At 39.8% G+C, this 72,089-nt stretch overlaps 1 protein-coding gene across 3 annotated transcripts; it reads left to right on the top strand.

The window, feature by feature from the left end:
• The first annotated feature begins 34,511 nt into the window (after positions 1 to 34,511).
• On the top strand, positions 34,512 to 65,222 carry SLC25A48 (solute carrier family 25 member 48). Of its 3 annotated transcripts, none has more exons than XM_020782778.3 (8): positions 34,512 to 34,703; positions 39,965 to 40,008; positions 44,761 to 44,832; positions 45,908 to 46,160; positions 54,643 to 54,900; positions 60,302 to 60,435; positions 62,313 to 62,439; positions 63,500 to 65,222. In XM_020782778.3, exons 1-7 carry the CDS (start codon positions 34,658 to 34,660, stop codon positions 62,430 to 62,432), a joined length of 927 nt encoding a protein of 308 aa, XP_020638437.1. In that variant the 5' UTR covers positions 34,512 to 34,657; the 3' UTR covers positions 62,433 to 62,439; positions 63,500 to 65,222. The 3 variants fall into 3 exon arrangements, with proteins under 3 accessions (XP_020638437.1, XP_072846231.1, XP_078241839.1); XM_072990130.2 differs by lacking the exon at positions 34,512 to 34,703 and adding an exon at positions 34,815 to 34,945 and having other exon boundaries at positions 63,500 to 63,942; XM_078385713.1 differs by lacking the exons at positions 34,512 to 34,703; positions 39,965 to 40,008 and adding an exon at positions 42,862 to 43,541 and having other exon boundaries at positions 63,500 to 64,732.
• The last annotated feature ends 6,867 nt before the right edge of the window (positions 65,223 to 72,089 follow it).

Raw genomic sequence — 72,089 nt, 5'->3', positions numbered from 1 at the left:
TAGAAATCTCATTAATGACAACCATGTTTTGTAGGGGACAAGAGGGTACTTGAAATATTTCAGTAGATGCTCCGTTCTTCTCCAAAAAGGACAGACATGTCTTGCTTCCTGCCAAGTGCTTCCTTTGTTACTTGCTGTGGTGCACAAGCCTCCTTAAGGTGTGCTTAGCACTCGGACAGAGAGTTCCACAGGCCACTTACCTACCACCTTTGTGCTGAGGCAAGTCCCAAGACCTCAGCAGTGTGTAGCGTAAGCCCCTTGAACAAGTCTGAACACTTTACTTTTACCCAGTACTTTGCAAGTACAGACACATGGGCTTTGTGATTCCTTAGAATTCACAACAGCTCAGTAAGGTAGGACTCTTAAAGATAGCTAGTTTGTGGCCCTCTCCACTCCCTGGATTTATCCAGACCCTGCTGTTCAAGAGACCAATCCTTTATAAGAATTTTTATAATTATTTTTATTAGAAAAACAGAGTTTCATAGAATCAGTTTATATTGCTCAAGCTTTAGCATATTCAAAGATTATTGCAGTTAAATAAGATAACTAATTCCCATTAAAATAAGAAACACTACTAAGCTGGCTAAGGTGGGCTAACCCCACCTCCTTCTGGCGATTACATACTTTACCATTCAACTACATAATGCATTCCAGAAAGAATCATTATCTCTCAGATCCTTCAGAAATCAATTAGCTTGTAACTAAGCTCTTTCACACACTTCTCCTTCCATCTTTTCTACATTCTCTAACTCCTCCCTTCTTCTTGACACTTCATGGGTGTTAATCAATTAGCCTCAAGGGGGCTGTAACACCTTCCTCTGCCCTCAATTCCCATGAAGATCCAGGCATTTTATCTCTTCTCCAATTAGCTTAGAATGTTGAGTCTTCCACTGGCCTCTTTGTACAACCTTTAGCTTTATCTGGAACCATGCTGTGTCAGAAAAACATTCTCACAGCACTTAGAAAACATATTCCAATGTCACTCAAATCATCTTTACACAGAACCTGTCTGACTCCATTTTACATTTTTCTGACTACATATCCCACACTGCTTCAACTCCATCACACATGCTGTCCCAAGAGACAACATCTGGATTTTAAAAAATGATATATTTTATTACACACAACTGATGGTTTACCCATAGTAAATCTAAATGGTCTTATGTTTCTTCTCTCTTTCTCTTTACTACTTTTTGTTTAAAAGTAGACATGCACACATGATTTTAAGATGGAAGGATCAATAATAATAGAGACACCATCCCAAAAGGCAGCACGTCCACCATGCCTGATCTTTCTCTGCAATATGTGACTGTAGAAGCATTAAACATATTCTCTTGTACAAGATAATGATGTACATCTGACATGGTTTGTGTTCCACATGTACTAAAAGTGCATTTTAGAAGAGATACCAGAATCCTCTGCTGCATTTAGTGTTTCACTCGCAAGTTGCTTAGAAATGCTTATTAAAAGAGGACAGGTTGGAAACTGACACTCCAGGTTACTCATCTATTGTTTCTTAAATGTTCCTCATACATGGTTTTTGTTTATCATATATATGCATCATGTTTTCTCTTTAAGAAAAGAGATTTTGTGTTTCAGGGATGCAAGACAAAATATAACGATTCATCCCTAGATGTTGTTGGATTTGGACAACTGTTTCAGTTTTCTGGGGGATTTTCCTGTAGTTTTAGCAGGCAGCCCTATGGAGGTCTTTGCTTGCATCAAAGAGATGAGCTCAGTTATCAAAATGATCACTACAAAATATCCTTGATTCAGGCATGTCAGTTCCTCGGCATACAGAAGATCTGAAGATGATGAGACAACAGGTTCTGTATGATGATTAGAATACAAATGATGAAAGACTCCTAAAGGAATATGCCTGGATGGAGGTGTGATTCTATCTTTAGTTTCATTCCTTTTATTATTTATTTATTTTATTTATATCCCGCCTATCTAGTCAATTAAGACCACTCTAGGTGGCTTGGAAGACACGGCAAGGACTTTATTTATTTATTAGATTTATACCCCACACCATCTGGCAGCCAGACCACTCTGCTTGTCTCTGTTTATCTTCCTTGTCTTTCATCACTGCAGCTGCTCACTATTGCTGCGTACAGTTGGTACATTAAAGGCCACAGAGAGATTCCAGGTGACCAAGAAGGATCCTTTCCCAATCCACTTCCAGTCATCTGCCAGGATGACAATGATTGCGTCTATCACAAATAAGGGCTTGAAACAAGACTAGAACTCATCATCAGCCTCCAGCCATCTTCCAAGACATACAGGTTTCATTAGTTGATGAATGAATTAGTTGATGAATAAATTAGCCTTCGGTATTCATGGGTTGCTTACACTATAATGTGCCACCCTATAGAAACAATGCATAATAAAAATCTAAAATCTGTGAGTTGTAGAATGTCTTCAACAAGAACAAAGTTATTTTTCTATGTGAGCCTGTTGAAATGGTTCAGAGAGTTACCCAGTGTGCTTAATATCTTGGTCAAATGATCTAGCTTTGTTTGAACTGCCCACTAAGATAGCCTAGATTTCTAAGAGACAATATAGTTCTGTCCAAAAAATAGGCTCATATTGTATTTTTCCCTTCCATTTGCTGATGCCACTGTTGTGTGTGGGCTCATTCTCAACCATCCCAGCCAAGGGATTTCACACATTGAAGAAAAAGTCATGTGATGAAAATGTTAACCTTTTGAAATAATTAATGTTGACACAATTTATTGAAGAAGCTGAATTCCTCTTTCTTTATCTAATTCAATTTCAATTACAGCTACTTTCTTTAATAATAATATTTCTAGTAGAGTTCAAGCAGTAGTTTTTCTAGTTCCGAAATAACCTGTTTTGTTCTAGAATTCAATCTTTTCAACAGTTAGTTTTCTACCTGGTGGTTCTCTTTGAAGTTCTCTATGTACTTTTCGTAAATTTAAAGAGGGACATCTTGTTTTAGTCCAAGCCAACACCCAGTTCCATTCAACAGGGAGTTGAAATTAGAGGAAATTACTTAGCCAGCTGTGATCACAGATGGAAGAGTTTGGAAATTCTAAACATGATGCTAGCAGTTACAGTGAAGGGGAAAAACCAACAAAACAAAAAACAACCAGAGATTTCACTGCTGAGCAATGTTTAAAGCATTTTTATGTTCCTCCTGAAGCCTGCTTGACATGAAGGCCTTTCTCACAGGCCAGTGAGTTTTTCAAGATTAAATGGATCTCATTTTTTTAGGGACACATCCTTACACATTTTAAACAATCTTTAATGAATGGCTGAAGATAATCTAGCCTGACCAATTCAGAGGGCCCACACACACACACATTGCTTACACACACACACACATACACAAATACAGATTACAGTGGTTGAAAACCCTTTTTGTTTGATCAATAAATTGAACCTATTGAAAGAATGGGAAGGTGGGATGGGAATCATGGTGCAATATGGACTTTGCTTGCCTTTCCTATATTTGTGTGTAGGAATTATCCAAGCTGATCCTCTTAACAACCCTGGAAAGCAGATTAGGTTGCAGGATACTGACTTACAGAAGTTTGTCCAGAAAGCTTCCTTGCTTATTATGAATTTGATTCCAGTTCTTTCCAGTCCAAGTCAATTGGCAGAACCCACTAATGGATCTACATTAGTGGAATGACATTATTCAGCAGAACTAGTAGTATTACAGTTTTCGGTGCACCCTCAAAACTGTATCTCTGGGGTTTGGAAACTCAGGAACCAGTCATTTATCAAAATGGTATGGAAGGCTGCAGAGTAGAAAAGAGTAGCCAGTGCCACAAGTGAATTCAGCCAATGAGCCATCCACCTCCAATTTAGATTTCATCCCTGTCAGCAAACCCCTGCCAGTTGCAGCTAGACATGTATTCCTGCTGCAGTAATTTTTGTGAAAGGAGTCTAACAGCTGCATGAAAAAGGAGTGATTTCTTTGCACAGACAAGTAAGGTATAGAGTGGTAATGTCCTAACAAAATTGTGTCTTGCCTGGTGGATATTTACTACAGCTTCTTCTAAGTCTTCTCCTTGTGCTATCCCCTTGCCTTGTTCACAGAGTTTTATGGGATATACAGCCTGTGTCAAGTACCATTTATGGAATATTTTCTTCCATCCTTTTCTTAACCATAAAAAAATCAATTGAGCAGGAATATACACAGCACAGTATCACTGAAATAACAGCCAATATTCTTAGTATCAATTGGAACGACTACATTTTAGCTTAAATGTACCTTTCCCAAGGATGGGTGAATGTCCGCTTTCCAGTAGGAAAATCTATACCATACCATACCATACCATACCATACCATACCATACCATACCATACCATACCATACCATACCATACCATACCAGTTCTGCAGTTCTTTTTTCATATTGGCCCAATGTATTGTTGTTAATGCATTGCATTTAAAACTGAGAGCAAAGCAAAAAGCAAACTAATCATTAGTTGAAAATGTATGCAAGATCAAGAGTTTTCAAAGCGCCTTTAATAACTTTTCTGAACAATATGTCTTTTTTCCAGAAGTAGCACAATGAGTGACCCAAGCCGTACATTTTATATTACTGATGAGTATTTGGTGGTCTTGCATGCGGTGAAACCACAAAGGTCAGCCTTCTGATCTTCACGTAAAGTTCACCACTGTTAGTCCTGTTAGAACCCTCTCGGAATCTTATTTATGACTTCATCAAAGAGAAAGAATAAACTGCCTATTTGATGCCAAGGTTGAATCTTTCCACTGTTCACAGGTCTGCAGTTTGATAGAAGGTATGACATGAAAAGAGGAAAGCTAGACTTAAGCTTCAATCCTCTTGGGGCATACTCTCTAAAACACACACACACACACACACACACACACAGAGGGAGTTATGGACATAATCTTGAACCACACAATTAGTGATTATATAAAGAAATCAAAAGAAAATTACATGAACAGATAGTCCTTTTCTTCTCCAGTGAAACAATAGGCTCATTCCCCCTTCACCAGTTCCAGCATCTCTTAAAATATGTGGATTCTTTGCTGTACTGAAATCTTTGTAAGACTCCTTGAAGTAGCCTTCAAAGAACTGTTGCTTGGAGAGCCATCTTTGGTGTAAAAAACATGACACATCAATGCAAGAAAATGTCCTTTTTCAAAATGTCCTTTGAAGAGCTTTGGTATATTTAAATTACTGTATCACCTAGATAAGACTAGCCTCTATGTACTGTAGTTGAAAGAACTGTTAGGGAATAATAACAATAATAACAATAACAACAACAACAACAACAACAACAACAACAACAACAACAACAACAACAACAACAATAATAATAATAATAATAATAATAATAATAATAATAATAATAATAATAATAATAATAATAATAATAATAATAATAATAATAAAGTTATTCTAAGTTTTCTAAGTTTTCTAAGAAAACTTAGAAGAAGCTGTAGTAAATATCCACCAGGCAATAACCGGGTAGGTGGGGCTCGTCAGCCATGGAAGGCAGCCCATCTAGGAGAAGGAAAACTCCAATTTCAAACCTCCACTGCCTTGTGGCTATATCCACTCATGGAAAAGGCTTCAGGAGTTAACCTCGAGGCAAAATCCGGAGCTGGAGTCCCGAAGGCAGCATGTGTCGTTCTGCCAACTCCTGCGACATTGCTGGAACCAGTTGTATTGGCTCTTGCCTTTCCATTGGACCATTTCAGCAATGTGGAGAGGGGGGATCTGCTGCTTGGGTAACAGCCTATCCTCCATATTACCTTACCCGGGCTTCATGCTCTGGAGAGGACACTCCTCGATTCAGAGCATGTAGTCTCTCGAGACTGAAGGATGCCTATGCCAATAATAATAATAATAATAATAATAATAATAATAATAATAATAATAATAATAATAATAATAATAATAATAATAATAATAATAATAATAATGATAAACTTCATTTGCTCACATACATAATTTATCTATTTAAAATATTTTTAATGCTGCCTTCTCAGGCAATAGATTTATGGCTAACTATCTATATTACTCTCCTTGAGAAACTTATAGTTTTCTAGATTATATTGGACTGTAGCTCTCATCTATCCTAAGCATTAGGAATGTTGGATGGAGCTGATGGGAGTGGGAATCCCACATCTGGAGGGCTACATATCCCTCACCCCTGGAACAAGGACAATATATTTCCTCTCATATGCACTGGGCACAATCCAAACACAAATATTCACTTTTAAGTGTTGTTATTGATTTCAGTGGGATAATTAAGTACATGGTTCTTGGTAAGGGTGATCATCCTTCTGTTTTTGCACAAGTGAAACTGCTTTGGATATCTGCATGGATGTTTCCTCTGTGATTTGGACGAGATGAGCTAATCAGGCAAAAAAAATCTGCTTTAAAGAATTATATAATTCTGCTAAAACATTCACTTTCTAGCAAAACCTGTTCCCCATTACCTTTAGGTGTGAACCCTTTTCATAGGATCAAAAGCAGCTAATAATAAATGTTTCTAAATCATTGTCAATATAGGTGATTTTTGACAATAAACAAGTCCAGTATTTTGCCCTCAGAAAGGCTTGTTGTTGTTGTTTAGTCGTTAAGTCGTGTCTGACTCTTCGTGACCCCATGGACCAGAGCACACCAGGCCCTCCTATCTTCCACTGCCTCCCGGAGTTTGGTCAAATTCATGTTGGTAGCCAGTGACACTGTCCAACCATCTCGTCCTCTGTCGTCCCCTTCTCCTCTTGCTTTCACACTTTCCCAACAACAGGGTCTTTTCCAGGGAGTTTTCTCTTCTCATGAGATGGCCAAAGTATTGGAGCCTCAGCTTCAGGATCTGTCCTTCCAGTGAGCACTCAGGGTTGATTTTCCTTCAAAATGGATAGGTTTGTTCTCTTTGCAGTCCAGCATCACAATTCAAAAGCATCAGTTCTTCAGAGGCCAGCCTTCTTTATAGTCCAGCTCTCACTTCCGTACATTGCTACTGGAAAAACCATAGCTTTGACTATGCGGACCTTTGTCAGCAAGGTGTTGTCTCTGCTTTATAAGATACTGTTTAGGTTCGTCATCACTTTCCTCCCAAGAAGTAGGCATTTTTAACAGATTTCTCAGGAGGTAGATAAGGTGGTCAGGCAGTCCTATTTCTTTAAGAACTTGCCTTAGTTTGTTGTGGTCCACACAATCAAAGGTTTTTGCGTAGTTAATGAAGCAGAAGTAGATGTTTTTCTGGAACTCTCTGGCTTTCTCCATAATCCAGCACATGATAGCAATTTGGTCTCTTGCTCCTCTGCCCCTTCGAAATCCAGCTTGTACTTCTGGGAGTTCTCAGTCCACATACAGCTGAAGCCTACCCTGTAGGTTTTTGAGCATAACCTTTCTAGCGTGTGAAATGAATGCAATTGTACAGTAGTTGGAGCATTCTTTGGCACTGCCCTTCTTTGGGACTAGGATGGAGACTGATTCTTTTCCAACCCTCTGGCCACTTCTGAATTTTCCAAACTTGCTGGCATATTGAGTGTAGCACCTTAACAGCACCATCTTTTAAGATTTTAAATAGTTCAACTGGAATGCCATCACCTCCACTGTCTGGCCAATGGACAGCAGGCCAAGGGAACCACTCCTTCACAGTCCAGCAGGCTGCAAGTCAGGAGGGAAGTCCACAGCCACCCTCCTGGCTCCCTTGGCTTTGGCAGTTCCACTTGGGTGCTGCCATTTTTAAGTCCTACATTGCCATTGTTTGGATGGGTGGGGATAGCTATAACAGCAACAAGGAATTCCAGGTAGGACTGGGTCTCTACTTAAAATAATTAATCAACAGGCAGTATTTTATTCTGTGATACCCAGTGTGGTGTAGAGTGGATAGAGTGATGGACTAGTACTCTGGATACCAGAATTCAAATCTGCACTGGAACCATGAAAATTCATGGGGGGAGTAGAACTGGTAAAACAACTCCTTAAATATCCCACTCACCTTGAAAGCCCTCTTAGGGTTGCTATAAGTTGATTCCAACTTCAAACAACCACCACCAACAACATTTTGTTTTGTAGTTTCAAGTTTGTACAGTACTTTTAAAAGTAAGAATGTTTTTGATGAAGCCCAACAGTTGTTTTGCTTGGATGAAAAATCTTATATCAGAGCACTGAGATGGTACAGATGACGCAACCTATACTTCTATAAAATATTAAGCAGGGGTCATAAACCAAAAGTAGGTTTACTGTATTTTTTAAAAAAAACAACCTCAAAGGAACAGATAAACAGATAAAACAAAAATACAAGAAGAATGTTTCAACTGTCCATTTCTTCATTCTATAATCATAAGCCTTGACTGTTCTTCATAAATTTAAACACTCATACTGTTCCTCACGCACACACACACACACACACACACACACACGTAAATAGGCAATTGCTTTAACAGAAGACTATCATGACGAGTCGAAATTATTCATAGCTTCTTCTTAAAAAAGGAGAAACCACCCTCAGCTCTAACAGAACTAACCCTACCTAACACAAAGCTCTTAACTACCTTTTTCACAGTATAGATAAACTGTCTCTCTCACACACCCTTATGTACACCAAGAATCTTTCCAGACATGAGTCATACAGATCAATCTGCTTACAGTTTCATTCACAGACATTTTTCCATATTTCTCAACTGTCACAACTGTCACTCCTGGCACAAGCTTGCCATATAAATGTCAATCATTTGCAATCACTTACTATACAAACCAAGACAAATCTACACAAAATATAAATATACAACATAAAATCACCAGACCCTGTTGCTCATGTCTGTATCATCACTGTGTGTCCAGTGTGGTATGGCAGTAAATCATCTCAGTGGAATCTCCTGATCTTGTGCTTCAGATTTGATGGAATACTCATGTTCCTTAATATTTTTCTAGTCTTCCTGAAGCCGCACAAGATGAAAAAGGAGGACAATGCACAAGTTAAAATAATCCAATATGATAAGAACTATAAACAGAAAATCAATGGTAAATTCATGAAGAAGCAAGATAAAAATGGAATTTTACCATGGAAGAAAATGGACAGAATGGAGAAAAAGTTACAGACAAATGAGGTATTGCCTATTCTAATCCAATATTAGAAGCATATGCTCTCTGTTGATTTCTACAGATTGACAAATACTGACACCTCATGTAAAAATAGGTTGTATTTCTCTTATCTATGCATCTTCAGTTCCAGAGTTTCTCCCATATGCCCTTCCTTGTTATAGGCACATTCAGCATTATCAGCAGAGAACGCTGTGACTGATCATTACTATCTGGAATCATGACTGGGAATGTTTCTATTCACTGACATGTCACATTTTTCCCCCAGAGTGGCCATCAAAGGTTTGAGGAAAGGAGCGAAAGAGCACAACCATTTTTATGTCAAGAAACCACTCAATCCCTGTCAATATCAACTGAAAACACTTCTGAGGGTTTCAAGACTGAGCCGACTCTTTCTAATGATTCAGGGATCACGGGTGAGTTCATGTCCTATGATGGATATGTACCTTATTATAGAACATATGCAAACCTTGTGGAAACACCAGTTTGTATGAATGTAGATCTGAAACAAGAGAATGCAGAAAAAGGAGGAGTTCAAAGCAATGGTTGTGTCTTTAACCCTCAATATGAAGATGAATCCTCAAATGTCATGGGTATTTTTGCCACTGGATATTTCCCGTATTATAGAACACGTGAAGAGCACTTTAGCACTTCTGATTTTCCCTGTGAATCACACAGTACAGCAGAGAGTAGAGAGGCAGAGACAAACAAAGGAGGAGAAGAGGAGAGTGAAATTGACCATGGCGCTGAAGATGCATTTGAAAATATGGTAAGTTACAAGCAAAGTGGCTAGATCTTAACCACATTTGCTCTTTAAAGCAGGTGGAGACTGTATGTGGTGAGGGAAGTGTGTTAACCCTGCCCTTCAGTTACTTTTATGCCTGGAAACATGATTGACGATCAGGAGGATGCTGCATCCAGGTAAGCTTTCTACCTGAGGCATACCCTTGATGTGAGTGAGGTTCATCTCATATGGAGATGTGATTTGGGCACATCAACCTCTCCCTCTTCAGATGGTTGTATTTCCATGCTTAAAGAGAAGACAGAAGGGACAGGTCTTGTGCAGTTTCCTCAGCAGGTATGGGTTCTGCATGTTTTAAAGCACCACTGAATATAGAGTACTGAATACACTGAACACAGAGGAAGGATCTGTTCTTGATCATCCCAGAGTGCAGGACACGTAATAATAGGCTCAGGCTATAGGAAGCCAGATTTACCCTAGGCTGAATAGCGAGAGAAATTTCTTAACTTTTAGAGCAGTATGACAATGGAACTAATTACCTTGGGAGGTGTTGAGTGCTCCAACACTGGAGGCATTTAAGGGAAATTGGACAACCATCCATCAGATCTACTTTGATTTGGCTTCCTGCATTGAGCAGGAGTTTGGAGTCACTGGCCTGATAAGCCCCTTCCAACTCAATTATTCTATGATTCCATGTTTAATAAAATGCCAATGGAAGGAAAGTCCCTGCTCACTCCCTAAAAAAGAGAAGAGTCAATATGGAAAGGATGCCCGCTGATAACGTACTGAAAACAATGAGAGGCCTTTTAAAACTCTTTCTCCATCCCCAGGGAATGAATACTGGATTATGTGAATAATCTAGATTTTTTTTCAAAACAGTATTTAATACTTACAAGGGATGGCTACCATCACAACATTGTTTGTAGTACTGCAATGGACTGTAATGGATTTTACAACAACACAAATAATCAGCATAATAAAAATATTACTATTTTTATACATGTACTAGCCATGTTTAAAACAAAAAACAAAAAAAGAGAATACTGGCCTGCTGCAGAGTATAGAGACATGATTCAATACTCTTGCTCTTTTCATACATTACTGGATTCCCCCAAATGAGGCTGGGGATTAGGGACCTGTTCTTAGCTAGTATAATACCACATTTACAATTGCTGACCATATATCCCCCTTTTTTCCAGGTTGTTCAGGAAAACCATGAAACATATGAGGATACCAGCCAATGGTTTGATTTTCTTGAAAACCACACATTAACTGACTCTGTTACAGAGTCTTGTGATTCAAAGAGCTCTCTCTTGGGTGAAATATCAAACCTGAATCAATCACCTTCTTCCAGTGACTACTTTCCATACTATAGGACATATGGAAACTTGCTTCTTGGCCCAATGAACTCAAATCATGTGTGCCATAGCAGCAGGGATGAGTTAGAAGGGTTTGATGTGGAAATAGAGGAGACTATGAAGGGAACTAGAGATCATAGTAAAAGCTGCTCAGTGTACCTATGCAAATCATAGGCAGGCTTTCCAGGACACTGTTCTACAAGCTTAGTTACATTTTATATTAAATCTTATAATAAGAAGTCATTATGCATACTGAGAAGATTTTTGAAAGGGTTTGGAAAAGTATTCAGTGAGATCTTCCTTTAGCATTGAGAAATTGAGTATCTTCAGTGGAACTAAATAAAGAGGATAGAGGAGAAAATTTATGGCTATCATTTCTTTATAACAGACCCTACAAAATATAACCCCTTCATGGATTGCTGTCTTGTCATGGCGAAGGGCTTGAGTAATTCAGAGAAGCTATGGGCTATGCCTTGCAGGAACACCCAAGACGGACAGGTCATAGTGGAGAGTTCAGACTAAACGTGATCCACCAGGAGCAGGAACTGGCAAGCCACTCCAGTATCTTTGCCAAGAAAACCCATGACCAGAAACAAAAGGCTTAAAGATATGATACTGGAAGATGGGACCCTCAGGTCGGAAGGTGTCCAACATGCTACTGAGGAAGAGCGGAGGACAAGGACAAGTAGATCCAGAGCTAATGAAGTGGTTGGGCCAAAGCTGAAAGGACACTCAGCTGTGGAAGTGCCTGGAAGTGAAAGGAAAGTCCGATGTTGCAAAGAAAAATACTGCATAGGAACCTGGAATGTAAGATCTATGAACCTTGGTAGGCTGGATGTGGTCAAACAGGAGATGGCAAGAAGAAACAGTGACATCCTGGGCATCAGTGAACTAAAATGAACGGGAATGGGTGAATTCAATTCAGATGATTATCATATCTACTATTGTGGGCAAGAATCCCGTAGAAGAAATGGAGTACCTCTCACAGTCAACAAAAGAGTGGGAAAAGCTGTACTGGGATACAATCTTAAAAATGATAGAATGATTTCAATACGAATCCAAGGCAGATCTTTCAATATCACAGTAATCCACGTTTATGCACCAACCACCGATGCTGAAAAGGCTGAAATTAACCAATTTTATGAAGACATACAATACCTTCTAGAACTGACACCAAAAAAAGATGTTCTTCCACATAGTCAAAGCTATGGTTTTTCCAGTAGCAATGTATGGAAGTGAGAGCTGGACCATAAAGAAGGCTGAATGCCAAAGAGTTGATGCTTTTGAATTGTGGTGCTGGAGGAGACTCTTTGAGAGTCCCCTGGACTGCAAGGAGAACAAACCTATCAGTTCTGAAGGAAATCAACCCTGAGTGCTCACTGGAAAGACAGATCCTGAAGCTGAGGCTCCAATACTTTGGCCATCTCATGAGAAGAGAAGACTCCCTGGAAAAGTCCCTGTTGTTGGGAAAGTGTGAAGGCAAGAGGAGAAGGGGACAACAGAGGACGAGATGGCTGGACAGTGTCATCGAAGCTACCAACATGAATTTGACCAAACTCCGGGAGGCAGTGAAAGACAGGAGGGCCTGGCATGCTCTGGTCCATGGGGTCACAAAGTGTCATACATGACTTAACAACTAAACAACAACAACACAAAATATTAGATCAGCCAAATTCTCAAATGAACTGCCTCCAACAGTATCCCTTTGGTTAGGACTAACTTTAGGAATACGTGAAATAGGTGGTGGGCCAGACAGCCAACAGGATGGGCACCTTGGAGTAAGTTGGGAGATTCAACTGAGTGGAAGGTTGCAAATTGAAAGGAGGCAGGAGGGGGCAAAGAGTGCTCAGCTGGGGCTGGACTGAGTTGTGCAAAAATGAAGCACATTGATGATTGTGGGTTGCTCCTGGGTTGCTCTAGCTGCTCCTTGACAAGGAGCAGCTGGAGGCAATAATTCTGGCATTCTTGAATGCAATAATTCTCATGTGGCCTCAGCCGTGCACACACACCAGTTACAGAGTGGCAACAAGACCCCCCAACATCACACCATGCTGGGCCTATAAACCTAATTGTGCTTCCTTTGCTAAAGGCGCCCCTCACCCATGACACTCTTATTCTTGAGCCGGCCCTACTTCTGCTGTTCTGCATGGTTTAAATTAGTAGCAGAGATGGGAATTCCAGGCCAATGGTGTTGAAGTGGTTTTCCACATTTAGTTCCCCCAAGTCCCCAATGATCTATGCAGGAGGTCCAGGCAGGATACATTATCTCAATATGATCATCCTTTAGCCTGCTGTTTTGAGAGCTAAATTCTCCACAGCCATGCGTCTGCTGAAATGTGGAGTAGAAGATAGAGGGGCCATGGAAAGACTGAAACCACAGGTTGGGCAGGGTCTTTGAAACAGTTGCAATCACCTTTAACTAGAGATTTGTTCTCCTCCCTCCATAATAACAAAAATAAGGGTCCTGTATTTTGTTATTGCATGTCAATATAGTGGGCAGAAAGGAATTATTTTGTACTCTAACCTAAGAAATAAATCCATATTTTATAGTACCAAAATGTTTAAATCAATATCTCTAGAAACAGACAGGTAACCTAATATTTACAAGAAATAACATATTACTATGCACATTGATTATTTAAAAAACCCCAAAGTGGCTGACATCTGTTCTCAGGCGATCTTTCATCTAAGTATCTTATACCACCAGACAGCCTTAGAACTACATCAGGTATTGTGAATACTTTAGGGATACACCATAAGCCTGGCTGATTTTACTCCACCCCATCCCAATAATGTTTTATTGCAGTTGCATAGAGTTTTGTCTTGAATGAGTTTTTGGACCCGGCCCTCTCGATGGAGAAACAGATCTTGGCTGTGGCCAAACCTGCCTTCTTCCATCTGAGGTAGATTGCACTGAAGCAGATTTCCCGACCCACTCCCTTTTTGACAGGAAGTCCCTAAAAACACTGGTTTTTGTGTTGGTAATCTCCAGGATCAGCTACTCCAATCCTCTCTACATGGACCTGCCTTTGAAGGCAGTTTGAAAGCTGCAGCTAGTGCAAAATGTGGCAGCCAGGTTGGTCACTGAAACATCTAAATTTGATCGTATTTCACCTGTCCTGGCGTGCCTGCACTGGCTGACAGTATGCTTCTGGGCCAAATTCAAGGTACTGATGTTAAAGTATAAAGCCCTTTATGGTTTAGGACCTCAGTACCCGTCAGAGCGCTTCTCCCTCGAGTCATCCTCATGCCCGACTCGGACCTCCCAGTCCTTGATGCTGCAGGTGACCACTCTGAGAGAGGCCCAGAAGTCATCAACGAGAAGTTGGGCCTTCTTGGTAGTGGCTGCCCCACTCTGGAACTCCCTACCTGTTGAGGTGTAATTGGCTCCCACCCCCCCTGCGCTTCCAAAAGCATGTTGAAATGCGGCTTTTTTTACCCAGGCCTTTACATACCACACCCTTCCCTTCCATAATATTAATTTTGTAGTTATGCTGGCCCATGGTTCACCAAAAGGTTTGTTTGTTTGTTTTTATATATTCATTTTTTTAAAAATGTTGAATATTTTTGTTATTTTCTGGAAGCTGCCCAGAGTCGTGGCTTGTCCACTAAATGGGAAGGGTATGAGCTTAAACGAAGAGTCGGACACAACTAAACGACTAGATGACGATAAGTTTAAACAAATAAAAATAAAATAAAATCCAAAATTGTGTATGAGTAAAACAGGAAAAAAATGTAGGAGTCTACAGTGAGGTAAATTCAAATTCACTCGCTGTGAAGTTAAACCAGGGTTTACCCTGGTCAGCTTGAATTAACTGGTCCCACAAAGAGAAAGAAGAAAAGCCTTGTCTGCAGCTTGTTTGCAGCTCTTTCATAGTCCAGCGCGTGGCACAGCTTGAGAAGAGTTTCTTAATAAGTTCTAATAAGCTGTTATCAAGAGCAGAGTGCCAGTTTCCTCCTCTTTTCCTTTTCTTGTTCATGTTCTGTTTAAAAAACAAGAAATGGCTGGATCTTTGTCCTTCTACCCTCCCATCTTGCTCATTTTCTTAGATAAGATCTATCCATTGTTTGCCCCTCCCCCAACTGCCACATTTTTCTACATTAAACTAATCACATTGTCTAAGCAGATGCAAATGGATCCTATCAAAGTAGAAGCCCCACAGGGAGAGGGAAAACAATGGATTTGGGGAGGAAAATTCCAGGCTAATTTGAATTTCCTTATGTGATATGGAAAAAATGCAAATCAGTCCATCCAAAATGTATAGCATTTCCTGCATTTTTTTGCCAATGTGATTGTACCTTGTGTGCACACCTTTGCAGGTGTGGGATCACCAAATGAATCTGTAAAACATTTACACTTCAGAAGAAAATAAAATGGATTTTGAGTTGATATTGCCACTCAGTTCCTTTTAGATATTGATTGAGACATTCTGACCGTGAAACCAAAACCTATCATGCTGTTTCAAATGGGTTATATGAACCAGCATGTGTTTCCCAATATATGTACATTTTTGGACTGTGTTCTTGTGGTATTTATTCTCATGTTTGCAAATATTGCAACTATTGTAAACCAAACCAAACTCCAGCGTGCACAACATATACACAAGAGAACAACTCTTTAGTAGCCTTTAACCAAAAGCACAATGTTCTGAGTGTTTGAGTTGGAGCAAGGTCTTGATGATAACAGAAGGAAAGACAGTACAGATAGAAATCCCGAGAACTGACCCATGGTTGACCCAAGAAATCTAGAGATGGTTGAACAGGAAAATTTAAATAATAAATGCACAATTATGGAATTTGGTTTAGCCAGAGGCCAGACAGATGTGGCTTCTAGATGGGTCAACAAGAGAAAGCCATAAAAAGTGATAACATTTTTATTATGTTATACTCTTAATAATGAGAGAGTTTCAATGACTTATTCAGTCACATCACCCATCCTCCAAACTTTTGGCCCATGAAAAGATGCTTTAGCAGCAAGCACTCTGACCCATTTGGTGGAAGTGAGGGTAAATGTAGTGCCTCTGATAGTGGCAGTAGTTCTAGCGACCAAATCCAGTTTTAATTCCTAAGAGACAAAGCTAATGCTAATACTAATAACTATTAATAGCTACTAATAAGAGGAAGAATGTTGTAGATGGTACACTTACAAAGAGATGCAAAAAGTTAACTGGTTGCATAACAGCAAAATATGGAGATACAATTTAAGACAAAAGGCAACCATTTTCATTGCTGCTAGAAGGAAATATGTGTTTTGTGACATCAAGTCAGAACCAACGTATAGTGAACCTAATAGGGTTTTCAAGGTAAGTGAGATTTTTATGGAGAGGGTTTCACCAGTTCTTCTCCCCCAGTCAGTTTCTATGGCTAAGCAGGGATTCAAACCCTGTTCTTCAGAGTCCTAGTCTATCACTCTATCCACTACACCATACTAGGAATCATTACAAGAATAGAACTCTGGCAAATATATCACATCCTCAGGAGTTCACAGAGATTTGGCAAGCCACCTCCTCATTTTTGTTGCTAAATTGGTGGGGGAACTTGTTTTCAAAACATACGTGTGTTTCTCTTGGCATGATTCTACTCATTATCATAATTATGTGGTTGCATCAACATGCTCTCGGAATTGTGGGAAATCCTCCAATCAGATTAGCCTTTCTTAAACCATTCTGATCAATAAAGTAATTTTTCCATGATAAAGAGATGCAAATGTATGGATCATGCTCTCTTTTACTTCATAGGCATTGAGTTAAGGTAGAACAAAAACTGAAATCTCAAAATGTTTCTGTACAGTCCTTCAAAGAACTGAGACTCTCAGGTTCTTACACAACCAATGCCTCCCAAAGGAATGTGTTGAAGAATTTTCACACAGTCTTTGCAAGTGCAGCTTAAATTGGGTAATGGAGTGGAGGGATGTTTCTAAGGTCAGGTGGCTCTTAAGAGACAAAGGAGTGGATTGCTCAGTGGTTTAGATATCTGGCTGTGGAGCCAGAGGTTGGGAGTGTGATTCCTCACTGTGCCTCCTGGGAGAAGAGCCATCCTGTGTGGCCTTGGGCAAGCAGCATAGTCCCAGTACACCCACAGAAGAAGGGAATAGTAACTTATTACAGCCTGCAAAAGGTCAACTCTACCCAGCCACAAGGACCGGTGATCACTACACACAAAAGACCAGCTAACAACACCCATCAATCACAGTCACAAATAATCTCTCCTCCTTATCACAACTATACACCCACAACAAATAACACACTGATCACCATAATCACCCATCTCCTGAAAAGGACAAAGCTGATCCAACAGCTATAAATATTCAACTCCCAAACAAACTGCACCAGAGCACAGAGTGCTACTCCTGTCCTTTGAAGATGTCGGCCACAGAGACTGGTGAAACGTTAGGAAATAGAACCTTCAGAATACGGCCAAAGAGCCCGAAAAACCCCCAACTATTTCTGAGTTCTTTATACATAGAACATCCTGGAAAAGGGTCACTAGAAGACAGAGTCGGCTTGCTGATGAATAGTTATTGGGGACTTTTAAAAAATGTAAAGAAATATTTTGTACTTCTGGCAGGATATCTTGCTGCTAAAGAGCAACTGAGCAGAAAATAAATAGCTATTTTCTCTGTGCAGTATAGAAACCTATTGGAAAACCCTGCAAGATTTCTGCCAAATGCTGTGTTCATTTTGTGCTGGAAGAAATACCGGTCTACACAGGATTACAATTTCCATACAAAATGGCATCTTTCCTGCCCAGGACTCACCTAGATAGGCAGAAAGATCAGGTTCTGTGTTGAATTCCATATTTCTTGAACTGGATTCACCACCTGGGTGGATGGTTGAGGAACATAAAATCCAGTCTGCAGGAAGGTGGGAAATCCTGTTGAAGTAGGGGAAAGCCGGGGTAGGGGGTGGGGAGTGTCAACAAGAGTAAATCATCAAGAACATGAAATGTTAAGACTATTCATCACATCTCTACTTTTGAACACCTCAGTTTCACCAAAGAATGCAGATAAATTATTAAGTAGCAACTCAATTGGTTCTAGTCAGGTCAGAACTTAATGGCCTGAGTCCACTATTAATGGAATTAAAAAGTTGCATCGAAAATATGATGATGATAATGAAACTCAAGCGGTGTCTCCCCCTCCCCATTTTTGCATTTCTAAATACATCAACTAAAGCTCTCATTTCTAGTACAGGATATATTTAAAATTGGCTCCATTGCACTGGCTATATGCTTTATGTGAACAATGCATCTAAGAAATCACGGATTTGGAGATAAGTGTATTTCAGGTTTTCTGGCTTAGGAAAGAAAATCTGAAGCAAAATAATTAAGCACCATGCTTCATGTTATCATATAATGCTATTTTAATATATTTCCCATGCAGCTGTGCAAAGACAGAATAGCGCTGTTACAAAATAACACAGTATGCATGCTCCTTGGATATTATATACCCTTCTAAACTAATTTTCATTTATTTTTCTCTGTGGACTGTTTATTTCCATAAAGTTTGCAGAAGAGAATATATTTCATAAAACGTTCTCCCTATATTTGCACTGCATTTGAAAGGGCATGACATAACCCTTAATGATGGAAAGCACCTCATTAGGGAACGAGATATATTTCAGTAAAACAGCTTGGCAGAATACAGCATATTTTTATCTTTCCGGTTGAAAAATCTATAATTATTGCTCTGAGACTTCAATATTTCAAAACTGTGAATGGGTCTTTCAAGTTTTGCAAAACAATCCACATTTATTTAGGAACAGACCATGTTGGTTATTTTCATTGATCGCATGTAATCCTTTAATCTCGTGAATCCACAAAGTTAATTCTTGAAAACAAGCCTCAACAAAATGCTGTCTTCTAATAATGAAATGGGTTGAGGGGGGAGTGCTAGGACAGGGAGTGTATCAGAACATCTTCAGAGACTGGATCAAGCTTCAATTTGAACCAAATTTAAAGTGTTCATCAATGTGGTTCTCTTTCTTTGTCAGGATTTCGATGATATTCCAGCCAAGTATAGAAGGGTTAGATTTTATTTGTTTTGTATAAAGATGAGATTTTGAACTATTCATTATGTGTCACCAAGACCTACCTGAAATGTGTTTCTGTGAGGATAAAGTGAGATAAATACACATCCATCATAAAGAGGGTGAGAAAAAGCTAAATCAGTGGCTGGAATTCTGTTCATAGAGCTCTGTGCATGCAATTCTGATGACATCATCAGCCATGGCCGCCTATGTTTCATTAAAAGCTTCCTATCACATTCAGGTTGTGAGGCTCCCTAGGGATAACTTTCAACTGGAGAAGCCTTGGGAAGCTTCAGGATGATGGGAAGCCTTTAATGTCTGTAAACCATTACTGCTGGTCTTGGCAGCAGGCCTGGCAGTACGTAGTGATTTTGTTTCCCCAGGTTTAAAGGGAACCCCAAAGAACTCTGGATTCTTATGTGGGAGAAACTTTTAATTAAAGAGAAAAGAGATGTCATCATTAGCCTTATGCATGCAGAGCTGCACTGACAAGATTCTGGTCACGAATAAGAATAATTTATTCTTATCCTCAAATGAATACAGTGAATGTGACTAACTCTAAGTTGAAAATTGTCATATATTTAGTTCAGTTTTTCAAAAAAGGTCTCATTTATAAATGCGGGACCCTGCTTTTGTGACTACAATTCAGAACACCAGGATATGGCCCAGCATAGCCTTGAAATGTCACGCCTGAACTGCCAGCACGAAAAAAGGACGCCAAGCTTTAAATAGTAAAACCAGCCTCAAGATTTATGTCAACAGTCAAGATGGTCTATAGGGTTTCCTCTTTTGCTCACTACCATTCGTGAAGTAACCAAGCAAAGAAAAATCCTAGAATCTGGATTCCTTTTTTTTTCATCAGTTACCCACTTCTCACTCCAAAACAAAACAACTGTCATAGCTGTTTTCAAAAGTTCTTCAGGTATTTTCTTTTAATTAATAATACTTACATGCCATCAAAGTAATTATAACACAGATCAACCCTTCTTAAGAGTTTTCTACTCTGAGGTGGTTTACCATCCTCCTTCTGGGAGTGCTCTGGGGCTGTGGGGCTTGCCCAAGGCTGTACAAGCTGGCTATTATCTCATGAGGCAATAGAGGAAATCAAACTCTTGATCTCTTGTTTAAGGCACTAAAATTGCCAATGGAAGAAATCATCTGGAGGTCTAATCTACAGTATCATAAACTCATTCCTGTAACCTTTACTACAAAAACAAACAAAACAAACAAACCCCCCAACAAAACAAACTGGTCTGCCTTCAGCAGATGGATGAGGTGGGACAGAGATACAGTGGACACTGAAGCTGAAGGAACTTTGCAGTCATCATTGCTGTTCCGCAGGTTATTTTTCAGTGTAACAAGATAACAAAAATGGGGCACCAGTTTAAGTTCCAACTAATTTCTAAATAGTTAATGCATAGTTAATGATTAAATAAAATTTAAACTGAATTACCCCTATGTACTCCAAAAATTAACAATCGGCTAACGTTGTAATGTGAGGCACCCCGTATTTCTGTTACTCTGGATTTCTGGCTAATACCCATCAAGTTCAAATGTATGACACTCAAAGTCCTCAGCACACTATATGATTTATAACACTATCTGGCAGTTTGAGTCTGGGGTCCGCCACATCTGACATGTATCTCTATTATTCCTCATGGTGCTGTGACTAAACTGCAGTATGTAGCCAAGACTCTCGTCACAACCTGAGTTGATCCTGACCAGCCCAGGTAGCCAGCTCAAGGTTGATTCAACCTTCCGTCCTTCTGCAGTCAAGTAAATTGAGTATCCGGCTCATTCGAGGGGAGGGGCATGGGGGGAGGGGAACGGAAGGCAATGTGTAAAGCACCCAGAGCTTTAAGTGCAATGGGGCGGTATATAGGCAGCACATCAATCATAACAACGTTCTTCTAGGTATCAATAGGTAAGTAGTTTAAATACTCCATCTCTCTTCAGAGGAGGAAAACAGCAATTGGTTCATTTATGTGATTGCTTCTGTATTCCATATGTATGAAAATATCAGAAGCCCAAAACTTAATACATGTAACTTAGACGTTACAGGCACATTTACTTCAAAAATCAGCTAGGAAAAAAAGCTGTAGGCACAAATGTTTAAATCATGTAAAAGTCACCCAAAATTTGTATAACTATGAAAACTTGCCTACAAGAAATACTATAAAGTATATAAAGGAAAATGTTACACCGCAGGCAAAATATTTAAATCTTGTTTCAATTTAAAAATGCAGAAGCATAGAAATACAATAGAAACACATTTTAAGAATCAAAAGAAGCAAGGACAATATTTTAATTACATTCTAAATATTCAGGAGGCTATAGACTTAAAAGGCACAATCAAAGAGTTTTAAAAAAGCAGAGAGTACGTCTCTAGAACATGCTATTCTTTTGAAAAGTAAGAAGCATCATAAATATTGTAGCCTTGACATATTATTTATTTATTGGACTTATATACCGCCCCATAGCGCTACAAGCACTCTCCGGGCAGTTTACAATTTTTAATTATACAGGCTACACATTGCCCCCCCAGCAAGCTGGGTACTCATTTTACCGACCTCGGAAGGATGGAAGGCTGAGTCAACCAATATTTCACACATGAAGCCACTGTCATTCACCAATTTACATGTATGGAGGGAAGTCCGTGATCTCCTTCTCTGTTCTGCCTCTATGCTGCTGTGTCTTGCTTCTTGGCTTGCTGGGCAACTGTTTCACTGTGTTTATTTATACATTGCTCATTGTTTTGGTCTATCTAGTCAAAAATTTAGATATCCACAAAAGGGAATAGCCAGAAGTTGGGAGTTGATTCCTCACTGTGCTTCCTGAGAGTAGAGCTATCCTGTGAGGCCTTGGCAAGCCACACATTCCCGGAGTTCCCCCAGAAGAAGCTAACCACTTCTGAGTATTCCTTACATGGAAAAACCTGAAAAGGGTTGCCATAGGTCAGAATTGACTTAATAGTACATGATTATTCCTAACCTCTAAGATGCATTCAGTTCACTGCTGTCCAAATCTCCGTTTTATGATCATTTCTCCCATTTCCAAGGTTACAACTCTTATACCCTCCCCCACAACATCATTTTTACATTTTACTCAGGCAAACCTTCAAACTTTGACATGGCAGGGAACATACACTGACCTCAACATCTAGTTCGATCTTCATTCTTCATTGTTTTAAGTGAACTTTTCTAAAGCTCCAAAGTTTGCAGAGTGAAAATACAAACTACAGGGCAGAGAACCATATTAAGGACTAATACAGGTTTTTTTTTTAAAGGAACTTTATTTTACGATATGGATATACTGAAACACACTGCTGGTATAGCTAAGCCTTCACCTCTTCCACGTGAAACTGACTTAATAACTTAGCTTTGAATTCTCATTAAAAACTAAGCTTTGGCATGTCCCCGTTATCACAAAGCAACAGAACTCAACATTCAACCAAAGAGGATTATAGAGGTTTTTCTCCCCACTTTCATTTTGTAGAAAAATAGAAATGATTCCGTCAAGAAGTTGCTTTTCTCCCATTTAGGGATTTCCTTTTCAATGTGATAATTTTAAGGGCAGCACCTTGACTTGATATAACTTTATACATTCAATACTAAAATGGTTGCATCTAGCGCATTGCCCCACTTTATTCTCTTCTAGCATTTTGAATATTCATTTAAATGAATTTGAATATTCATTTAAATGTTGACCAGATCTATGCAATTGTTTAATGCTCTATTTATAACTAGGCTTGAATTTTAGATGTGTATATTTATACTTTTCTCATTGTTTTGGTACATCTAATTCATATGCTATGTTTCTCAAACGTCACTGTAGAGGAAATCTGGCCTAATTTTTTATTAATTCCATTCTCCTTATTTTTTTCTCTCCTGCTGGAGGCTGGGCATCATCACAGTTATTCTGACTTCATATGCTGAAAACCAAAACTATGAAGCAATGCTGCATCCAAACCAGTCTCCAAAGTTCTCCAGTCAAGTTATTAATTTTCCTACACTTCTTCTCCCAGTTATTTTACTTTGAATGTTGAGTTATAACTATCTGTTATTGTTGAACATATTTTAAAGTCTTAGAGAAAGGATTTCTAGATACAGAATTACTGTCTCTCTCTCTGTGTGTGTTTCTCGCTCTCTCTCTGTGTATATGTGTATGTGTGAAAGAGAGAGAGAAATGAAAAAAGAGAAAATTGCATTAAATGGATCTTAAAACTTATACAAAATGACATGATCAAGACTTCATGCATTGACTAGTACAGTATCCTGTTTCATATATGCATGTGTACAGAGCTTGGACTTCAAGAGCTGCTGCAGTGGTGTGATGAGATCCCAATCACATGCAACCAAGGCACATTGGTGTTGCCTCATTGGCTTTCCAGGGCTACTTCTGCGACTGCAGTGCCAAGTGTGTAAATAATCAGTGGGATTCTCACCATCAAGTTACAGCCTATTTATTGAAAAGACTCTTTTGATAAATGGCTACGTAAGAGAGACTATGGTAACATGCTCTGTATCGAGAAGTGTCCTCTCCAGAGCATGACGCCTAGGTAAAGTAGTATGGAGGATAGGCTGTTACCCAAGCAGCAAATACCCCCTCTCCACATTGCTGAAATGGTCCAATGGAAAGGCAAGAGCCAATACAATTGGTTCTAGCAACGTCGCAGGAGTTGGCAGAGCGAAACGAACTGCCTTTGGGACTCCATCTCCGGATTTTGCCTCTAGGTTAACTCCTGAAGCCTTTTCCATGACTGCATATAGCAACAAGGCAGTGGAGGTTTGAAATTGGACTTTTCCTTTTCCTAGATGGGCTGTAAATACAATTCTTCCAACTTTTGGTGTAACCACTCATTTGCAGCATTATTTGCCTCCAGAACACTCCCAAATTGTTGTCCCTTTAAGTGTTTTTTGAGATTGGGGAACAGATGATAGTCAGAAGGAGCCAGGTTGGGAGAATAGGGTTGATGGGGCATCACTTGAAAGCCTAAGGAGGTCAGTTTTGCCATTGTTCCACCTGCAGTGTGTGATGAGGCGTTGTCATGCAACAGGATGACACCTTTGGAGAGCTTTCCTTGATGTTTTGCCTCAACTTCATCAATAAAGCACAGTAATATTTTGCATTGATGGTTGAACCCTGTTGGAAGTAGTACACCAACAAAACTCCCTTCTTATCCCAAAAAACTGTTGTCATTTGCTTCTGCACTGACCTTTGCACTCAGAACTTCTTTGGCCTGGGGAAACCACTGTGCCTCCATTCCTTAGACCGTTCCTTTGACTCAGGATCATAACAGTAGATTCATGTCGCATCACCAGCTACCCGTTTGCCCAGGAAATCTGACTCATTTCATGCACTGAATTTTAATTCTTCATAAAATCTTCCTACCCTTTGACTTTTTCACTTTAACAACCTCTTCCTCAACCTGTTCCTTCCTTCCTTCCTTCCTTCCTTCCTTCCTTCCTTCCTACAGAAGGATCCAAGGTGGCTTACAGCATTTAACTCCACCCACCCCTGGAGCCTGCAGATAAAAGTGGTTCTGGCATCTATGTCTTTTACTGGTTTCTCTGCAGCAATAAGATCTTTGCAATCTAGGGTTAAACAAATTAATGTTGTTGCTGCTTACTGATGTAACTGATAATATAATATAACAAATTCCTTTCAAATAGAAGTACACTTGTCCTTTGTGGCCATAGTATTTGCTACCCTTATCTGGAAAAGTTATTATTTGTCTTCCATCCTTCTGTTGGTCACATGAAATGCAATCCAGCCCAGTGCTGAGGCCACAGCAGCTCAGCTACTGGCTCTCTATGGGGTGGCTGGTGTTGAATTGTGCAACCAGAATGGATATAGGCTTGCACAGAGCATCATTACATGTACTTTTTTTTTTTGAGTGAGCTGGGGACCTGACTGTATTCCAGAATCATTCTAGCTCAGGGGAACCTCTGGTTTGGCCTAAAACCTGTTCATGGCAGGCCTTGCTCATCTCTATGAGACAGCAATTCAAATTCTAAACAGGGACAGCGAACCTGTAGGTCTCCTCATAAATTGTTGATTCTCTCCCTTCATCCTCAATGCTAGTGAGGTCTGATGAGAGTTTGGAATCAAGCAACACCTGAAAGCCACTGGTTCTTGACCCCTGTTGTAAGCATGCTAATTTTTTTGACAGGGACAGGAAACCACTAGGAGCTGTGTGATTTGGGGTACCTGACTTCAGGTGGAAAGGATTAATAATTTAAAGCAGGGATTGCAAACACGATCTTTCAGAGGCTGCTGAGCTGCATCTTCCATGAGCTCAAGCCAGTCAATAGTCAGAGAAACCACATTTCCAGGAGTCCAATCCTGCTTTGACAGGGCAGAGCTGCTCGCAGTTTTTCTGAGAGATGAGGGAAGTGGCTGGAAGAGAATAAGAATATATATTCTTATATATATAAACAATCAACTAAAACAAATTAGAAGACCCTCACTAGAATGGTCACAGGGTGTCGTGCTAACTGCAGCAGTTTGGGAGCATTAGTCGAAAAAAAGTAAAATTTCCCCCTTTTCTGGTCTCTCCTTTTCAGGTGGACAACAGAAGAGAGTCTGAACAAGATGGCAGCACCTCACTGAAAGGAAAGGGAAGAGTCACTCTGGACAGGAAGAAAGAAAACCTAGCTAGAGAATGTAGTAGCAGCTTCTAGGTCTGTCAAAGCTTCTTCTTGTTCTATTAAGTAGCCTGTGGTATGTGAAAGACTAGGAAAGGGTTTTTTTTTGGGGGGGGAGATAAGCATTCAGGGACAATGGATACTTTTTCAAGAGCATCTGCACACTGAGTTTTTCTTTGATGCAAATGCAGAATTATTTTTCCATGAGAATATGGCTTTTTACTTTCTTAATTTAGTTAAGAACTTGACTAGCATGTGTTCTTCTCTTAGCTCTTTCCCAAACACAGGAATAGGACGAGGAAATCAAATGACTAGGTTCTGACTAGAAAATATGATCAAATTTAAGCATACACTGCTGCCTAAAGGATATATGAGGAATGGCTCAGAAGAAGACAGAAAAAAGTACTGGTGCTATGAAAATTGTGCAGGTTGAATAATATATATACTTATATAATATGCTTATCTTGATAGTATGATATTTGTGAATATTTATCACTACTATAATTACAGAGACTTAAATTTTAAAAATCCATTATTGTGTTTAACTGTTGTTTCAATTATTCTAGTCCTTCAAATCATAGAGAGATAATATTAATGGTGTATATATTTTCCATAAAGCTTTGAAAAACAACAATAATAACGTTTTGAGGAACATATTAAATTATGATCAAGAGTATATCTTCCTTCAAGCTGGTGCTAGTATTAAAATACTTCAGCACATTCCATGCTTGGAAGAATCTACATCAGAATCAATACTATGTCATGCATTTGCAAAATCCCCACCACCAGATCTTTAGAGCCATTTTTTAATGGCCAAAGTCTCTCTTCTCTCTTTCACATCTCCCTGTGTAACTCTTTTCCCTCTTGCACCTGCTGTAACTACAAGATTCTCCAGAATCTCCCAGCCTCATGCTACAATTCCTTTAGTGCTCATAGTAACAATGCTAATTCATGATAGCAACAAGCAACTATGAAGCCTAGAAATAAAGTACACAGAAAGTAAAGTGAAGAGACTGAAAATCTTTGCTGCCTTCATAATTTAATAATTTAATTAAGGCAATCCATCATCACTCGAATTCAGGAATATCATCTTCCCATTTACTTAACTTCACATCTTAAATGAGTCAGCTTCTGAATATTTGTTCTGCATTTCTAAATATATTTTTAAAAATATTTTCAATATCTGTATTTTTGAAAAAAATATATATTATTTTTGTTACTCCGTTTTTTTACAGTCAGACACAGAATCCCCTTGCAAGCATGATTCTGATAATCCAGTTTTGCCAGGAAGGAGTTAAAAAGTTAAAATGCTAGGTAAGATTTAGAGAACTGTGTCCTAACTGACAGGGTCAAAAGTTCAGATTGCTCCAGATGTAAAGCTGATTTCCCCACTGAAAACATACATGAGAAGACTATTTGGTCTCAGAAATCTTGAGATAATGCTTACTTAAGAAACATGCTAAAACCTCTCTCTTTCTGGAAGACTGTTGTTCCATTATTTTCTTTAAAGAAAATCCGTGGGTTTTTATTATTATTCTATGAAGAAAACCTGTATTTCCAGTCTGTTTCTGTAACCTATCTCTCTAAATATCTCCCTCCCAGCGTATTGTATACAAAGCTCCTGCTGGCTAGCCTGTACCACATATGCTCAGTCTTATAACAAAGTAGTTGATTTTTCTATTGAAAAGGCCTTTTTGAAGATCAATATATCAGCCCCTGCAGCCTGAATTCTTTCCAAATAAAAAAAGCAGGTGATGCCTACCATTCTCTTTCAAGATAAGCAAGACTGGTCTTTTCAATGTTTTAAATCTGGGGATGTTTAGGGTCATCTACTTCTAAATGGGGAACAGTTTTACTTTTTAAAAAATTGCAACTTGAAAACCCTTTGCCCACTCAGTCATTCTGAAATCTGGAATCATGAACTAGAGAGACTAGTTCTGCTCCCTCCAATATTGCTTTCTTGCATGAGTAGTGGCATGCGTGAAGAGGACAAGGCACCTACTTGTGTGTAGGCAAGAACCCATATCTTCCTGGAACCTCTCCAGCGTCATTGATGCTCATGTGAGCAAACAATGAGGAAACACTAGCTTGTACCCTGTGGCCATGTTGATGATTCCATATTTCAAAATGACAGAATAGAGTTACTACATCTTGTGGATCATGTGCACCATGACATTTTACATTTCTGTTATGTTGCATGTTCTCACCTTCCCCTCATCTACATAACTGCCTATTTACTGACGCTACAGTCTGTGTATGTGAAGAAGCCACTGCATTTCTTGAAAGCTTATGCTAACTGTGTCCCTATAAGACACTTTGTTGGTGTTAGTACACTGGACTAACACACTCCTGTGGAAATATTTGTTCTACTAATTTTCATATACATTGGGGATGACGGTAATGGTGCCTAAAATCTTTGCACTGTGAGTTTATACCCTTCATTTCCTTAGGAAATTGGAACAAGTTATGACAGAGACAACACCAAGTTCTTGTATGTCACTAAAATACTGACCTGTCAATGAAATATGGATTGATGGTACTGAAATAATGTTGGTGACATTATGTTCTGCTGAATAATTCTGAGCATTTGTCATCTTTGGAAATGTAGCACCTCAGGGCTGAAACAGATGTCATGGTATACCTCTGATCACAAAAAACAAAAAAACCTTTACAGCAGTTGTAGGGGCCTCCATATTTCATTGGACAGGTACACTGAGAGAAGGTTATTTTACTCTTCCCCAACCATCATCTTTCTGATGATTCTGGTACAAACTTTCAAAGGAAAAATCATCCAGGTACTTGTTTTGTGCCTGTATTTTTACTCACTAGAGCATGAGTGCTTTCCCACAGAGCTTCCTCCACCTGCTTCTTAAGGTCATTCATTTTTAAATTGCAGAGATTCACCGAGATACATAGTTACTACTCCACTACTGTCTCATGACAGTTACACACACACAGGTAACATTTCACATAGGTTACTGCAATGTGCTCTAGGTGGGGCTGCCTTTGAAGGCGGTCCGGTGGCTGCAACTGGTCCAGAATCGAGCTGTGCAGCTGGTGAGTGGTGAACATATCAAGCTGATTCTGTTTAAATTACATTGGTTACCAGTTGCTGCTCGGGCCCAATTCAAAGTGCTTGTTTTGACATATAAATCCCTAAACGGCTTGGGCCCTGGATACCTGAAGGACCGCCTCCTTCCATATGAACCTACCTGGCAGTTAAGATCTAGCCGGGGGGGGGGGTTGAAAGCCGTCCCTCAAGGTGGTATTGTAAGAGGGACGGCTTGTAGACAAAGGGCCTTTTCGGCAGCAGCTCCCAGACTAAGAAACACCATCCCAAATGAGATTCGTCTGGCACCGATGCTGATGACATCGGTCAAAACCTTCCTGTTCCAGAAGTCTTTTAATTGAAATAATATCAACTGTGGGCCCTGATGGCAATTTTTAGAGTATACCTTTTAAATGCATTTTAATTGTTTTGTCTTTTTATTGTATTTTATATGTTGTCAGCCACCCAGAGACCTTTGGATAGTGTGGGCGGCATATAAGTTAAATAAATAAATAAATAAATAAATAAATAAATAAATAAATAAATAAATAAATAAATAAATAAATAAATAAATAAATAAATACTCTGTGCTTGTTTCAGCCTTCATTTGCATTCTAACCCTTCACTTGCATTGGGGTTCTTGCCTCAAGACACAGCATTCGCAGTGCAATTGTCATGTGTCATTCACTGGGAGTTATAAACAAGACATAATTTTGCCTCTGTTGTTGTAAGTCATCCTTCCTTAGTGTAGCTGTCTTGGACTATAGACACCATCCTCCCCAACCCCATTGTCTGAGGGTTATGGGAGCAGTAGTCTAATATGTCTGGAGGATGCCAGCTAGAGTTTCGGTGGCAACCTGTGGGGGATGTCTCAACTGTGGTTTTCTGCTTCGGCAATGGGTTGGCATTGATTACTCTTAGGATCCCTTCTTGCTCTACAATTCCATGATTGCAGGTAGAGATGGGCGTGAACTGCTGGTTTGGCGGTTCGTGCCAGTTTGTTTATTGGGCGGCCATGTGTCTTCAAAGCCCCACTTCCTCCAGTGGGCACTCACTGAAAGGCAGGGGTACAGCTTCCCTGCCCCATCTCCTCCAGGCACCGACTCTGAGTGGGAGCCTGCTGGAGAAGGCAGGGCTGGGAAACATCAAACATCAGCTGATAAATAAACTGGCATGAACCACCAAACCAACAACTTGTGCTTATCTCTAACTGCAGGGATTCAATACTGCTATTTTCCATTAGTAGTTCTCATGTGTTTTTCCACTTAAGGAAGAAAGGAAGGAAGGAAGGAAGGAAGGAAGGAAGGAAGGAAGGAAGGAAGGAAGGAAGGAAGGAAATATAGGATAAAGCTGTACACTGCCTTTTGACTGGTGACAAAGAACTACTGTCCATCTGGAAAGCACCCTTTGGTGTTTCTTAAAAGAGAAAGAAATCAAAGGAAAAACCTGTCTGCTGCTGACAGCAGATGGCAGTGTTCTAACAGGTTTTCTTTCTTTTGTTTAACTTCACCTGCTACACCAGTTAACAGAGTAGGGTTTTTTTTTAAGATAAAAAGTTTTGAAAATGCAGATTAATTCCTCAAAACCTGTAATTATGGACCCACTTGGAAAGTTACTATAGAGCACAATTAATATAAGAAGACACTGCAAGAACCCTAAATGAGCTTTTGGTAGGATGATCTGAATCCCAGAGCATTATCCTATCACAGCTCAGGCCCTGGTCACATGTGGGGAATGTTCTCTAGTTATCCCCCAGTTAGTTTGTTGCTTTTTTTTTCCTGATCACACGACACAGAGTCAAGATTGAAACGTTTTCCTAGCTAGCGATGTAACTGCGGAACATTTTCCCATCGCCAAGAGGGTTGTGTTAGTTTGTGCCTTTGTTGTACCGGTGTGTTCCTTACTGGGATTGCCTGTGTACACGACCCAACCCACTTCTTTTCAGAATCAAAGCCAGGAATGTGGCTGCCATTACTGCGGCAGGCACATTGTAATTTTTTTTTAAAAAATTGTGCCCAATACATTGATATGTTTGTAAAAATATGTCACCGGGGGGGGGGGGGCGCTCCGCCATTAGATTATTGGCAAGTAATTATTTTTCTGTGTGAAGATACATTGAAACACTGGTATGCCAATGTCACTGGTGTGCGTCTCTCTCTCTGTGTGCAAATTCTGCAGGAGGACACTTTCCTAAACACTTCACTAAAGCCTTCCTGAGAAATGTTTATCCCCCCCCTCCATGTGCCAGTCCACCCTCTCCTGTGGGGTTCTGTTGCAACAAGAATGGAAGGGGCTGGAAATGATCCCTGTGGCTGCACAAGGAAGGAGGAAAGCCGTTTGGAGGGGAGCAGAGTCAAGCACCCTCGAGCAGTCACACACCTTAGAGGGAGCTTTGTTTCTGATATAGCAGTGTATTGATTAATATTATTTTTTAAAAAAATCCATCAATCAAGGGGCTCTCTTTGAAGCAAGAGAGAAAATAAACTAGTACCATGGTGTAGCCAGCCATAATGATTCAAATAGGAGGAAATAAATCTAAAAGTTCTTGGGGCATTCGTCCCGGGATATAAACTATGTGACCACAACTCAGTACAACAGAGATATGGAAAGTACTATATCGGAAGAACTAGAAAACATTTCCCTCGTGTGACCAGGGCCTCAGTTATGAGTGACTTCAGTGTATCATTGCATTCATTCTTCTAAAAGTAACTTCCCAAGCATTGAGTTTCAAATATTCCAGCCAGGAGTTATCTTCCTAAAGGTCAAATATCAGCTAAAGTTATAGGTATTTACAAAAGGCTGGAAATTTACTCTTTCCCTCGGGGGAGCACACACACATTCTCACATACTGTGCAATGCAAAATTACGGGAACTCATTTGAAGAGGTTAAAATGTGACTCGTATGTTCGTACCAAAAAGGGACTGATAAATAATGTAAAACATATAGATAATCACTCATTTCTAACCAGACTTAACAATATATAGAATAATCTTTATCCCCAAGTATAAGAGCACAAGATTTCAGTCCAGCTTACTCTCAGGCAAGTACATTTAATCTTAAAAGAGCAGAAACTATTTGAGATAGAAAATATTGTCTTGCTCTGCCAGCTGTCCTTGAGCCAGCTGAGAAGACACAAGAGAAGCTGTAAATTTGTCGATATAAGCCCACAGCTAAGTATTACTTGTCAGCATTTCCCCCATGTCAGACATTTCTGACAGGTCATGCTTGCTTTTAAGCTGCCATTGGCCAGCAAAAAACAAACCTTGCATTTAAGTTTAGACATGCTCTCCTGTATGTAATTTCGCTTCCTATTTCACTAACATGCATGCCTGGAAAAGCAGGCTCAACAACCATGTACAGTGGACAGAATTTCAAATGGAAACCTGTGAAGCTCTGAGAATTTCTCACATAGAAATCTAAACGATACAGAGTCCAATATTTAGTATATAAACAAAAGCACAGCAGTATTAATACTAACTTCTGGAAAGGCTCTGGAATATCATTTGGAAGTTTAAACATATTTATGGTGCCTTTGCAAGTGTCTGCCTTCTTCATATTCTGAACTCTTTACCAGGGTGGGTGCAACAACCAATCAACAAAACAAAACAAAAATGGAATATGATGTGCTGATATAATCTTGTTTTGTGGACCCAGGCAAGATGGCCCAGAACTTTGTTTTCTATCATTTTAGATTACAGAACCACTTCAGCTTTTTAATCTGAAAATGGCAGGTGCCATTGTCCTTAAAATATGCATTGGCCCAGCAGCTTCTTTCCAAATATTTCTGTCTATTCACTTGATGCCGGTTCATGGTCTCGTTGCTCTAAACACATGCCCTTGTCTGAGTTGTGGGAAAGGAAGATCACAAGCAGTTTGTCTGTAGTGAGGGATGCACAGGAAACAATTCAAGACACAAAAGTCTGGTTCACCCAATCATCCATATGGATTGCGTTTGCTGCCCCCCTACTCTTAACCTACAAGCAGAGCCTCTACACTGGACATGCAACTGAGGATACAACAGTGCAAATGAAGGCTTCCAAGACAGACTCCGTGTACAGAACTAGAGTTTGGAAAGTTCCTTGTTCGGAACTACCAGGACATCCTTGCTCACATGGCCGCTCCTGTTTCTTGATAGCAGAACTGCAGAACTGCATTCACAACTGTTATTTTAATTGAGAATCAAGAAGTTCACTTTGATACAAACGGTACAATGTATTAACATTAATGGGTTGGATCCAGACACAGAATCAGAGTTCAGCTAGTTTAGTCAAGATCCACTGTCAATTAACCAAAATGAAAATATTTTCTTATGATGCAGTATATGGGAGCCCTTTCCTGAGAAAACACGAGGACTAAATCCTGTTAAGTTACAACCGCCAACATAATGTAATTGGCATAAATTTCACTGGCAAATTGCTGCAAGTTAGAAAGTTCATGTAGGCAGCTGCTATACTGTGCTGAGGTATGCAACTTGGCACAGAACAGCAAGAGCTGGCATTAACTTATTGTGGCAATTTACTGCTGAGATTTATACAAGTTGTGTTACAGCAGTGTAAAAATGCAACAGGATAATAATAATAATAATAATAATAATAATAATAATAATAATAATAATAATAATAATAATAATAATAATAATAATAATAATAATAATAATAATAATAATAATAATAATAATAATAATAATAATAATAATAATAATAATAATAATAATAATAGGAAGGAACACTATGGATCATTGAGTCCAACCCCTGTCAAGGAGGCAGAGTGGGAAATCGAACTCCTAACCTCTGGCTCTGAAGCCAGATGTCTAAGCCACTGAGCTATTCAGCAATCCTGTTAGCCCAGGTTTTTTAAAAACATATTTTTTATTCCTTTTCCAGTTGTTTAGTACTCTCTTCCTGAAGGAAGAATCTCCACTGCACCACTCCCCTCTCCAACAGAGGATGCTGCCTTGGTGCTTGTAGGTCAAACATGGTTCATGTTATTCAAAGCTGCTCATTAAGTGCTAAAAATGTCTGATTGTCACAGTAGGAGTTTTTTGCTCTCCTGTAATTTGGAAATAAACTTTGCTTTGTTCTGTGAGTCATTTTCTAGATGCAAATACATGCTTCATTTGATTTCTCACACCCAAAAGTCTGCCAGAATCACACATTTGGAACACTAAAGAGATTTCAGCTATAATGATCTATAATGTATAATTTGTCTTTGTGAGACCAGATCTCTTTCCATCTACCTGATTTTACTTTTTTGTTGCCAGCTAAATGCACACATGCATGCAACATTTTGATCACCCAAATAAGCGTCCCTTATTCAAAGAGGTGGGGGGGCAAGAAGGGGGGGAAAGAGTAGATAAGTAAACACAATAGATCACCTATTTCCATTTAATTAGTAAAGTATCAGCCTATGTCTGTACGCTTCCGTTCTTGTTGCACTGTTCCTTTAAGCTCTGTGAACATGATGTCACTCAGAGCTCTGAAGGCACTTTTCAGAGACAGCGAGAGAGAGAAGGGGACAGTGTGAGAGGTTGGAATCCAGAGTTGTTTCAGTTTTGAGGCTGAAGAAAGTTGTCAAAGAAACAAACCACTGCTTTGCAGTCACTCTAGGACACTGTGGGATGTGGAAAAAAACAGACTGACAGAGACATACAGTATTCAGATTCTCTTCTGTTGCTTGGCTGGTGCTGAAGGAGGTGAATGTGGACTGCAAACTGCCTAAAAACAAAATTGGAAAGGACTGCTTTTTTTAAAATAATAATCATTATAACATGGGCAGCCTTCAGCTGGATGATTTTGTAGCTGGCTGGGTAGGAGGTAAGTGAGCCTTGTATGGTCGTCTGAAAAGGAAGAAGAGGGGTATGATAAAAGGGGCACCTGCTGAGCTGAATACGGATTGATCCTGATCTTAACGGAGGGCTCATAGGCCCTTTCCTTGCCATTTGTGAGTGCCATGTGTGTAATACGGAGAACGGTTCTTTGGAATGAAGTAGCAAGCAGAGCCTCATGGAAGCAGATCTGATTGCTATTAATATGCAATAATCCTGTGTATGCCAAAGGTATGATACCGTGAAGGAGCAGGTAGTTCAGGGGGGGAAAGTTATGAAGTCTGAAAGGGCAGTTCTAGGATAATTTTCCCAAAGTTGATCTCTCGATCACAATTCTGTAAAGGTTTTCTGAGTCAGTTTATCTGAAAAAGACAGACACTGATGTTTAGACAGCTGGGCCACACTAGTAGCCAGTTAAAATGCAGTATTCAGTCACTCCTGTCGTGACCTAGAGATCTTGATAAGGAAATATGGACCTTTGCCAGTGTTTCACATTGGTGGGTCCCAAGGATATGGGCAAACAGTCTAATGTTTTCCTGTTCCTATTGGAGTGAATCCAAGTATCCATAGGACCACTCATTTTGCAAAACAAGGGCTTCTAACCCTCTTGACAGAGGGAAGCAAGCATCAGAGGTGGTTTAGAGCAATTCTAGGGGAAAGAATGAAGGAGTGAAAATAGCCAACTCCCCTTTGCCAGTAACATATGTATTTAAGAATTATATGTATATTGCACCTTAACTCACCCATTCCCAGTGAGTTCATGCTAGTGTGCATGGCACTCCTCTCCCATACCTTATCCTCACAACTTAAATAGGTCATAAAGAAAAAGTGAACTACAAGCCCAAGATCATCAGGAGAGTTTCATAGCTAAGTGGTACTAAATGATGGATTTCCCCTATGCCAGTTCAATGCTAACCACTATTCTACATTGGATCAAAATCCTCTGGGAAGAACAAAAGTGCTTCCATTAATGGAAGGACGCTCCACAAATGAAGTGGTTCGACTAGATCAGTACTCTTGGCCAAACCCTCAATGGCTTTCCACGTTTGCAGTCAGAATGTGCCACCAAGAATTCATGAGTAGTCAATAAAGACATGCGTATCTCTGATTTTCAAAAATGGATAATGTGGTGATAACACCATCTGGTAAAGCAAGAGATGGGCACCTCTTTGTTCAGTTTGGAAATGGCTCAGCATTTATAGGCTCTTTCATCAAGTTTCCCTTTCAGATCTTGAGAATGCACACTATTGTGCTCCATATGCCATGAGATGGTACTGTGCTCTGGGATGACAATGCTTTTGGCATAAGCATGGACTCCCATACCTGTGCCCAGTGAAAGCTAAGATATTTGACAGAGGTGTTTTTTTTAAAAGCAGGGCCATGTCCAAATGAAACACAGGAGCTGAGAAAAGTCCCTCTTTTTCAAACTACAGCTCTGTGATTTCTACAGTCAGCAGAACAACCTCACTGAATCCTGGTCACGACTACCAATTTAATTTGTTACAGTGGTGCCGCGCTTGACGACATTAATTCATTCCAGCGAAATTGCTGTAGAGCAAAATCGTCGTCAAGCGAAATAAAAAACCCATTGAAACACATTGAAAACCATTCAGTGCGTTCCAATGGGCGAAATATCCGCTTGTCCAGCAAAGATCCTCCATATGGTGGCCATTTTCTGATGCCTGTAATGCGAGGAATCTGTCCCTAACACAGCGGGGAGCCATTTTCTATAGCCGGTGGCCATTTTGAAACCCAGCGATCAGCCGTTTGCTGATTGTCGTAAAGCGAAAAATCGGTTCCTGAAGCAGGGAACTGATCAACATTAGGTGAAATTCCCCCATCTAAACATCATTTGCAATCGCAAAATGATTGCAAAAACTTCATTAAGCGGATTCGTCGTCAAGCGGGGTAATCGTCCAGCGGGGCACCACTGTATTGTTTCCCTCTGATGCCCATACATACACTGTACATATATTGTACTAGCTCTATTTTAGGATTATATGAGAAGGTACACGTTTCACCTTAAAAGCTGCTTGATATTGTCATAAGAAAGATCAAAGAAGGAATTCTGCAATAAATCCAGGAACTTTAACAATCCAACAAGAAATACAAGGAATCAAACAGCTGTACCTAAACTCGGGAAGAAATTGTATGCAACGAATGGAAGTTCACATTTTAGTCTTTTCATATAACTGAGCACAGAGCTTGGAAAATCTGCTTTCTTGACTACAACTCATAGGAGGCTGTTTGGAAATTTCTGAGATTCTCAGTCCAAAACAGTAACTATTTTCAAAGGCTGGCGGATCCTTTCATTCTAGATTATTTTCCATATAAGATTTTGTAACTCTTGTGTTCAATACATACAGTATATACCCTAAGGAAAAAAAACCTTTTTGTTTCTATGAAAAAAGTAAGGAAAGAGTATACTTCATATTGTAGCCTAGCCATTTAAAATATTGGGACATGCTTTTCTGTTCCTCCGGTGATTTTTTTTTCCCAACTGGACGATTCTTAGGTCAAATTCCTTCCAGAGCCCTCACTAGACTTATCAGGTGGTTCATTCTATTAGCTGTGAGGTAGCTGTCTCAGATATTACAGTAGTTGTTTACACTGTAGGGCTATAAATTGCAAGGATAATTATTGCCAAGGAAAATGTAGAGTGGCCTATCACATTTACAGTAATGTACAACAGCAGCTATCATGGTGATGTATTACGAGCAAATATTGTATACTCACATTACCAAAAATAAAGTTCTCCTTTTACACTGTATGACAGGGAGATCATTTGCCTTGCACATTATCTTTGTTAGCGTGCTGATTAGATAATATATAATACATAAAAAAGAAGCCCGTAAGTTCACCAGATTGCCTTTATAATGCAAAGTTTGAATTCTGCAAGAGCCACCACAACAGAAGAACATGTAAGGAAAGAAAGACATTCATGTATGTGCTGTTAATGGTGTTAATTTGAAATTACATGTCATCATAAACCTTTCTTTTAGGCCAAACTGTGCATCACAGCTATAATTAGAAAAGGGATTACTTTAGATGCTGCGGATGTATGAATGCCGCAGGATTTTCACAACTTTGCACATTAGCTTGTTTTAATATTTGACAGGTCCACAAGAAACATCTTTGGGAGACTGTTAGGTCTCTGTTTTCAATGGCAGCATGTCCGTAGCATTTGGTTTGGCCCTTAAACCTACGTATTTGCAAGCATAAAGAGATCAATTTTATTAGTATATCTAAAGTATATATCTTCCATCAAGGTGGACTGTCAATTTTTGAAAATGCAGGACTGTGGACACTTTTCAGAGAAGATAAACTGTCTTGGGTCCTTTGTAGAAGAAGTGTGGGATATTAATTAGTTAATCAGTTGTCACCTACATACTTGCACAGCATAATCGTATTTTGTCTGACAAAACCAGCTAAAGTATTGAAGGTCTAAGTACCGTATTTTTCGCTCCATAAGACGCACCTTTCCATAAGACGCACCGATTTTTTAGGAGAAGAAAACAGGAAAATATAATCTGTTTTCTTCACTCTATAAGACGCACAGACTTTCCACCCCCCTGTTTTGTGGGGAAAAAGTGAGTCTTATGGTGCAAAAAATACAGTAATTTTGATTCCAGATATGGAAAAGTTGAAACCAGTACATTAAAAAAAAATACTAAATCAGCAGCCTGATATAATCCCTAATCCAAGCCAAAGATGTAATCATTGTTTCAAACCTTTCAATGAAGCAATGTCTATTTCAGGCATGAAAGATATCTAGGGAGGGTGACAGAGACTATAAAAAATGCTCACCTCAAATCTTCCAGGAGTGTTATTTGACATTATTTTATTCAAATAAATTGTTGCATTATGAGCTCTGGGAAAGGCAAAGGCTGCCATAGGTAGCCCACAGGTTTCACTTTGTCCATCTTGCCCTAAAATAAAGATTGTGTCAGGGCAAATGGACTTCTTTCTTGTCAGGCTGAAATGTTTCACTACTCATCCAGGTAGCTTCTTCAGTCTGAGGAGAGCTGGTATCCCTATACCATCCTCTTCCAGACAAAGGACTGGGGTGTGGGATAATCCCACTTCTGCAGTCCTTTTCCACCAATTGTCATGGGTCATTAATGGCTGTTAACAGTGGCATTCTGGTGTGTGGTTCTGATCTTTCTGAGGACAGGTGAAAGGGCAGCATGATAAATAGGAGACAGATTGTATCTACATAAGGCCTCCACCCCTGTTGAGTGAGGGATTTTCTATATGCACATATATGGCCTCCCTGACCCCTCTCTCAAACCACCTACCTTCTTGGTCCAAAATCATAGAATCATAGAAAAGTGAAGTTGGAAGGGGCCTACAAGCCCATCAAGTCCAAACCCCTGCTCAATGCAGGGATACAATCAAAGCTGCCCAGAGTGTCCAGGTTGCCAGATGGTGTGAGGAATGAATAAATAAATAAATAAATAAATAAATAAATAAATAAATAAATAAATAAATAAATAAATAAATAAATAAATAAATAAAGCAAGCAAGCAAGCAAGCAAGCAAGCAAGCAAGCAAGCAAGCAAGCATATCTGCCAGGTGATTATCTATGTTTTTCTTGAATGCCTGCAGTGTTGGAGCACTCACCAACACTCGAGGTAACTGATTCCACTGTCGTACTGCTCTAACAGTTACGATGTTTTTCCTGGTATTCAACCAAAGCCTGGCCTCCTTTAACTTAAGCCAATTGTTGTGTGTCCTACACTCCGGGATGATCGAGAATGAGTACATCTTGGTCATCAAATGTGTGCCCTTTGTCCTTCAAATGAAGGAACACTGCTGATTGTGGTCCTGAGCCATTGCCCCTCCTGTGCTGGGCCATTCTCCTCTTTAGTAGCTGTTTGATTTCTTCCTTAATTTTTCAGAGTGGGGCCTTGTGGCTAGAGTCTGATTTCCATCATCTTTAATGTAGGTTGCAGCTGATGGGAATTGGAGGGCACTAGCATCTTGGGGGCCACAGGTTCTTCATCCTTCCACTTTCCTCAGAACTCCCCTAAGAAAATACTCTTTTTTTGTTGACTTGCAGTTCTTCCAATCTGATTCTGCAATGATCATTCCTTCAGTTTACAGAATTCTGCCGCCGGACCTGGTTGGGAATTTACAACACAGAGAGCTATAGTTCCTTGAGATCGCATCATTCCTTGAGGTTAAAAGCAAGATATTTTCTTTGTTGTTTGTTTGTTTCTCATACAATTGCTTTATTTCAATTCTCAGGAGCTGCAGCAGTACTCGTGGGACATCCTCTGGACACAGTAAAGGTAAATACGATAGATGGCGGGAGCTTTTTAAAATTTTATTTTCTGTTTTATGTATCCCAATATACAAGATGTAATCCACTTCTATGAAAAAAGGTGAAGTTCTTTGTAGTGAGATATCTTCACACATAATCAGTCGAAACCAGGAAAACACACACACACTATTCCAATTGTTGCACAGTTGAACATTCACAATCTTTCAATTCACTTTAGTTCTCCTCCTCCCCAGATTGTACACAACAATATATTGCATTCATGTGGTATAACAGGAGGACCTTTCTCTGCCTTTGACATGCAATTTTCTTGTCCTAGAAATACAATATTACTGTATTGGCAATTTAGAATTCATTGGAAGGCATGTCTTATTTTATTATTTTATTGTTTTATCATTTTGACGCAATAAAAATTATATGAAAGGTTTTTATGGCCCATCTCCAGTGTTTCATAGGGAGAACCTTGGACGGGTGGCATAATTTGACTTCATAGCATGATATATTCTGGTACTCTTACTGCATACTTCGCTGTCAGGGCAAGAGAATTTTTTAAATGATAAAGAACAGAATAAAGACCTGTTTTTAAAGAGAAAAAGTATACAACTACAGTAATTACAAGGTTCAAAGGTACTGTTCTCATCCTCTCATCAATCAGATGCATGTATCCTTAACTTTAGCAGGGTTACTACATCATTTGGCCTTCAGATTATAGCTGAACACACCTATGGTATGGATTCCTTTTTGAAGTGAAGGGCATTTGGAAGAGAAACTGGAAGAGAATACACAGAATACTGCCCTGGGTTAGGTAGAAATGTAACAGATCTATGCCAGGTTGGGAATGCTAAACTCTTGTAAAGTCAGCAAGATTAAGTTAGTTATAATGAACATGTCACACTGATTTTCAGTGAGGGCTTCACCCAATCTGTACTACTGAATATATGAGTACCTCAAACCTTCAACTATTTACAGGAGTCAATAGGTCCTCCTGAGTATAATAAAATTAAGACAGCATTGAACCCCACCCTGTGTATTTTTAGTCAAATATCTGTCTCCTTTCAAGGCAATCCTGAAATAATGATTCAGTATTGATGCCCATAAAGATGGAGTTTAACATCTCCCTATTATCATTCCTTTTGATGTTGTGTTATACTTTACTGCTATGACAAGCATTTTAAAAAATAACTGATTTTATACTATCATTAACAAGGGGAAACAAATACACATAGGAGTAATTTTGAAGATTTAAGAAATAGTCATAGTAAAAATTATATCATTTGGAATACCCAGTGGGATATGTCTATGAGATCTCCTCTTGTTGTAATGTAGTTTTCTACTGCACGCCTCAGAGCCCACAGATTCAGTCTTGTGCCCTATGGCCGGCGGAGGGCTTAATGTTATACATTATTTGTTCACATAACTAGTTGCTGTGATCAGACAGCTATCAAAGGAGTAGCAGACCACAGTCACGAGCCCTTGGTAATTGTACTCGTGAAGGCTTTCATGGCCGGGATCTAATAGTTGTTGTGGGTTTTTTGTGCTCTTTGGCCGTGTTCTGAAGGTTGTTCTTCCTAACGTTTCGCCAGTCTCTGTGGCCGGCATCTTCAGAAGACAGAGTGCTGTCCTCTGAAGATGCCGGCCACAGAGACTGGCAAAACGTTAGGAAGAACAACCTTCAGAACACGGCCAAAGAGCACAAAAAACCCTCAACAACCCCTTGGTAATTCTTTGTGACTTGTGAAAGATGCCTGTGCAGACTATGCCATCTCAAGCACAGCCTGGATGGAAAATGCAGATATGTGGAAGCATATTCTCATTCAACATACTGCCTTGCTAAAATATTGTTTTGTACACTCACATAAGACTGATAAACTTTTCAGGATTGCTGACTCCACTGGCCTTGCTCCTCTTCTTTATCAGATTTAGCATCAATCTGCCACAGAAACACTGGAAGAGGTTTTCAGATCACAATACTTTGCTTCTTTTTCTTCTCAATGTTCAAACAGGGAGGTGGGACATATACATTTGGAGAAGGGACCCTATCCATAATTAACAGGATAACCTATATTATTCAAGACAAAGAAAAGCTATAGAACTTTATGCATGTAGAATAACTGCCTTTCATTTTCATCAGAATTCTATTTAGTATTTACACTGGTGTATGTACCGGAAGTAATTCACAGTGGCAAATTGCTGATTAAGTTGTTGTTCGTGATTCTTCTCATGTGCCAACTTGTGCAAGTGGAACATAAGAAAGAGTGCAAGAAATAACTCTTTAATTAACAGCAATTTTTCTGCCATGATTTGTGCTATTACACTTATGTCAGTGTAGGATTTTGGCCATTGTTTCTAACATGAAGGTCGGGTATGATGGCCTGCATGCTAAAAATAATGGCCAGAATCCTACGATGTAGAAGTTTATATTGGTGGCCTGGTGGTTAAAATGCCAATATTGCTGTTAATTCCTTTGGGCAATTCTTTCAATACTGTAGTTTCCTTTTGGCTACCATGGTTTGAAAATAATCCCAAAGAAGGCACAAAGTATATGCAGAATCAGCAAGCCAATGCAAACCAGCTTTGGGATTGTTTGGAGTGCATCAGAAGGATCATTTCAATGTACCCTGACATTACAGATGAGAAAGAAGCCCCACAAAGTCAAATGGGGGACTGGACCTGAGCTTGTTATGAGAACCTATTCCCATCGTTTGGGCCTTCACACACTGTGACGGAGACAACGCCATCTATCTTCAGAGGCAGGGTATTTCTGGAAGCTGTTCCAGTGTCAGAGGAGCTCAGTTCTCATGAACTGGGCTGTGGCTGTGTATGCTTTTGCTTCTAAAGCAAAAAGCACTGCAGTACAGTGTTTGATTGAATGAATCCCCTTCCTGTAGCAACGGTGCCAGGGCACTGATCGCATTTGTGTATCTCCAATTTGCTGTGTTGTCCGTGAATTTCCCTGGAAGTAAGTGCTGAAGGAATGTATGCCTTCCAGTTCTGGCAAAGTGATGGTTTTAGTGTCATTGCTGGTAGTTCGTGCTAGAAGCCAACAATAGATCTTCTGGGAACATTTTTGCTACGTTTTCTACTTTGGCTAGAGCACTGCCAAGAAACAAGCAACGCATCTTTCAATACTTAAAAGACAACTGTCAAGCTGGCACTTTCTTTGCCCTTGGATCTGGATCCAGCTTGAGAATAGCAACGAGGCAGCTTTGTTACGTGTCCAAATCGGTAGGGGGAAGGGAAAGGTTCAAAAGAGTGAATTAAAAAGTGGAGTCATAGAGTTATTCAGCATTTGCTGATTGAACACAGCAAAGGCGCATCCTGAGGAGTAAGGGAGTGAGAATGGGGAACAGTGCTGAATGGCTGAGTGTATTGAATGTGGATTATGTTCCAGTACAGCAGGTCTCTTGAATCCAACAAGTAAGCCATGTAGACCATGTTCAAAATGAATACTTGAGACTCTTTGCAACACTTTGAGCCCACTACAAGATCTGCCAGCAAAGAAGAAATTAATGTGATGGTCAGTGAATAAGAGGAATTTCAAAGGTAGTTCAAGCATGTTCTGGATTTTAATGTGGCTACATTATATTGCTCTTATAGTCTATGTTTGTGGATGAATAACTATGCATTTTAGTTTCCACATATGCTAGTCCTCAGCCCTGCATGGTAGCTTTTAATTAATTCTTGAATAACTAATCTGTTAACAGACTGGGAAGATAATAAACTACAGAAGTTAAAGTAATACTGGTGCCGAATTCCACATACATTGTTTTTCTTGTTCATTTTGCATGCATTCCCAGATAGCAGTTTGAGTTCAAGTTCCTTTTAGGCCTTCTGTCAATTTACCATGTGATTCTGTGTAAGATTCCTCCCTTTCTTTAAGTTGGGTCTGTGACTGCATAAGAGAGAGGGAGAGGGAAAGAGAGATTCTGTCCTTTCTTTGGTCAAGAGCACATGAAAGTTTATGCGAACTTTTCTATATTGCACCTTGGATTTAAACTGCTGTCACCATTCACAGGGCAATGTTTTATTGTCCCAGGAAAGTTTCAGCTGTACATGTCACATAGATCCCTTTCTCCCCAACTCTTCCCTGCCATTATCACTAGCTTCTTACCCACCCCTTTCACTCTGGTTGTGATTAACAAGTCCCATTCCTTTCAGTGGGCTTCCTCTGTGTAGGAGTCAGGACTAAAACTGAATTTAGTTCACCTGTAAAGGGCATAGTGACATGATGGCAACTTTGGAAGCTCATACAGTCCACAGAGATTTGACACTACAAGGCTAATCCCTAGTAGTATGCACAATGTGATGTGCTGTCAAATTAGTTTTGACTTATGGTAACAATAGCAATGTTTCCAAGATAAGTGAGGTATTTAAACAGTGCTTTCACTACTGCCATCCTCTCATGAGTTTCAGTTTAAATCAAATATCCATGGCCGAGTGGGGATTTGAAGTCACACAAGTCTTAGTCCATAACTACCCACTACTCTGCAATGGCTCTCAGAATCCCCATTAAAGATCCTGCATAATTCTCACTGCTATATTGAATTTTGACCACTGTGTTTGGAGATGGCTTAGATTTGTTTATGGTAATGCGAAAAAAGCACAATGGACATTTTTTGCCCCATTGCCATGTTTTTCCCCCCCTTTGGAACAAAGCAGGAATTATAGTCAGATAAAGTGTGCATTGTTTCCAAGGCACACACTCTTATTCAACTGAGAGCTTACTATTCTGATTATATTTCTTAATTGTGTTCTCCTGCAGACTCGCTTACAAGCTGGACAAGGTTATGGCAGCACATTTAATTGTGTCCTCACTGTGTACAGAAATGAATGTGTAAGTACATTGTTTTGTTTGATGTATATCAAGAGAAGGAAGAAGGTTTAAATATGTGACTTGACAAACTATCCTTCTGAGTCCTACCACTGACAGATAAGAAAACTTTAACTTCTTCAGACCAATAAAGTTTGTGCAAGTAGAGACAGTAAACATTAATTGCTTAACACTGTGATCTGAAGTAACTAAACACAGTATGTATTGGGAATATGGTCATCCAGAAAGAGCTGGACGTTGTTCAAATGCCCTTCAGCATCCTCAATTAATTCTGTCTGCACTGCACTGAATGAAATTAGGGAAAGCTTCAAATGTCACGTCTTCCTTATGTAAAGAAGCATGGGTGCACAGAGGAGCTAGCATCGATACAGTGAATCCAGGGCTCACAGCACTGAAGCTCTAGAACTTCTAGGCTGAAATCCTGTTGCACAGTTCCTTGTGCACAATGGAGATGATGTCATCATCAGTGGCAAATCACTGTAGAATAAAGGCTTCTCTTCGGGGCTATCAGTGGCTACAGTACAATATGTAATTCTGAAGAATTAAAAAGAAAACCTTCAAAATATTTCAAAAATTATTTTTTTCCCAACCTGGAATAAAAGAAAGATTTTATTTCTAAATACTTGTATTTCTGAAAGTATGTTTGCATCAAAATAGTTTACCTCCTTTTATAGCATAAACAGAAGAATTAATGTTGTTTCATTCAAACTTCACTCTCTTCTTCTGAAGTGAACCCTTTCCCTCTTAAAGTGCAACTGCAAGAACGATCTAAAATCCACAATTAACAATGGCTGCAATTTGTGTGCCCGATCCTCCCCTGACGCTGCTTCCTTCCTACTATGCTAATATAAAAATAATTAGAATCGAAGGGAGACATACCTTTCCTTGTTCAGCTAATTTAATGAAACAAAACGTTTGCTGAAAAGGGAAGAAAATATACTCTGCTGAACATAAACACAATGTTAGACGTCTATATAATATAGAGTTGTGTTGTCCTAATAATGCTGCTATTTGAATGCTTTCTTAGAGGGACAATTAGAACTATTTTGATTGCATACCTGTCCTGTTTCACCTGCAGATTGCTGGCTTCTTTAAGGGAATGTCTTTTCCACTAGTTTGCATCGCTGTCTACAACTCAGTGGTATTTGGTGTCTTCAGCAATACCCAAAGGCTCATTAGCCAATATCGCTATGGGAATCCTAATCAGCCCCCTGCACTCACAGACTTGGCTTTAGCAAGCATGACAACAGGGGCTTTTTCTGTAGGAATTGGTGGTCCAGTTGACCTGGTCAAAATAAGGCTACAGATGCAGACACAAACATTTCTGGCAGGTAAGTATCTCATGTTTCTGTGGGTTTTTAAAAATCTGGGTTTATGCTTCAGAGTAATTTCTTCTATCTATGATCATTCTGCAAAACAGAACAGGAATAGAATAGAATAGAATCGTGTATCTATATTGATATAAGAAAATGTGATAAACTGATTTATATGATGGAAAAATAGTAGAAAATGGTGTACAGTTTAGTAAATCCAATCTGGGATACCCAGTATGGTGTAGTGGATACAGCAATAGACTAGGATTCAGGAGACCTGCATTTGAAACCCCGCTCAGCTATGGAATCTCATGGAAGGGATGGGTGGAAGTGGTAAAACCACCCCTTAAATACCTCACTTATCTTGAAAGTACTATTAAGGTCACTGCACTGTAAGTCGGTTCCAACTTGATGGCACATAAGATAAGATGAAATCCAATTCAATTAACTTGGAATGGGAAATTTTTGGCTATTTGGTTCATATTGAATTTATGAAGTAAGAATTTATCTGGAAGCAGGATTCTAGTTCACAGGGAACGGCTACACAGATACATCAGCCTCCTGTTCTTCAGACTGTGGCTTTCATATGTGTTGATGGAAAGTGCAGAGCTAGCATGCCCTCTTTTAATGTGTGTTCCGTCCATACACAAAATGACTGAATAGAATACCTGTTTAGATACAATGGGCTTAATAGTGAGTTAATATGTACAGTATTGTGGACTGTTCATACTGTAGCAGAGCAAAATATGGTTCACGTTTTTAAAAACCATTCCTTTCAATAATATACAGAAATTACAGTTTTTGATTGCAAGTAAAGTCCCTTCTATAGTACTGGATTAAGTCTGATTCCATTTGATTCCTCCTTTGGGTGAAACAAATCTCCTACACATAGACACACAGAATTATTTGATTTGCAAATCAAATGAATTGTATTTAAAAATTACCTGAGTTCTGTAGATCTGTGGATTTTTAATGGTTAACACTATTAATGTTAAATGTAACATGGTACCACGTACCCTTTGTGACAGATGCCTTACCTAACTGGCTGAAGAAGTGACATTTAAATTATAGTCATTTGATGTATTCTCAAAGACTTCACGGCCAGGATCCAATGGTTGTTGTGGGTTTTTCAGGCTGGTTGGCCATGTTCTGGAAGTTTTTTTCTTCCTAACGTTTCGCTAGTCTCTGTGGCTGGCATCATCAGAGGATAGGAGTCAGAACTCTGTCTGTGTTCTGTATAGTCATTTGGTTACATTCAACCGTTAGTCCAAAACAGAAAAGATCCATTTTATCAATGGGATTTATAAAATATATGAGCTGATTTAACAAGTCCCATTCATTCAAGTCCAGTGTTTTAGCTAGGATCGGCAGTTGGATTTAGCCCACCCAACAATTAAAAGACTGTTTTCAACTGTAGGGTTGTAACTATGGTTATGTGGATGTGAGTGATGAATTGAAATGGGTTATACAGTATATATCAATTGCACTGCTTTTCAATATGCCTGAAGGCCTGGGCATCTAGTCTCTCCTTCTAACATCAAACATCTAGATGCAGTTAATCTCTATGCCAGGGTAGGTAACAGGAAGGCCCCCCCAAGCATTCCAAGACTCCCAAAACTACACACACACACACACACACACACACACACACACACACACACACACACACACACACACACACACACACACACACACACACACACACACACACTTGCACTCTTGTAATTTCAGAAGAGGTAGTCGTATTAGTCTGTGCAAGCATTACAGGCAAAAACAAAGAAAATTAAAAAGACAATTAAGGTACTACAACATTTTTGTCTTTATTATTTGTTCTTTTGTGTTATTACTTTTTGCTATAATCAACAAACATTTGCTGCTGCTATTGTTGAAAACTGAAAACAATTTGAGGGCTTAAGGTGTTCTTTGTGTCATATATGGGGCATGAGAATTTTTTGAGCAAACTTAGTGAAACAGCCTTTAGGCTCCCCCGCCATCATACTGTCTGTTTTTAAATGTTTTTAAACATATTTTTGGCCACAAGCAGGTGCAAGAGGCCTCTTGTGTGCGTGTTTCTTTTAATGCAGAATTGTTGTCAAGTGGAGGTTGCACAAGTGGGTTTGTCTGTCCAAGGTCCAGAGATGATCTCTCTGGAGAGTGTCCTTCTCTGTTCTAAGCAATGCAGTTCAAGTCAGTTATGCAATGAAGAAGGAAGATTGCATCTTGGTGAAATATAGTACACTTGCCAGAATGATATATAAAGCAGCAATCTTAATAATTAGTAGTAACCATTAATTTATGTAACAACATCAAAATATCACAATCAAGCCAAGAAAAGGTTGTCATACTGTGTGAATGTTATGTGGCTTGACCTTTTTTCCAGAGACAAGAATTTTCATAAAATCTTCACAAAGACAGAAAAAAGGGTTTAGTATAGACACAAACTCTTTCATGGATTGCTGCCTTGTCGTGGTGAAGGGGCTTGAGTAACTCAGAGAAGCTATGGGCTATGCCGTGCAGGGACACCCAAGACGGACAGGACATAGTGGAGAGTTCCGACTAAACGCAATCCACCTGGAGTAGGAAATGGCAAGCCACTCCAGTATCTTTGCCAAGAACGCCCCATGATCAGAAACAAAAGGCTAAAAGATATGACGCTGGAAGATGGGCCCCTCAGGTCGGAAGGCGTCCAACATGCTACTGGGGAAGAGTGGAGGACAAGTACAAGTAGCTCCAGAGCTAATGAAGTGGTTGGGCCAAAGCCGAAAGGACGCTCAGCTGTGGACGTGCCTGGAAGTGAAAGGAAAGTCCAATGCTGTAAAGAAAAATACTGCATAGGAACCTGGAATGTAAGATCTATGAACCTTGGGAAGCTGGAGGTGGTCAAACAGGAGATGGCAAGAATAAACATCGACATCCTGGGCATCAGCGAACTAAAATGGACAGGAATGGGCGAATTCAGCTCAGATAATTATCATATCTACTATTGTGGGCAAGAATCCCGTAGAAGGAATGGAGTAGCCCTCATAGTCAACAAAAGAGTGGGAAAAGCTGTAATGGGATACAATCTCAAAAATGATAGAATGATGTCAATACGAATCCAAGGCAGACCATTCAACATCACAATAATCCAAGTTTATGCACCAACCAGCATTGCTGAGGAGACTGAAATTGAACAATTCTATGAAGATTTACAACACCTTCTAGAACTGACACCAAAGAAAGATGTTCTTCTCATTCTAGGGGACTGGAATGCTAAAGTAGGGAGCCAAGAGATAAAAGGAACAACAGGGAAGTTTGGCCTTGGAGTTCAGAACGAAGCAGGACAAAGGCTAATAGAGTTTTGTCAAGAGAATAAGCTGGTCATCACAAACACTCTTTTCCAACAACACAAGAGGCGACTCTATACATGGAAATCACCAGATGGGCAATATCGAAATCAAATTGATTATATTCTCTGCAGCCAAAGATGGAGAAGTTCTATACAGTCAGCAAAAACAAGACCGGGAGCTGACTGCGGTTCTGATCATCAGCTTCTCATAGCAAAATTCAAGCTTAGACTGAAGAGATTAGGAAAAACCACTGGGCCACTCAGGTATAATCTAAACCAAATCCCTTATGAATACACAGTGGAAGTAAAGAACAGATTTAAGGAACTAGATTTGGTGGACAGAGTGCCTGAAGAACTTTGGATAGAGGCTCGTAACATTGTCCAGGAGGCAGCAACAAAAACCATCCCAAAGAAAAGGAAATGCAAGAAAGCAAAGTGGCTGTCCAACGAGGCCTTAGAAATAGCAGAGAGGAGAAGGGAAGAAAAATGCAAGGGAGCTAGGGAAAGTTACAGAAAATTGAATGCAGACTTCCAAAGAATAGCAAGGAGAGACAAGACGGCCTTCTTAAATGAACAATGCAAAGAAATAGAGGAAGATAACAGAAAAGGAAAGACCAGAGATCTGTTCAGGAAAATTGGACATATTAGAGGAACATTTTGCGCAAAGATGAACATGATAAAAGACAAAAATGGGAGGGACCTAACAGAAGCAGAAGACGTCAAGAAGAGGTGGCAAGAATACACAGAGGAATTATATCAGAAAGATTTGGATATCCTGGACAACCCAGACAATGTAGTTGCTGACCTTGAGCCAGACATCCTGGAGAGCGAAGTCAAGTGGGCCTTAGAAAGCCTGGCTAACAACAAGGCCAGTGGAGGTGATGGCATTCCAGTTGAACTATTTAAAATCCTGAAAGATGATGCTGTTAAGGTGCTACATTCAATATGCCAGCAAGTTTGGAAAACTCAACAGTGGCCAGAGGATTGGAAAAGATCAGTCTACATCCCAATCCCAAAGAAAGGCAGTGCCAAAGAATGCTCCAACTACCGTACAATTGCACTCATTTCGCACGCTAGCAAGGTTATGCTCAAAATCCTACAAGGTAGGCTTCAGCAGTATGTGGACCGAGAACTCCCAGAAGTACAAGCTGGATTCCGAAGAGGCAGAGGAACTCGAGACCAAATTGCCAACATGCGCTGGATTATGGAGAAAGCCAGAGAGTTCCAGAAAAATATCTACTTCTGCTTCATTGACTATGCGAAAGCCTTTGACTGTGTGGACCACAGCAAACTATGGCAAGTTCTTAAAGAAATGGGAGTGCCTGACCACCTTATCCATCTCCTGAGAAACCTATATGTGGGACAGGAAGCAACAGTTAGAACTGGTCATGGAACAACTGAGTGGTTCAAAATTGGGAAAGGAGTACGGCAAGGCTGTATATTGTCCCCCAGCTTATTTAACTTATATGCAGAATACATCATGCGGAAGGCTGGACTGGAAGAAACCCAAGCCGGAATTAAGATTGCCGGAAGAAATATCAACAACCTCCGATATGCAGATGACACCACTCTGATGGCAGAAAGTGAGGAGGAATTAAAGAACCTTGTAATGAGAGTGAAAGAGGAAAGTGCAAAAAACGGTCTGAAACTCAACATCAAAAAAACTAAGATCATGGCCACTGGTCCCATCACCTCCTGGGAAATAGAAGGGGAAGATATGGAGGCAGTGTCAAATTTTATCTTCCTGGGCTCCATGATCACTGCAGATGGAGACAGCAGCCCTGAAATTAAAAGACGCCTTCTTCTTGGGAGGAAAGCGATGACAAATCTTGACAGCATCTTGAAAAGCAGAGACATCACCTTGCCAACAAAAGTCCGAATAGTCAAAGCTATGGTTTTTCCTGTCGTGATGTATGGAAGTGAGAGCTGGACCATAAAGAAAGCAGACCGCCGAAGAATTGATGCTTTTGAATTGTGGTGCTGGAGGAGGCTCTTGAGAATCCCCTGGACTGCAAGGAGAACAAACCTATCAGTTCTAAAGGAAATCAACCCTGAATGCTCACTTGAAGGACAGATCCTGAAGCTGAGGCTCCAGTACTTTGGCCATCTCATGAGAAGAAAAGAGTCCTTGGAAAAAACCTTGATGTTAGGAAGGTGTGATGGCAAGAGGAGAAGGGGACGACCGAGGATGAGATGGCTGGACAGTGTCTGCGAAGCAACCAACATGAACCTGACACAACTCCGGGAGGCAGTAGAAGACAGGAGGGCCTGGCGTGCTCTGGTCCATGGGGTCACGAAGAGTCGGACACGACTAAACGACTAAACACACACACATAGACACAAAATTTATAATTTAGCTGTTTTATAATATTCAGTTAGAACTAGAAAAAATCACTGGGCTACTCAGGTATAATCTAAACCAAATCCCTTATGAATACACAGTGGAAGTGAAGAACAGATTTAACGAACTAGATTTGGTGAACAGAGTGCCTGAAGAACTATGGATAAAGGCTCGTAACATTGTCCAGGAGGCAGCAACAAAAACCATCCCAAAGAAAAGGAAATGCAAGAAAGCAAAGTGGCTGTCCAACGAGGCCTTACAAATAGCAGAGAAGAGAAGGGAAACAAAATGCCTGGGAGATTGGGAAAGTTACAGAAAATGGAATGCGGATTTCCAAAGAATAGCAAGGAGAGACAAGAGGGCCTTCTTAAATGAACAGTGCAAAGAAATAGAGGAAAATAATAGAAAGGGGAAAAAACAGAGATCTGTTCAAAAAATTGGAACTATTAAAGGAACATTTTGTCCAAAGATAGACATGATAAAGGACAAAAATGGGAGGGACCCAATTGGAGCAGAAGACACCAAGAAGAGGTGGCAAGAATCCACAGAGGAATTATACCAGAAAGATTTGGATAGCCCGGACAACCCAGACAATGTAGTTGCTGACCTTGAGCCAGACATCCTGGAGAGTGAAGTCAAGTGGGCCTTAGAAATCATGGTGTGGCAGATGCCCGTGTCACCCACTCCTGTCAATTGCATCGGAACCTCATTTGCATGGGCCAATGGGAGGACAGGAGGAGTGGAGGCAGAGTCTTGTGAGGGAGTCAGTTGCGTCAGTTAGGGATAGTTAGAGAGAGTGAGAGAAATGAAATAGAGAGATTTGCAGACAGAGCTAGATATACAAAGTTAGAAGTATGAGCTGTAACAAGTTGCATAAGTTGGTTAAACTGCAGTTAAGTAAACAATAGATACAATTTCAATGATGGTGGTTTTGAGTAACTAAATAAAGAACATCTGTAACTTTAATAAAAACTGCCAATTGTTGGCAGCCAGTGTTTGAGTAAAATAATTTACACTGTGGATAAAAGAAATCCACTGCTGTCAGTGAAAGAATGTCACCAGTGTGGGCCTGTGGTTTGTGGGAAACATAGAGGGCACAGGGTGGATGTCACACATGACTAACAACAAGGCCAGTGGAGGTGATGGCATTCCAGTTGAACTATTTAAAATCTTAAAAGATGACGCTGCTAAGGTTCTACACTCAATATTTATTTATTTATTTATTTATTTATTTATTGATTGATTGATTGATTTATTTATTTATTTATTTATTTATTTATTTATACCCCGCCTATCTGGTCAAATATGACCACTCTAGGTGGCTTACAACAACTAGCAAGTTTGGAAAACTCAGCCAGAGGATTGGAAAAGATCAGTCTACATGCCAATCCCAAAGAAGGGCAGTGCCAAAAAATCCTCCAACTACCATACAATTGTACTCATTTCACACGCTAGCAAGGTTATGCTCCAAATCCTCCAAGCTAGGCTTCAGCAGTATGTGGACTGAGAACTCCCAGAAGTACAAGCTGGATTTCGAAGGGGCAGAGGAACCAGAGAGCAAATTGCTAATATGCATTGGATTATGGAGAAAGCCAGAGAGTTCCAGAAAAACATCTACTTCTGCTTCATTGACTATGCAAAAGCCTTTGACTGTGTGGACCACAGCAAACTATGGCAACTCCTTAAAGAAATGGGAGTGCCTGACCACTTTATCTATCTCCTGAGAAATCTATATGTGGGACAGGAAACACTTCATCTCAGTGGAGATATAGAGGTACAGAAGAATATATTGATAGAGGCAGAAAAGCCCACCATAAATCTCCAACATTGTCTCTGTTTGGCAACATGTTTTGAACCAAAGATGATAACATAAGAACATGAAAAGAACTCTGCCACATCAAAGGTCAATTTAACCTAGCATCTTCCATAGTGATTGACCAGATGCCCTTGGGGAGTACATACACAGACCCTGGGGATAAATAGCTTTCACTGATACCCCTGTTACTTGCATTGAGTGACTATTGGGGTATTTTCTGACCCCAAAGAAATGATAGTACATTGAAGGTCGGCAGAAGGGTAAGAGTCAGGTTAAGAGTAGGTTAACTTTAAAGTCAATGGGTCTTTAATTTCCTTAACCCACAGAAATTCCCAGTGTCCCACCACTGATAAATGGGACTAGTCTGCTGACTAAGTAGCATATGCAGTTTCTGCCTGTTGGCCTTGTGGCTTATCAAAATACAGCACAGGACTCCTTTTTTTGTCTCAATATGTTATATTGTCTGAAGTACGACACCCCAAACCTTACAGGTTTCTTTGGTCTTGGAGAAGCTTACTGACATTGGGTGTACCAGAGTTTTGCAGCCCCAAGAATCCTATTAGAAATTTTAATAAGTAAACCTCTCCTCCAACCCCAAAATGGCAAAATACTTTAGGAATTCTGTGTGAGAATGTTTACACATACACCTACATCAAAATGTGTACACCAGACAAAGGGATGTTTCTTACTAAGGATTTGGTGGGAGGCATAAATCCAATCAATAATTATAGGCATAAGATATTCTTTATATACGAGTAAAGAGTGTACATACTGTACAGAGGCCACTCATATGTAGGGTTGCCATAAGTTGGAGATCACTTGATAGCCCATAACAACAACAATAGGCTGCATCTACACAGGATGTGGGAAACATGTATTTTCTGCTGAATAATGTTTGATAATGCAGCCTTTAACCAGATAGAAAAATAACAAACAACAAACAAGCACGTGAAACAAAATTCTGCAGAATTATTGGTTTTGGATATTGAGCATTTGTTTTGATTTGCTTCTGCAGCCAACCTCGACTTGAAGGACAGGACAACTGGCTTTTCAGTACAGACTGTCTACAGAGGGCCGGTTCACTGTTTGGGCAGTATCCTTAGGGAGGAAGGTTTTGCAGGATTATACCGAGGTTCCTCTGCAATGCTTCTGCGAGATATTCCCGGATATTGCTTCTACTTCATCCCTTACACATTTCTTTGTGGATGGATCACTCCAGAAGGATGCCTTTCTCCTAGTCCCTTTTCTGTGTGGATGGCTGGTGGCGTTGCAGGTTTGAACAGTTCTGCTCTCCTTTACCAGAAACAATTACTTCTATATTAAATTCTAGGTTATTTATGCACAACGTTCCTGAAATTCTTTTTTCTGTAACAGCAGCAGCAATAGTAATGTGGTGTCTATGTGGTGTTTATATATTTATTATGAATGGAGCATGTCTCTCAGAACTGGGACCCAAACTTATATTGTAATGTGTTAAACTGAAAAAAACTATTTTGTTACATAATTTGCATCTATGATAATTAATCAAATTTGCTTTGGAGGAGGGAAGCCAAACTAATCTATCTGGGGGCAGGGGGAGATGCCTCGTTATTTATTCATTTTTCTTTAACACAAAAAGCCAGTACCCTTACCATAATTCTTCCAGCTTGAACTGTGTGGATGTGTATCACTCTGTAGCCCTACCCATTATCTGGGAGTAAAAACTGCACAACCATCCCCAAGCTGACTGTGCACATGGTTTCTCTATCCCCTTCTGCTCCCATTAAAGGAAAAAAAAATATTTATTTATTTGATTTTTATACCACCCATCTGGCAGCCAAGGCCACTCTGGCGGTTTACAACAAAGTAAACAATACCAGTTACATAGTGACAAGGGTATATAACAACAGACCAAATAAAATATAAAAGATACAAAACAAATAAGAGTAAAAATGTACAGTAAAAACATAATAAAATTAAATTAAAAACTAAAAAAAATCACTGTGTGTGTGTGTGTGTGTGTGTGTGCGCGCGCCTTGGCCTAGCAAGACCTTCCCCTACTCTACTCTGAATGTGTCCTTGTGCCTCAAAACCCACCCCCAATGAAGTCAATTGCCTGTCAGACCAAGTCTCTCTGCCAATTACTGCAGCGGGGCAGTTGGCTGGTCTGAGAGCAACAGTCTGAAAGTTACAAATTGGCTTATGCTAAACGCTATGGGAATTCAGCCTATATTTATACTGTATATAATTCCATACAAGAGTCACTGTGATGTATTAGACAGATTGTTGTAAACAGGAGGCTTCAGTTCAAATCCCCACGTCGTCATGGAAATCCACCAGGGCATATTTACATACATCCGCACTTGCATCCTGAATCTCAAGTATGAGAATTTCTTTAAAATTTCTGCTCCCCTGAACTTCCTTTTGGAAAGGAATCTCTTTTTTATCAAATTCTAAGTGAAGAGTTAAAATCTCCTGGGATAAATGTTTTAGCAGAGCCTTCCTATTTAGTAAAAAAATATGATTCAGAGCTAAGTGATTTAAAAATCTAAATAAGGAATTTTGCATTCATTTTATGTTTCCATGTGAAATGACAACTGAGCAACAAAAACACGAATCTAGGGGATTTCTAAGCAGTTCCATTATCTTTAGAATTTTTTAAAAAAAATTATTATACATTCATAGGCTGGTTATATTAACCAGCAGGTGGAGATCAAGTCACATATACAGGGATGCTAAACTGGAAGAGTTTGCAAGGGCAAATCCCATTATGTCCCCATTTGTAGTGACATGACAGTGTAAACATAAATGCTGGCTTCCATCAGGAGCGAATTGATTATATTTTACATGAAGTCAAAAGGGAGCATGTAGTAAATGCATTTACAACATGGAAAAATTCCATGTTAGCTTAATGTTTCTTTAATCTTAGAATGTTGAAAAATCCCTTTAGTTTTGGGCTAAAACTATGGACTAGGTTCAGTGGAAGCCCCGTTCTCTACCTAAACAATGACAGAACTGTCTGGCTTTCTTGTCCCTTGTAAGTTTCAGTCATAACTGACATGCCTGCAGACAGAGCAGTCAACTAACTCTTTAGCAATGACACACATCTCCAGTCCTTTGGCAGTATACTAAGGAAGACAGGCGCTGGATTGGTATAGGGTTTGGAGCAGTTCTGCTTATATTTTCTTTTTCAGCTGGACTTTAGCTCCATTGAAAGTTGCTTGCCACAATCCTTAGCTTAATTCTACATCTCAGATATATTTTAATTACTTTTTAGAATAATATCCTTTTATACTGAGGTACCTTTATTACTCCTTGCCATTTCTATTGAAGGACAGAATTCAAGTTTATAAAATCAAGGTATTTTGATGTTTTTAAATGTTTGCTTACAGTTACTAAAGGGCAGGCATTCAGTTAAGAGTATAAGTTTAATTGAGGCAATAATTTTGGTACTTTGGCAATGGCTCACTGGAATATAACATAGTTACTGGATAACTGACCCAGTTAATTGAAAGACTGTCTACCATTTCACAACACTGGCATCATCCTAAAGCTACTCCTCTAGGCCAATGTACTAGAAACACCTACGTGAAGCAGAGGATATTCCTAAGTAATGTGTTATTGTAATTTCAACAAATATTTAACCATATCAATATGCTAGAGAACTAGTTATCCTTGACATGACTGTAACCAATACAGGCACTCCTCACTTAACAATTTACCCCTTTAATGACCACTCAGATTTATGATGCTTTACAACCCTTGTAAATGCATGCCACACCCCTTCTTGACAGCATGTGATTTATTACCCTTGTATATGGTATTATTGCTCCTCACTTATTGACCAATTCACTTAATGACCTAATCATAGGAACAGAACTCAGCTATTAAGTGAGGAGTGCCTGTAGAGACAACTCGGTGGAGGAAGTGGCAATAAGGGGAACGCTGGCGAGAGTGACTATGTTCTACTAATTCTTGATTTCAAAGGAAACCAAAGCAGAGTGTAGTCACATATATACGCTGGATTTTAAGAAAGCCAATTTTAATGAATTCAGAACAAGGATGAATAAGTTCCCATGGCAGGAGATCCTAAAGTGCTCAGTTCCTATTTTAGCTCACAGTTTTCCCAAAGGACAATGACCCTCCGGACAATTGTGAAGTACACACTTGTGCTTAGCTTAGTAAGTTGCACCTTATTGCCCACTGGCTCAATTGAGATTTAATGAGCCATCTCTTCTGCATGTTCCAGTGATTCTGTTATAGTTGTCACTTACTGCACTAAGCAACAGGATTTCCCCTATGATGTACTGATTTTGGCTGATAGGCCAAAAACTATGAGAAAAAATGGAACATAATGCCCACCACTGAAGTGCAAAATGGCCCGAGACATCTTTACAAGTGCACCAATTGTTTTATTGCAGTGGAAGAAACAGTTTTAAAAGAACATGAAGCATCTCTTGCTTGTAATTTTAAACAAGTCTCTTACTCCAAAAATTTGTGGAAAACAAATTCAACCCAGCAAAGATCTGAGTTTTCTTTACTTTTTTAAAACATTATTTTTCTAATATCTCAAATAAATTCCATTTGGAGCTGTCAGTATTGCATTAATTGTATCTAAAAGATTTTTAAAATGTGCTTTTCAATATGCAACTTCACAGTAAAGAAAATACACTTAGATTGGCTGTGATCCACAGTTTTTTAGAGTAGGTCCCTGCTGCCTTCCATGGATGAAATCACTGTAATTGTCCAGATAACTACAACAAGCTTATCATTTTGCTGTAATCACTAGTACCTTTGATCTGACAAGATGCTAATTGGCAATTTCAATCTCTTTCTTTTAATTTATTTTTCTGAAGTGGCTTAGCACAAATACCTATCTGAATTGACTTTAAAGCCTTTTTTAAAAAAAACTGTTTGGAGGCAAGAGGCACTTGTCAGTGAATGTCTCCTTGTATTGGATCAGGCAATCATACAGAACAGAAAACAGAGAAATGCAATATCTGCACAGAACAAAATTTGAATCACTCCTGGTGACTTATCTAAAAAAAGTTTTCCCACTAAAAAGATTATTTCAAACCATGCTTACCTTTGCACTCTGCAGTTGATGTTTTTAAATTCAATTTTAATTCAAGACTAAGTGTAACATGCACAGTAAATAACCAGCTTAGATGTCTCCTTAGTCAATAGAAATGCTCAGTTATAAATTAGCCTTATGTTTTGGAGGGATTATTAGTAAATACCTTCAACATACCTTCAGAAATTCCCTTACCTTTTCACACATGAGATGAAAATTGTCAATGTGAATTGTGGGTTGTGGATGGGTTATGGACCAGCACACATTTTTCCATATGCCCCATTTCTAGTTCTGTATCAAAACACCAAACCAAACTGAATGGTGTTCCTGTGGAGACCTGCTTTTAATACTTTAGTTTTTCCCCCCTGTAGTCTAATAATTTCCCAGAATCTGGTGCAAGACTAAATAAAAATATTATATCCTATGAAACCTATCTATATGATGCATTGATCCTTGATAGAAAATATTGAATTCTCATGTATCTCTTTCCCAGATTGAATCACATCTATTGTTTACCTTTGTTTCCCCAAATTTCTTTTTTTCTTGCCTGTCACATACCCTGTATACAGTATATTACAGAAGTGAGAACATCCCCTCACATTTCATAAATATTTTAGTATATCTTTTCATGTGACAACACTGAAGAAATGGCACTTGGCTACAGTGTACGGCAGTGAGTATACAGCTTGTATAACAATGCAAATGTGCTGTCCCCTCAAAATAATGCAACACACAAACATTAATGTCTAAACCGCTGGCAACAAAAGTGAGTACACTCCTAAATGACAATGTCAAAATGAAACACTTTCAAAGAGTCCCTTTTCATTTCATTTCCAGTGTTTCTGGCCCTAGGACATGCCATGTGACATGTCCAAAATCTAATTCTCAACATTTGCCTCCCTAAATTCTCTTCTGCAGCAAGAATCATAGACTACTAAACTTGCTTCAAGCTGTTGAGTTAAATGTCAGTGGAAAGCTGGGTTACGTATGCTGATCTGCCATTAGTAACTTCTTGAGATCAGATAATGGTTGAACTATACAAAGTATGTATTCGCGAAGGCTTTCACGGCCGGGATCTAATGGTTGTTGTGGGTTTTTTGGGCTCTTTGGCCATGTTCTGAAGGTTGTTCTTCCTAACGTTTCGCCAGTCTCTGTGGCCGGCATCTTCAGAGGACAGCACTCTGTACTCTGTCAGAGGACAGAGTGCTGTCCTCTGAAGATGTCGGCCACAGAGACTGGTGAAACGTTAGGAAGAACAACCTTCAGAACATGGCCAAAGAGCCCGAAAAACCCACGACAACCACTATACAAAGTATACATGCTTCCTATAAGTTAAAGGGAAAATCCATATAACTAATAAGGCCTTAAGGCTTACATTTGACAACCTTGTTCTAGAGGCATTACCATCATCTAGAGTCAAACAGAAGAGCTGATGAGACACATAAGCAACCCAAGTATTCACAGGACTGGATAGCGAAATTCAGATTACCTTCATTTATCATTACAACTCTATCTAACTTTTATACTGTTGCTGGTTTCCTAAAGACCTCCACCTTTCTTTTAAATAAATGAGTCCTGAATGCCATTCTGTATCTGTAATAAGTTTTCTCCATTTTTCAAGGGGCAATATCGTGGGGGACTGCTACTCCTATGGACGTTGTAAAGAGTCGTCTCCAAGCAGATGGGGTTTATTTAAACAAATACAGAGGAGTCATTGATTGCATCTCCCAAAGTTACCAGAATGAGGGTCTAAAAGTAAGAGCTACCAAAATAATCTCTTCTTATTATGAACTATGTTAATTATGTTCTATTGATTATGTAATTAGAACCCTTTGACCCAGTTCTAGAAGAAAATCAGCATATGGGTGAATAAAATGGATAAATTAGTAAATATACCATCCGCCGTTTGCACTCTTGTAAATATACCAGAAATTCTCATTGGATAAAGCAAGCTATAGGCCACCAAAACTTATGCCATCATGGACTACTGTGTCTCCCCAAAAATAAGACAGGGTCTTATATTAATTTTTGCTCCAAAAATACATTAGGGCTTATTTTCAGGAGATGTTTATTCAAATGCAGTCATGGCATCTTCTGGTTGCTGCACAATGGTGGAGGGTGGACTTTTACTTAACTGGGGCTTATTTTGGGGGTAGGGCTTAAATTATGAGCATCCTGAAAAATCATACTATCTTATTTTTGGGGAAACAGGGTAGTTAGTCTTTAAGCTGCTGCAGGTCTCCTTGTTGCTTTTGCTACCATTTTGCCAGTTGTCCTAGTTATAAATGCATCTGTAATTTAAATAACACAGCAATGCATGGTTAACATGTCCAGTTTGTCGCCACCAGATAGGATGATGGTTTGAAAAGAGAACAAAACTTGTAGACTAGGTCATTTAATAGCTATAATCCCAGATAAATAGAATACTATAGAACACTAATAGCTTCACTGAAGTTTTTTCAGTACTGTAATATTGTTGCCTATGTCACACAGTTCAGTATGACTGATCCTTTCTGACTGATGAACTTCACAACCCCTAGCACTGGTGCAAAAAAATCTGAATTTTTAATTGGCAAAAACAATTTTCAAAAATAAGAGAGCAAGTTAAACATAAATAAACTGGGATTCCATAGCTTTTTAAATCTCAAGCATTTTGCTGCACACCAGTTGATGAGGATGGACTACATTCAGCCTGTGGGACACAAACCCCCTATTGCACATCACATGCTGTGCGAGACTCATGACACTATCAGCTGTGGCAAATTTTTTGGAAATTAAAAATATGTTACTTCCACCTCCATGAAGTTGCCGAGGCTCCCATAGAATCTCTTTTATTCTGGGAAGGCACTGGGGTCTACGATATTGGAGGAGCCTGTAATTTCCAAAAATTACCACCACTGGGATGACATTACTGGCAGTGCCATTTTTTGAAATTAAAGACTGACCCCGGCAGCCTTCAGCGGTTTCCCCATGATAAAGGGGATTCCATCAACAGCTTGGAATGTTTGCTGAAAGAATTGGAATTTATGGAATTGGAATTCATGGAACAGGATTTCACCCACAGACTGCAAATGTAATTTTATTGGGGAAAAAACTGGCTCCAAAAAGTTCCCTTGTGCAGTTTGCACTGTGGAGGCAATGTTGACATGTTTTGAGGGTCTCCTATGCTGTTGCCCACTTCCATTTGTTATCTTCTTTTAAAAACAGAAGAAGCTAAATAGTGGGTGGGTCTAAAGAAGTATTTTTAAGTCATCCCCCTCTCCATTTGGAAATTAGGAAAAGGCGAAGCAATGTTTCAGGAGCTTTGATCCTGATCAATCCCTTTCGTACAGAATTACCATGTGGCTAGAAATTTGCCTCACCATGAAAGTAAGATCTGATAATTTAAAGAAAAGTAGGATATACTTTGCTAAAAAATTGTTAAAACAAATGAACATATATGCAAATAAACATTAGTTTCTGGGAAATTATCTGAGTTGGTTTCACTTACTGTGTCCCTCACAGAATAGTGAAGAAAAATGCAGACCTCCCAATGTCTGATTCCCATTCATTGTTACCTGTTCCAAATGTTTTCTGTATATGAATACTTTATGACTTCTTTGGAGTAACCCTTCCTTCCTTGTTCTGATCAGGTTTTTTTCAGGGGTCTCACAGTGAATGCAGTGCGGGGATTCCCAATGAGTGCTGCTATGTTTCTGGGATATGAACTGTCACTCAAAGCTCTAAGAGAACAAACAGAGACAAATCCTTGAATTCCAGGTAAGATACACAAGATTTCATGACCTTGGCCTTGCCTAAAGCGAGGGAATTTTTATAAGTAACATAACATGAAGAGAGGTAATGACTCCAAAAGCATTTACGTGAAGGAAACAAGAATGCAAAAGAACATCCTTTCACATAATGACCTAACTTAATGCAAACATAAGTAACCGTAACCCAGGGAAACCAATGTAAAATAAACCATTAGTGCAATTGTGTGTGTTCCTACTGAAGAATGAGCCCACCAGATTTGTTACGCATGTATACTGTATGAACAACTATAAATATACATTTGAATTAGATGGTCTCCAACTGATGCAATCCAGTTAGTTGATTAAAAGTAATGCGAATTTTGCTGCTAGTTTCCATGGGAAAGGTAGTAGTAGATTGATTGATCACAGGTACTGAAAATAGGTCTATTGCTCATGAGTCTCACCAGTCCATGTACAAGAGACATGGGATGTACCCCGGAGGTGCGGAGTCCCTAGGCCAAAAATTCCATGGGCTCCACAGCCAAAGGGACTGGGCAGGAGGGGGCGGCTCCCCTGATCTTCTATTTTGCAGAGGTGCAAAATATGAGTTTCCAGTGTTCGTCTGCCTCTTCCCACATCTCCCCTTAACCTGATATGGTTGACAACAATGACCCTGAGTCCTGCAACTTCTGCTGTCTTACTCCTGCTGTTGCATCCTCCTCCAGCTCTCCCGCATCAGGTAGTGGGATAGCTAGGAGCAAGAGAATCACTCTCTCCTAGGCTCCTCTGCGCTGGTGGAGCAGGGCCACTCGGCCTGCTGGGGCCACTCCAGGTGCCCTCCTCACATCATCAATGGCGCATTTCTAAAGAAGACGTTTGGCTCTTCCAAGGAATGGCATGAAGTTCCACAGACTTTAAAAAAAGAGATTACTGCAACACTACTCTGACTAGAGAGTGTGCTGGGGAAAAAAGGGGGGGTGTAAATGAATGTGCATGCCACATACATGTTTTTACAATAAGTCTGTGAAACACTGTTGTCTATATGTTTTTTTGTTCTTCCAGTAACTGTTTCTTGTATTCTTCCTAAGGAATTTCCGGCACCTGTCCATTCCCTTTCGTTTCCAGAGCCAAGCCAACAGAATGGCTTGGTCAAGGTCTTATATCACCAATATGGAAACTGCACTGAAGAAATGTCATCGTTTCTGTGGTGAAGAGTAAATATTCATTTGGTATGTGGATGGCTGAACAGCATGCATCAACTGAATCTGCTTGATTCAAGATCCGTCGTTCTAAAAGCCACAGGCAAAAATATGTTCTTGTAATGAGCCTCCAAGTCATTTCTGACTTATAGTGACCCTGTGAATGAATGACCTTCAGAAGGTCCTGACATTAACAACCCTGGTCAGGTCTTAACAACTAAAAATGACGGTTTGGTTACTGAGTGAATCCATCTCATCTTAGATCTTTTTTCTCCCCTACTGCTTTACTTTTTCCTACCTTTGTTTTTTTTCCAGTAAATCTTGCCTTCTCATGATATGTTCAAAGAACAGCCTCAGTTTTGTTTCTAGTGAATCATTTCAGGCTTGATTTGATCTAGAACCTTTCATTTGTCTAATACGGTAATTTTTGGAACTTTCCAAGTGTGCAACACATTTTGTCTAGGATTAGTCACTGATGTCACATTCTAGCACACCTATAAGAGGTTGGAATTATGGTCCGTTACCTAGAGAAGTCAAAGATAATTACTTCCAATGTGATCAGACTATTTTCCCATATCCTTTATGATTAGACAACCTATGTACTGGAAGACAAGAAGGAATATAACAATCTCTGCAAGATTTCAAACATTCAACTACAACAGATTGGATTTCCCCACATTAGAAATGTATCACACTCTGACAAAGCCTTTTGCCCTTCCCACATTTGTCTCTTACTCAGATGTTTTTTTAAACGGAGTATAGCTTGATTTGAGATATCGAGCATAAGAAGATATAAGCACTTTAAAAATCAAGCAGAATTACTGTCTGTCAGCAGTCCATCCAAGTCTTCTGGCAGCCGCCAAAGCCTCCTAGACTACATGTTGGCTCTTCTCAGTAAATGGCAAACAGAGGAGTAGTGTGTGGAGAATCAAGTGAGGTCACCAATTTCAGGACTCACTCTAGCTGCCCCTTGCAGGAGAACTGGTTATGATGGAGGCAGAGACTGCAAGACAAGGTAAAAATCAGCTTCTGATTAGCCTCTGAACACGGAAACAGCAGGGTACAGGTACTAAGTGAATGCAATCGTGTAACTTTGGTTATGTAATTTAACTGAAGAGGAGAAACAGGAAAGGATAAAGAAAAAGGATGAGCCAGTTTTTCAAAGGACTAAAGTATAAACATTAATGAATAGCTGGCACACAGAGGAAGTATTCACTTACTGTTTCTTCTGCCACTTGACACATTAACACATCATCAGTCTGGACAGTGACAATGTCAACTCTTTACCCCTCTGTCTGTTAAGAAACATTACTTTGCTAAGATGGAAAGGAGGCCACCAAAAGGAAATTGGGAGAAAGAGGTACATCACTTTTTTTCTTTTTCTTTTCTTTTTCTTTTGCCATTTGTGTGTATGGACACAGGGAGCTCAGGTGCTGCTGCTTGTGAAACACTGCCATGTACATTTCTCAAACTGTCCATTACAAACAGCTGCTTCCTACCTGGCAATAAATGGATCATGCTTACTGATTTATAAACTAAGAACCAAATCTTCATGTTCATGCTGATACATTCCCCTTGAATGAAACTTATTAAAAAGGATTAATAAATGGTCTTTGACTTGGAATTATTCTAAAATACGTCATCTTCTCTGCTACTCTACCCTTGTATAAGATTCGAGATCTTGATGTTTCTAGTTATGTGGTGCCTATATTTTAGGATATTTGTACATCCAGTGTTTTATCTTCCCCCTTGTCATACAATTTTAGCTTTCTCTTCCTAACTATATTGTGGCAATATACCATGACAGGAATTATCTGTTTGCAGATAACCCACTATAAGCTTTTTACTGCAGTTTGGCTGAAAAGAGGAGTGAAACCTCTGGAAGCCTCAGTAAGCGAGGGGAGGGCGCGAAAACACTGTGCGCGGCCATTTCGGGTGTTCCGGCGGCCATTTTTGACCCGCCGAACAGCTGATCCGCGGTCTCGCTGTGGCCGAAATAGCCGCACGCAGCATTTTCACGCCCTCCCCTCGCTTACTGCGGGCGTGAAAATGGCTGCCGGACCCAGAAAACATCACTGTACGGTGAGTTTTCTGCCGATTTGGAACGCATTAAACGACGGCTTTTTCTGATCTGTACAGCGATGTTTTCGCATAGCGAAGGTTAATCTGGAACGGATTAACCTTGCTATGCGAGGCACCACTGTATGTATGTATGTATGTATGTACGTACGTACGTACGTACAGTGGTGCCTCGCATAACGAGCGCACTGTTGAACGATGAATCCGCATTGCAATGCGGATTTCCCCATCGCTAATGGGAGGGCATGCTCGCATTACGATGGGGGAACAGGTGTTCGGCGGTTCCAAAATGGCCACCGGACACCCAAAATGGCCACCGGGACACCCAAAATGGCCACCGGGACACCCAAAATGGCCGTCGGAACACCCAAAATGGCCACCGGAACATGGGAAAACATCGGAGAACGGTGAGTTTTGGGCCCATTTGGGTTGCGTTCCAATGGGTTTCCCCGTTCCGCTTAACAATGTTTTTCCATAGCGAAGGTTAATCCGGAACGGGGCACCACTGTATGTATGTATGTATGTATGTATGTAATGTATACACACATATGCACAATGTACTGTAGGGATCTTGTTTGAATTGAAGAATAAATAGTGCTCTAATTCCTGTTCTATACTGGTTTGTACAAACTTATAAAACTGATAATGTTCAATGTGGTGTGTTCTTCTGGAAGGATATAAAACCTATCAGGTTAATAAGGTCCTTTGGGCCCCTTTCAGGCCTGCATTTTTTTCCCCTAGAGACATTTCACATGTTTGTTTTCCCTTAAAACCTCCTAAAATGAATTACTCACAGCTCTTCATGCACCTTGGCTGATAACCAGATCCAGTATATCCCAATAAGTTTGCTAATATCAAATGTAATATTAATCATAGCTATGGTTTAAAGCATTCTAAAATTTAGTAAGTATTTTTACTTTCAATTACAAATTTGAAAGGGTTCATTGGGTTCTAAGTGTGGAATTTGCTTGATGCTTTAATATTTTTATACATACTGTTTTTACCTTTTATATTTTGTCTTTAATGATGTAAGTTGTCCTGGGTCCTTTTTAAGGCAAAAGGTGGGGTAAAATATTTGAAATAAATAGATACATAAATCAGTTTACAGTCCTTTCAGTCCTTACACCTTGAAATAGACTTGTTGGTCCTCCTCGACCTGTCAGTGTCCTTCGATCCCACCAATCATGGTATCCTCCTGGAAAGGCTCTCTGCGTTGGACATCAGTGGCCTGGCTTTGGCCTGTCTCTGGTCCTTCCTAGAGGACCATCCCCAGAGACTATAGCTTGTGGAAATGATGTCCATCTCTTGGACTATCAATTGTGGAATCTCACAGGGGTTGATCGTCTCTCCAGTGCTGTTTAATATCTATATAAGTCCACTGGGAGAGGTCATCAGGAGTTTTGGTGATCTGTGTCACAGCTATGCGGGAGACACCCAGATCTATCTCTCCTTCCATCCCTCTGCAGAGGATGCCATCCCATCCCTTGAGCACTGCCTGGATGCTCTGCTGGGGTGGATGAGGAATAATTCTCCAGCTTAACTGGAGAAGATGGAAGTCCTGCGGGTGGGGGCCCCTAGTGTTTGTGGACTGGGGGCCTCACTCTCTTTTTCAGGGGGGCTACTCTCTCTGGGTTGCAGCTTGGGCCTAATTCTGGACCCAGCACTATTAACAGAGCCCACCCATCTGTGCATCTGTAGTCTGCTCCATCTATTTCCATCTATGGTGGATTGCCCAGCTGCGTCCCTACCTTGACATCAGGTCCCTCGCCATGCTGGTCCATGCAGTGACAATCTCAAGATTAGACTACTGCAATGCTCTCTACGTGGGGATGCTACGGAAACTTCAGCAGGTCCAGAATATGGTGGACAGTTTGCTGAGTGCTATAAAGAAATACCAACATATTTACCCTACTCTGGCCACCCTGCATTGGTTATCTGTTCATTTCCGTGCCAGCTTCAAGGTGCTAATTTACCTCAATACCTGCCAGAAAGCCTCCTCCCGAGGAGATCTGCCTGTCCTATACAATCATCCCAGGCTGGGCAGTTGAGAGTATTGACCTCAAGAGAGGCCCAGAAAGAGAGGACTAAAAACCAGGCCTTCTCAGTGGTTGCTCCATAACTCTGGAACAACCTCCCACTCACAATCTGCTTGGCCCTTTCACTGGGAACTTTTAAATGATCACTAAAAACATGTTTTTAAAGACAGGTCTTTCCAGACCTTATAACATCCTAATAGAGTGGTTATCTTAACATTGATATCACCAGTCCTAACGTTTTGCTTCCATATTATTTAATTATTATTATTTTCAGTTAAATTTTGTTGGTTTGTTTGATTTTAATTTTAATTTTACAATTATTATGTTTACTGTTTTAATTGATCGATGATACATTTGTTTAATGTGTAAATCACCCAGAGTGGCCTTGGCAGCCAGACAGACAATATAAAAATCAAATAAATAAATAAATACATTGTTGATTGGGAGGAGAATTCTTTTAGGGGAGAATAACAGCAATTTTATTTCCAAAAAGCTTTAGTCTGAGATTAATATTTAGAAAGCCAAATCCAGCAGCCATTTGTTTTTTAAAAAGGCCATCTCCTTTGCTCTTTTCTGCCTTTGTAATGTCTATCTGTTGAACATTTACAGAAGATCTCAAAGTGAGCACTTCTCCAAGAGATGATCCCCTTGAGAGGGCTGAGACACAACTCTCAGAAGTCAATAAATGAAGCAACCTGTCATGAATGCAATTGTGTGGTTTTATGAAGCCAGTATCCAGACAGGCCTGTTTCTAAACAGAAAATACTAGGGCAAATGAGTTTACACTTGTCTTTCTTTAAATTAACAAAAACAAGAAAACATCATCTTCCATCCCAAAGACTCACCAAAATCTGTTACTAAGAGTCCCCACCTCTCTGGGACTCGCTTAGGGATGGCTGATGAGGGTCTAAGAAGGAGAAGGGAGAATCCTTTCCCTAGCAAATGCTGTCACACTGGCAAATGGGGTGGGGGTGGGGCTGCTGGATGCCACATACTATGAAACACATGTACTGGTTCTGTTTCCAAACTGTTTCCCCATACCATGCTTCCAAAAAAGTTGATGATGCTTGCAAGCTGCACTGTCTATACAGTAACTCCTACAGACTCCCTCTAATAACTGTGATGTTCTTTCCATTCTGTGAGTTGGACAAAGGAACCTTTTTTCCCCTACATAATAGATTATGACTCCACAACAACTTTTGAAATCCTTTACTATTAATACACTTGCCAGAATAGGCAAAAATCACAAAAAGGTTTGGAAATATGAAAATAATGTATTTTTAGAGAATAGAAAAGGCTAAGCCTCACAGACTGCTTATATAGTATTAGGATTCAACCAGTCAGAACAGTAGATGAGGATGGTAAGCAGTTCTTGACTTGACGGTGGCATTCTGGGTTACAATAAGACTGCGACCCTCTGCCATTTAACTGGGGGAAAGCCAGACTGAATACAGTGAGAGCTGCCTTTAACTAAGCATTCTTGCAATGGTACTGACAGAAGTAGGTAGGTAGGTAGGTAGGTAGGTAGGTAGGTAGGTAGGTAGGTAGGTAGGTAGGTAGGTAGGTAGGTAGGTAGGTAGGTAGGTAGGTAGGTAGGTAGGTAGGTAGGTAGGTAGAGTGTATGTAAACAGAAACAAAAAGCCTGTAAATGTAGGGTCACCCATTTCTAAGGTCCAAAACTGCTATAAAGGAGAAAAACTCTGCACAGAGACAATGCACTGGGGATATTGGATTGCAACATTTCCAGCCAACAAGGGCAAAGTTACCGGAATGAAAATGGACTGCAGTGAGTGGTTAGGACTAGAGTTGCAGTTGAACATGCCTGGATGGCACAGTGTGGAGGAAGACTGACATTGGATCATATAGATTAAGACCACAGAATGTATTCTACAACAATAAGCCACCAGAGTGCCCGATTATAAAGAAACCATGGCATGAAAAAATACAGAGATTGCCATGTTTGCCTTTTATGTCTGCTCCTGCTCCCTCTGCTAATTCGGGACCAAAGTTAATGTTAAGCTCTTTTGAGCCTAAGCAAAATAACGAAATCCAAACTCTCTGCAAGTTATTCCTTATGACCCAGATCTTGTGGATCAGATAGTTATGTTTAACTGTTTTTGCTTTTATTCCTACAACAAAGTGCCAGGGCTTGGGTTTTCCTGGTGTGCACAAAACTCTGTGCTGAAGCTTTACCTCTGGAAAACACCAAAGTGTTGCGTCATGAGAACAATCAGCAATTCTATTCTCTCATTTTTTGTGGTTACTCCTCTGCTACATCTCAAGTACCATTCTTCTCTTTTGGTTGTTATCTCCGCTACATTTTGATAAATGTATGCTATAAGTACCTGCAAGATAAATCAAAGCTGACTGTCACATTCATAGCTTCCAGTCTCACTTCCGCCATGAACTCATGTGATGTTATCAAGTCAGCTACTATCAATCTTTCTTAGTTAAGGCACCCTCTCCTCATTGACCTGCAATACCAAGAAAGAGAGGAGAAAGAAGCAAGAAATGTCAGGATGATTCCATCATACCAACCGATCTGAATAAAGTCTTTATATAGCTATACATACTACAGTAATTAGCAAATTGTCTTACACAATGGTCAGAATTCTGTTGGGCTGGCATAAGGAGGATGACTTCACTGGCAATGAGAGACTGTGGATAATTAAAGAGTTTGTGCTTCAATCCTGGAGCTTGCAAGATTTTGGCCAATCACATTCATTCATTCATTCATTCATTCATTCATTCATTCATTCATTCATTTAAAACTCTTTGTATAATTAATTATGTATTGTCAGATCCATTCCAATTTATTGTGACCCTACCAGGTTTTTTGTTTTGTTTTGTTTTTTGGTCTCTCTCCCAGGAAAGACAGTGGGGATTTGAACTCTTGGCTGCTGGCACCACAGCCAGGCATTCCAACTCCTTGAGCTATGCAAGCTCAAATTCTTTGAGATACGTCTCATATGAGGTAGGTAAGCCAGCCATACCTGAGTCAAAATGGTAAGGGAGTGGCAGAGGTATTGGAGGACAGTGTTCTCTATGTAATTAATCTGCTGCCTCAAGTACAGTGATAGACACACAGTTCCACCACCAATAGTTAAGTGAACATCAACCATCAGCCCAGTTGGCTGCACTACATGGATGTGGGCAGGGTCAGGGGCCAAACATGCCAGTTATCTTCTGCAGTAAAATATCTTGGGCTGGTACGGCTCACGAATACCTCTCTCTGTATTTAGAAATGTTCCCTGCGTAAGTGGCCTTTCATTTTATATTTTAGTGAGGAAGTTGCCAGTTGAGCATATACTTTTAAAAAAGCAATTTATGGTTAAAAAGAAACGTTAGAAAGCTCAGGATAAGAACCAAAGCGAGAGCTGGGTGCTTCAGTACAGAACAATGGAGGATTCCCTAAGGAATTGACATCCTTGTCTACAGAAATGGACAAAAAAAAGAGTTTACGTTCCAGGAAGTGAAAAATGACATTGCCAGCTCCCTTTAAACTAGTTAGGATTTCAGCCTGTTTTATAAATTTTGGCTTCCTGAAGATCCTGTGGTTAAACACCATCTAGGCTGGATAATTAATGGATTTTTCAGTTTCTATCCCCCTTCCACCAAAAAACAAAAACAAAACACCCTTGCAATGTTGTAGGGCCCAGCTAGCATTTCTATGATATGTTAGTAGTACAATCAAGGTATAACCTCCCTGTTCTCAGAGTTGTCTGATAAAATTTGCTTAAAATTCTGCCATGCCTCAGTTCCCTTTATGACTACTGATGAATGGCAATTCCAATTTGCAATCTGTGAAGATTCTCAGTCATCCAGGTGAGGTTATCTGGAAGTTGAGTCAGGGCAACTACTCATCTAAGTAGCTTCTTCAGTCTAGGAGAGCTGTTAGGAGACCCCTGATATATTCTCCAACTTGGTTTCCCTTCCCCCTGGTCTGCATAGACTCATTAGATGGACAAAGGACTGGGGGGAATGAAAATCCCACTTCTGCAATCCTTCTCCACCCACTTCCATGGGTCGTTAGCAGTCATTAACATTGGTCTTTCTGGTGCATGGTCCTGATCTTTCTGGGGACAGATGAAAGGGCAGCATGATAAATAGGAGTCAGATTGTATCCAAGGCCTCCACCCCTGTTGAGTGAGGGATTTTCTATATGCACATGTGTGGCCTCCCTGACCCCTTTCTCAAACCACCTATATTGAGTAAAGCTTGGTCATCAAATGAGTGTCCTTCGGCGTTCAAATGAAGGAACACTGCTGACTATGGTCCTGAGCCATTGCCCCTCCTGTGCTGGGCCATTCTTCTGTTTAGTGGCTGTTTGGTTTCTCCAGCGTAGAGCTCTGAACACTCCTCTT

The sequence above is a fragment of the Pogona vitticeps genome, chromosome 2 (genome assembly GCF_051106095.1).
Source record: "Pogona vitticeps strain Pit_001003342236 chromosome 2, PviZW2.1, whole genome shotgun sequence".
Classification (NCBI taxonomy): Eukaryota; Metazoa; Chordata; class Lepidosauria; order Squamata; family Agamidae; genus Pogona; species Pogona vitticeps.
The sequence above is the reverse complement of the archived record's forward strand: the minus strand, read 5'-3'. Positions and strand labels throughout refer to the sequence as shown.

What these genes read in the sequence shown, in the direction of transcription:
- SLC25A48 (XM_020782778.3), top strand. Translation starts at nt 34,658, where the DNA reads ATGGGCAGCCTTCAGCTGGATGATTTTGTAGCTGGCTGGGTAGGAG. An exon ending in CTGTGTACAGAAATGAATGT is followed by an intron (nt 44,833 to 45,907) that starts GTAAGTACATTG and finishes TTTCACCTGCAG; the next exon opens with ATTGCTGGCTTCTTTAAGGG. An exon ending in ACCAGAATGAGGGTCTAAAA is followed by an intron (nt 60,436 to 62,312) that starts GTAAGAGCTACC and finishes TGTTCTGATCAG; the next exon opens with GTTTTTTTCAGGGGTCTCAC.